Source organism: Lathyrus oleraceus, chromosome 3, assembly GCF_024323335.1.
Source record: "Lathyrus oleraceus cultivar Zhongwan6 chromosome 3, CAAS_Psat_ZW6_1.0, whole genome shotgun sequence".
NCBI classification, from domain to species: Eukaryota; Viridiplantae; Streptophyta; class Magnoliopsida; order Fabales; family Fabaceae; genus Lathyrus; species Lathyrus oleraceus.
The window spans coordinates 354782898-354854986 of NC_066581.1; the positions used below are offsets into that span (position 1 = coordinate 354782898).

At 41.2% G+C, this 72089-nt stretch overlaps 2 protein-coding genes and 1 pseudogene across 2 annotated transcripts; all 3 read right to left on the reverse strand.

Annotated features, from left to right (window-relative positions):
- Positions 1-18137: 18137 nt before the first annotated feature.
- On the reverse strand, positions 18138-20450 carry LOC127131260 (uncharacterized). Its single transcript, XM_051060188.1, has 2 exons — positions 18785-20450; positions 18138-18484 (listed from the first exon to the last, which is right to left on the reverse strand). The coding sequence occupies exons 1-2, from the start codon at positions 20448-20450 to the stop codon at positions 18138-18140; spliced, it is 2013 nt and encodes a 670-aa protein (XP_050916145.1).
- A 3491-nt stretch (positions 20451-23941) lies between these two features.
- LOC127127643 (uncharacterized) lies at positions 23942-26005 on the reverse strand (annotated as a pseudogene).
- Positions 26006-26942: 937 nt separating this feature from the next.
- LOC127131261 (probable magnesium transporter NIPA6) lies at positions 26943-27515 on the reverse strand. The gene has a single exon (XM_051060189.1). It carries the CDS (start codon positions 27513-27515, stop codon positions 26943-26945), a length of 573 nt encoding a protein of 190 aa, XP_050916146.1.
- Between the last annotated feature and the right edge of the window lie 44574 nt (positions 27516-72089).

Genomic DNA, 72089 nt, shown 5'->3' on the forward strand with positions numbered 1-72089 from the left:
TTGTTTTTGTGGTTTTTTGTGATCACTGATTTCATAAAGAAAAGCAAAAAGTGAAAACAAAGGAAAAACAAATGTTAAACAATGCAATTAATTGAATGAAAATATCATTGTATATATGCTTTGCCAACAATGTCATCACTTCTCCTTTTGGCATGGGAGAAGGGTTTTAAACAAAATGAACAATTACTCTGATCTATGGATGACTGTAGGAACATCTACAGTGACCCAATTGTGGCAGACACCACCAGGAATAACAAAATTGTTCAAGTCCTCTGCGTCTTCTTCTTCAATGATAGCAACAGCTTCCTCTTCTGCAGGTTGGTCAGCATGGATGAATCCTCCACTGGTGAACAGACCTTGCTCATTGCATGCCCCAGAACCATAGCCAATGCCAGCCCGGGATCGATTATCTTCAAGTTCAAGCACTTTCCCTAATCCAGCAACTGCACCACATTCAATGGCCAACTTCGCATCACGGTAGGAAGTGAATGAAGGAGACTTCTTCTCGATAGGTTCATCAATAGATAAAGCTTGGAAATGAGTTCCAACTTCATCCTCTGCGTCAATGTACGAGAAAGAAGACAGATGGCTAACCAGGAGAGCCTTTTCTCCCCCTACTACAACCAATTTCTTGTTTTTCACAAACTTCAGCTTCTGGTGTAGGGTGGATGTCACGGCGCCAGCCTCGTGAATCCATGGTCTGCCTAAGAGACAGCTGTATGATGGGTGGATATCCATTACTTGAAAAGTAACCTGGAAATCACTTGGTCCTATCTTGATTGGGAGATCAACTTCCCCAATCACGGTCTTGCGCGACCCATCAAATGCTTTCACAACAACCCCACTCTGCCTCATAGGAGGACCTTGATATGACAATCTGGAGAGTGTGGATTTTGGCAATACATTAAGAGAAGATCCAGTGTCCACCAGTACATTGGACATCGCATCAGATTTGCAGTTCATAGAGATATGTAAGGCCATGTTGTGGTCTCTTCCCTCCTCAGGGAGATCAGCGTCACAAAAACTCAAAGTGTTGCAAGCGGTAATGTTTGCAACAATGCTATCAAATTGTTCCAGGGTGACGTCGTGATCGACATATGCCAGGTCCAAGACTTTCTGCAGAGACTCCCTATGAGGCTCTGAATTCAGCAGTAGAGAAAGAATGGAAATCTTGGAAGGCGTGTGTAGAAGCTGGTCTACAATATTGTACTCACTCTTTCTGATGAGCCTCAGCATCTCATCAGATTCTTCATCAACAATGCCACTTGGGCCACCTGAAGAAACAGGAGTCTTTTGTACAGACGAGGAGGGTTTGGCAACATCAAGTGCCGGGTTCTGAACATTCACAGCGGTCCCCACAGGGCGCTCAACAGTATCAGAAGGAACAGCCTTAGCAGGCGCAGAAAATACACGACCGCTTCGGGTCAACCCACTAACATCAGCAATAGTGGTCACAGAAGTGGAAGGCAACGGTACTTCGACCCCATCCTGGACAGCAACAGGATTGTACCGGAATGGCACAGCTCTATCAGACGAATAAGGCACAGGGCCGGCAGGTTTGATAATCAAAGCAGGGGAAGCCTTCGGTTTGTTGCTATTATAGCGAATAACAACGGGTTCTGGCAACTTGAACACTGGTGATATGACATTCACCTCGGGTTCAACTGTATCAACATTGCGATTCTGCAGAATCTCAATGGTACCCTCATTTATCAACTTCTGAAGTTCACGGCGGACCTGGTCGCAACCCAAGCGGTTAACCGAGCAGACGCGGCACTGGTCGTGGTTATGCTCCAAATAGCTGTACTGACACAGCATCTTATGTAAATCAACCAACGACTGCCTGATATGGCTGACGTATTTAACCTTGTATTTCCTAAGGCACTCCTGAATCATGTTCACAGACTTCCCATGCGGCGGCAATGGGTTCTTGGTGACGTTCGGGCTGGAGTCTTCAAAACTCAGAATTCCACTTCTCATAAGGTCTTGCACCTTAGTCTTCAATGGAAAGCAGTTCTCTACATTGTGGCCCGGAGCACCGGAATGGTAGACACAATGCTGGTCTGGTTTGTACCACCATTGCGGATTTGCAGGAATAGCAGGAGAATCCCTGGGAGAAACCAATTTCCTCTCCAACAAGGAGGGATAAAGCTCTGCATATGACATAGGAATCGGATCGAAGCTGATCTTCTTCCTATCATAGTTCATGTTAGCTTGATTGGTTGTGCTTCCACGAGGCTGGTAAGCCTGTTGCTGTGGACGAGATTGTTGTTGTTGGTACTGCGATTGCTGATATTGCTGTTGATGCTGATACTGTTGAGGCTGATATTGTGGCGCACTGTCTTTGAATACAGGTGCTATATGAGCCACCTGATGCTGATGTCCGGCACGTCGTGCAGGCTTCCTCTGAACAGAGGGTCTTCTATGCTTGGGCTGAGACTGCACAGCATGCGCTTCACCTTCTTTCCTCTTAAACGCTCCATACCGTTTAGAGGAGGAACCATCGTCTTTAGCCAACCGTCCTTCTCGGACACCTTCTTCGAGACGCATCCCCATGTTCACCATCTCGGTGAAATCAGAGGGAGCGCTTGCCACCATTCGTTCATAATAAAATGAACCAAGAGTTTTCAGAAATATCTTGGTCATTTCTTTCTCTTCCAGCGGTGGGGTGATTTGAGCTGCCAGCTCACGCCATCTCTGGGCGTACTCCTTGAACGTTTCCTTGTCTTTTTGGGACATGGACCTGAGTTGATCTCTGTCAGGTGCCATATCAACATTGTACTTGTATTGCTTGACGAAAGCTTCGCCAAGATCGTTGAAAGACCGGATGTTAGCACTGTCCAGGCTCATGTACCATCTGAGCGCGGCACCAGACAAACTGTCTTGAAAATAATGGATCAAGAGTTGATCATTATCAGTTTGTGTTGACATCTTCCTGGTGTACATGACCAGGTGAGCCAATGGACAGGTGTTCCCCTTGTATTTTTCAAAGTCTGGGACCTTGAATTTAACTGGTATTTTAACACCGGGAACCAGGCAGAGTTCGGCGGCTGACTTGCCGAAGAGATCTTTGCCTCTAAGAGTCCTCAATTCCTTTCTCAGCTCAAGGAATTGGTCGTTCATTGCGTCCATCTTCTCATGAACATCTGAGCCCTCAGAAGCCTCAGAGTGATAGATGGTGTCGTCTACCCTAGGCATGGTATGCACGACAGGAGGAGCGGGAACAGGGACCGGGCTAGATGCCGGCATTTGAGCAAACGTAGGAGCTGGCAGATCAGGCATGAAGCCTGGAGGCATCCCCCAAGGAAAACCGGGAGGCATGGCATTGGGCACGTGGGCACTAACTGGCACCGTTGAAGTAACCACTTCAGAAATAACCGTCCGCTGAACGGGAGTTGCTGGCCGTTGAGCAGGTTGGTTCTGGGCAGCAAGAAGTTGCTCCATCAACGCGCCAAGTCTGGCGACCTCTTCTCTTAGATCTCGGTTCTCTTGCTCCAACTGTTCCATGATTCTGGCAGAGTTGACCCTTGTATAATACCGGTGAGTCAGCTTGTCTTCAAAATAAATGAAGAACAGAGGTTAGAACCAGAAGACCAGAAAAGGAGTACCTGCTTATGCAAGAATGATGCATGAAATGCTTGTGCAAATGCTTTGTTTTCAAGGAACCCTTAGGGTATTATTTGCAATATTTTGAATATTTAAACATTTGAATTGCTCATGGAAAATATTTCATTCAATATATCAAAACAAAGAAATACGGCATTTTTGGATTCATTACAAAGAGAAAAGGTAAATGACATCCTATGGATCCCTAACAGCTCGGGATGCTGGAGTACGAGAAGTGCACAACTTCTTGATCTCTCTCTCATAGGCAGCCTCCATATCAGCTTTCTCTTTTGCAAGTCGATCGTACCTCCTCTTCCAGAATTTGGATGACTGAGGAAGCAGAGAAGTCCAAGTGTCGTTCGGATCATCGATCACTCGGTGCTCGAGAAATTCAATCATAGCATCTTTCTCCTTGAGCTGCTGCAGCAATTCCTCCCTCTCACGGATCCAGGCACGCGAAAGGTCTTCTTCTCTCAACTCCTCTACACGTTGGGTAGGGAGGGTTGAAGGCCCAGCCACATCCAACAGTATAGGTCTCAGATGATCGTATGGCATCAGGTAGGTGGCAGCTCTCTGTCTGACCCAAGAAGTGTATGGCTCCAAAGCAATGCAGTTCTTCGGACCCAATTCATTCCTACTCTTCTTGCGGATACTGTGCCAAGCACGGACAAATCTGGCTTTCAGGCCTTGGGGATCTTTACCCTCCTGAAAGAACACACCTTCTAACAGAATGTTATTGGGTTTATCCTTTAGGGGGAACCCAAGCTGACGACGTGCGAGAATAGGATTGTAGGTAATCCCACCACATGTACCAAGAAGAGGCACATTAGGGAATTCCCCACAATAATCGATGATCTGAACGGTATCATACACGCGATCATACCAGGTGATATCATCATTGGTGAGAGACATGAGTCTCTGAGACCACCGTAGACATCCCTTGTTCTCCTTGAAAGCAACTGTCTGAGGCAAGTGCGAAATAAACCACTTGTACAGCAGGGGTAAACAGCAGACAATAACTCCTCCATTCTTCATATTCCTCAGGTGCATGGAGACATATGCATCACCCAACAGAGTCGGAACTGGATTAAGAACTGAGAAGATCCTAATGGCGTTCATGTCCACGAACTTGTCGAAGTTGGGAAATAGCACTAATCCATAGATGAGCAGCACAAATAGAGCCTCAAAGGCATCCTCACTCATGGCCTTTCCATAAAAGGTAGCTTGGGCAATGAGGAACTCGGAAGGAAAACCCTGAATTCCGCCTTTGGTAGTCAGATTAGCTCTAATCAGATCTTCATCTATATGCAACAAACTGGAAATCTCTCGAGCAGATGGAATACTCTCTAGGCCACTGAACGGCACTTGATCCAGAATCGGAATCCCAATAAGATGAGAGTATTCTTCCAAAGTCGGCAACAACTGGAAGTCCGGAAATAAGAAGCAGTGATGCAAGGGATCGTAGAACTGAGCCAGAGTACTCATCAACCCTTCATCAACCTGAGTGGTGAGCAGAGGTAGAAGCTTCCCATAGCGAGCTTTGAAACCCAAGGGATCTAATACATACGATGTCAGATTCCTTAACTCTTTTACATCAGGCTGTTTGAAGCTGTACTTCTTTGTATGCCTTTTTGGTCTTTCCATGTCTGAAAATTTTGCAAATAAACCCTTTTTAAGTTCCTTGAAAATTTTCTTTTTTGATGACATGAATGCGGATGAATGCGTGAATGTATGAATGCAACAATCACACTCAAGGATCAAGCAAAGCATGCCAAACAAAGGTCGTGGGAAAGCTCATTGTATCCCTAATATCAATCATCCATTTTGGTGGATTTAGGTTTTCACCTTATCGACACCCAAGTTCCATTGATATTAACGGTACATGAACCGGTTCAGACATTCTTAATATCAACCAGCCGCTTTGGTGGATTTAGGTTTTACACCTGATCCGGGATCCATTGATATTAACAATGCTTGAACGACTCAACCACGAATCACGGGTTTGCTGAGAGTCACGAGCATGGAGTCTCGGTTAAGAACCACCCAAAGGGAGTGTACTAGGGTTTAAACCTGCCAGACATGTTCTATCAGAGGTTCCCATAATCATCGTTCCATCTCTCGAATATTATCGGAGGAACGAATACTCGTATTCCAAGAATATTCTCAAGAGAAACTCTTATGAGTGTAGTATCGCGTAACAATCGTGTCAGAACTGACATCTGAACGACCTCCGCACTACGGTCCTAAAAATAGGCCAAGATGGGTTTGGTAAACTAAGGTCCTTGGCTTCTGCGGAACATGATTGAAAGAATAATGCCTAACCACAAATAACTTGTGTGACATTATTAATTCAACATGACCTCCACCAAGTGAATGGACTCGCAAGTCAACTGGCTAAGGAATACTCCACACCAGTCAACAAGACTATGCCATTCTCCTATCCTAGAGTGCACTCGAGTTCGGGTACAGAACTCATCTCACAGATCACCAAAGCAAACAGCAAATGTATATCAAGCAATTCACACATTACAATCAATACAGTGATCCCAAATTGTACAAAAATATGTCATACAACAGATAATAATATAGCACAACAAGGGTGAAAAGTAGGCAATACCACCAAGGATCGATATTTCCCCAGCAGAGTCGCCACTTTTCTGTAGCGGTGTATTCGTCGCTATATGATTTATCGATTAAACCATAAGCAAGAGATACATTGAAATTTCGAGTCGCCACAGCACTTTTATTTATCCAAAGGACTGGCTAAAAAGCGAACAAAAGCCTAAGAAGTTTTACACGTAGAAAACTAATAAAAAGATCAGAGAGTCTGGGTAAGGGGTAAATTACGCAATGGGAAGGTGTTAGGCACCCACTACGTCCTAGGTACTCCTAGGGAGCCCTTTTCACACTTGTTGTATAAAAATTGTTATTTGTTATGACATAAGTATTGTGCAAACATGATTGGGATGATGAGAAAAGAATATACAAGTTAATTATTTTTGTGTTCGAACGGATGAACCCGTTGCCTACGTACCTTCCATCAAAGGTAAGGATCAAAACGCCGTAGTTCGGCTAAAAGATTTCCAAAAGTTGGTGGATTCAATTTTAAACAATAGCACTGAGGCTTTTCATTATCAATGGGAGAAAACTCGACCAAGAACAACATCCACCACGCGAGGATAGCTTCGACGCACTAGAGGGGTTAACCCTGTTTTCAGTACGGAAGTCTTACTGTCGACTCACTAAGGATAGGCAAGATTTACATCAACCACAAAGATAATTGAAACCTATGGCTAATGCATGAAAAGATTATCAATGGACAAAGCCAAAACAAGTGAATGGGTGAAGTTAATTGATTGTGATTATGAAAATGGAGTCAAAGTATGATTAAGATTGATTCAGAGAAGTATTATGAAATGGGGTTTGAAAAAAAGGTCAAGGACTTGGGTCCAGGTTTTTAGTTTGAAAAGCATGAAGATGTTTGCACAACACTTATGTCAAGTTTAGAAGCAAAGTGTGAAAAAGTCTAGGACATAATGAATGATGAATGGATGAAGATGGGTTGTAAAACTTCTTAGAAGGTTCACTTCTTGAAATCATATAGAAGATGATTCAAGTGTGTCCTTTGGAATAAGCAATGGATAATAACAAACAAACAAGAAAGTCAACAAAGGCGGATATCGGATGCCAATCACTGGTCTTATACCAATCTCCTAAAACAGAACGGGATATCAGAGGCCACTCAATGGTCTTACACTAATCTCCAAAGATGGAATACAAAGAGTGAAATATGGAAGTCAACTGCCAATCTATCTGGACTTAGGTCAACTACACATATGCTCATAGGAAAGCCAATGCCACATTGCAGGGACTTACAATGGATCCTCACATACAAGAACCAAAAGCAACATATGATCATAGGAAAGCAAATGCCAACTTACAGGGACTTATAATTGCAACCTCACATAAACAAAGAAAGCAAAACATGGATGTCAGATGCCAATCTGTCTGGGCTTACTCTAACATACTCAATATGATCCTAGGAAACAAATGCCAACTTACAGGGACTTACAGTTGTATCCTCACATACAAACAAACAATGCAACAGGATCACAGGAAAGCAAATGCCAACTTACAGGGACTTATAATTGCTTCCTCACAATCAAACAAACAAAACAACAGAAGATATGAGTGACCAATGAGGTCTTACACTCTATCCTTCCACATCATAGGAGCAATGGCCAAAGAGATGGACTTACAATTGTCCTCAATGGGTAAACAAAAAAGACAAGTCATAAAGACAAATGAGATGATTATGCATTGATGAGCTTTTAATGATGAGGATGCATAAAGCATACAAGCAACAATGTGCATATGAAGCAATCAATCAATCAATGAATATCAAACAGCACACTCTATATCCAAACAAGGAGGCTCATACAAGAGGGTTAGGCACTGAGGCCAACTGGAATAGGGTCAAAGATTTGCTCTTAACCTTGCCATTGAGAGGCTAAGGTGAAGCAGATGAAAGGAGATGAGGGGTGTGCCTCATTGCTTCTATCTCAGGTCTGAGAGAGCATGTAAGAAAGTGTGGGAGCTCAGAAAGATGGAGCTCTTTCCACATTATTGACTCAATAGATCTTGGGTTTTGATCTCAATGCTACAACCATGTAATGGGAGCAAGGAGAAGACTAACTGAATAGTAGGGGATAGGTTGCTTATCCCTTTGATCTACCAATTGCCTTATTTGAAGGACTTTTCCTGCTTGGGACAAAATTAAACACACACAAGCATTGCCTCTTAAGGAGGACTTCAGACGGTTTGCCCGGCCAAATAACAGGCCGGGTCTCCAGACTACATGAAGAAAGAGTAATTATACCTCAAAAGCAAATTGCTAAATAGCAAAGCAAGCAAATAAAGCAACTAAAGGGTACCTGAAATAGTCAAACAGATCAGTACACAGTTCAAAAGTTTAAATCAGAAGGAAGTAGAAACCAACAATCAAAACAGACAGGCAAATGTGCCAAGCACAAGACTCAAATCATATGAGTCACAACACCTACAAAACAAAGGTTAGCTCATGATATATAATCAAGCTCAATCAAATTTGTATGATCTTTGAGGCATTGTTGCTTAACCTGAAACAATGAACTCAACATAAGTCCAAAAGACCACTAGGACAAGCCTAGGGTCAAAACAAATGATAAAAGTCAAAACAGCAAACAAATAGTCAACCAAAGTCAAATTCAAACATTTAAGGAACAATCCCAATTGGATTCAAGTTTATATCATGCATCAACATCATTTTATAGACCAAAGAAGTCAAAACATGGCAAGAGGGAGCACACAAAAGGTCAACAGCAAGACCAAGCTCAAACCCAAACATAATCAATTCCAAAAATCATGAAATAATTCATACTCAATCACAATCCATAACATAGCATGAATATGAAATTTCAGCTCAATTGGATCATGGGAAGATAGTCAAATAAAATCAGGAAGTCAACACAATTTCAAATGTGCACAAAGAAGTCAACAAAACATGTGTCATCTTCAAAAAATCATAACAAAATGAAAACAGATGAGAAATGGATGGGATTAACACCAATGCAAAGCTCAAGATGTCTAGTATGCACATGTGAAATTTCATGATCATACAATAAGATATGAGAATTTCCCAAATGAAATGGCCAGATGTGTCACACAAAGTCAACAATTGACTAGGCAGGGAAGAAAAATCACAAACAAATAGGAAATGGCACAATTAAATCCAGGAAAAATCACACATCAACTAGACACATAAGAGAGGGCTCATGCAAAAGTTCACATTATTTGGAGGCCAGGAAGCATGTGAACAAAAATCATGAAATTGCATAACATTGGTGTGACACAAATTGTCACACCTTACTTCAAAAATTCATATCTCACACATCACATATGATAAATGCACAAACTTCACATCAAAATGAACATGAATGAGTGTAGATTAGCTACAAAAAATTTCAGGGGCATTGGATGCAACATGATCATTTCACAAAAGGATTGGCAAAAGGTATCAAATAGGCATACATGTTAAGAACCCTAAAGCCAATTAAAATCCAGCCAACCAAAAATTCAATAAAAATCATGACAAAATACTAGACATTCATGTGAGCAAGATGCAAAAAATCTCATGATTTTTGGAGTTGAATTGAATGAGAAAATGAATTTTGCAAGTTGATGTAACAAATTGGAATAACATGAACCATATAACATGAATTAGTGAGTCAAACCATTGACCGAGTGGCACAATTGTAATAAAGCGCATCATTTAACTAAACGCATCGTTTAGGGCCACAAAATAGAATGTTTTGATTGGCCAGTTTTCAATGAAACAGTGACAGAGCCAATCGATGCTCATGCTCTGGAAAATGGCTAGGGTTTACAGCAATGTTCATCTTCATCAATCATCATGGCAAAACGAATTCATCCAGACTTAAGCAAACAGCATGGCAACGAAGCATTATCATCATGCAACATCAATAGTAACGAAACAAACACATTGAAAAAAAGGAAATCTGGGAAATGTTTCTTAGGGTTTTACTGCAGTAACAGTGTGTTCATCAACTTCATTCAAATCATGAAAAATTAAATCACCCAGAAACATGAATCGACCATAGCAATCGAATCTACACACAACAAGCATGATATATCCAGCAAGCATCATCACTAAAACACACCAACATCCAAGAATCGAGCAAAAATTATCATGAACAAGAAATTTCAAATCCAGATATCTCGTGCATTTCTTAATCATTTCAGGTGATTCAAGTTATAATGGACTCAGCAAAGCAAGCTCTATCTAACACATGGCATGGATTAGAGAAAAAGGATAGTCGAAATCTTACTTGGCTGTGAAGAAAATCGAGGAACAGTGGTTGTTTGGATGTTGTAAGCTTAAACAAATCTCCAAAATGCTTTGAGATGATGGATTCTTGAGGTAGCTTAGCTCAATGCTGCTTGGAAACCTTCAAAGCTCGATTTGTCATTGTTGTATGCTTGGAAAAACAGAACTCAAGATGATCTTCCAGCTGGAGTTTTGTGCTGCAAAAGGGCTCCAAATGGTGGCTAGGTGATGATACAATCAAGAGTAGCTCGTGTGGTTTGAAGCTTTTGTGCAGAAATTCAATTTTGGTGAAAATGCAAATTGAGAGAGAAGAGAGAATTCTGGGCGATGGAGGCTGTAGCTAGGTTTAGAAATGCAGAAAATAACTTTATATATCACTGTTTAACATTGGCTAATCATGTGCTAATCCAAGTTAACTTAAATGAAGTGATTTTGCATATTTGCTAATTTTGGACAAGTGGATATGGAGGTGTGCAATTCTGCACGAATTGGGCTTGTGAACAAGTTTCAAACAACATTTAAAACAGATCCCAAAAGGCCAAATTGCTTAAAACTTGTTAAATTAAAAAGTCAACTTTTTCTCACTTGAAATGAATAAAGTCAAGGCAAAAAATGCCATTTTGAATGGTGAGGTTTTGGTAAATGATGAATGAATTTTTGGAAAGAGGGGATTAAATGGAGCTTGTAGGAAAAAACCCCATCAAATTTGGCCAAAGGAATCATGAGATATGGCTCTTTGAAGTTCAAAAAATGGTGAAAATGAAATGATCATATCTTGCAAACCATACATGGGATTTGGGAGTTCTTGGACTTTTTGAAAATGGGGGAACAAGATCTTCAACTTTCATGTTGGGCAAAAATTCATTTGAAGCTTGTATCATGATGCAAGTTGAGGATCAAGAAGTTTCCATTTTTGGCAGTTGAAATTACAGGTCCACTTTCTATTTTGGGAAATTTCTGATTTTGCTTCAAATTCTTCCGTGATGAGGTTTGGCATGATACATGAGGCTTATATAGACATGAATGAGCTCCTTCAAATCAATTCCATCCATCAAATCACTGATTAAATTCACAGTTGACCAAGTTTGACTTTCTGTTGACTTTTCTAGGGTTTTGCATGATTGAAGCATTTCTGATGAATTTCAAACCCTAATTCCTTGAGAACTTGATTCCAAATGATGTCCCAAGTTATATGAACTCTTGATTATTGATCATGGTGCCCAAATTCTGCAAGAATGGCCACCATCCATTGCTTTGACTGACTGTTGACTGACTTTGACCTAATTGCTGATAATTGCTTCAACTGCAAGCAACAAGGTTAAACTGACAATATTTTTGTACTTTTTGAATGATAAACATATGAAAAGCAAAGATATACAAATGCAAAATATGCTTGGTGATCAAGAAACAACCCACAAGGCAACCTACCCACTAGGAGGGAAACCAGGGCATGCAGTGATCCTCGAGGTTATGATATGATATGATATGGGCCATGAGGGATCTTATGGCCCAAAATTGGGGTCTTACAGGTAATACTGGAATAAAGGCTCGACAGCAACGGGTTCATACATGACCTGACAATGTCGGGGAATACCAAGAAGTTCTGACAGTAGGTTCAGACATGACCTAACAAACTCAGAAATTCAAAAAGAGTATATCAACAGGTTCAAACATGACCTGACAACACTGAAATAATCAAAGATAAAGATTCTTCCAAAACAGGTTCAGACATGACCTAGTAATACTGGAATAAAAGCTCAACAGCAACGGGTTCATACATGACCTGACAACACTGGGGAATACCAAGAAGTTCTGACAGCAGGTTCAGACATGACCTAACAAACTCAGAAAAATTCAAAAAGAGTATATCAACAGGTCCATACATGACCAAATAACAAACTGGAACATTTTGAGAAAATTTCCAGAACAAGTTCATACATGACTTGACAACATTGGAACAAAAGGTTCAGCAACAGGTTCATACATGACCTGACAATGCTGGAATAAAGGCTCAACAGCAACAGGTTCATACATGACCTGACAATGATGGAATAACAAGAAGTTTTGACAGCAGGTTCAGACATGACCTAACAACATCAGAAAAATAAAAAAGGGTATATCAACAGGTTCATACATGACCTGATGACAAACTTGAACTTTTTGAGAAAATTTCCATAACAAGTTCATACATGACTTGACAACATTGGAACAAAAAGTTCAGCAACAAGTTCATACATGACCTGACAAAACAGGATCATTCAAAGAATTTTCTGACGGCAGGTTCAGACATGACCTAACAAACTCAGAAAAACTCAAAAAAAGTATATCAACAGGTTCATACATGACCTGATGACAAACTTGAACTTTTTGAGAAAATTTCCATAACAAGTTCATACATGACTTGACAACATTGGAACAAAAAGTTCAGCAACAGGTTCATACATGACCTGGTAATACTGGAATGAAAGTTCAGTAGCAGGTTCATACATGACCTGACAATACTGGAATGAAAGTTCAACAACAGGTTCATACATGACCCAAAAATATTGGAAAACATACAAAGGAACATCATTGGAGTTTTCTAACACGAAAAAACTCCAAGCTTCTGGAAATTCCTCAAGATGATAAGTCATACATGACTTTCACGGAACCATCAGGAAAGATAGGGTAATTAAACTTTCTGCTCGTGCCAACAACAATTGGACTTTTAACCGTAAGTAATGGACTACAACCAACTTTTAACGGAGTTTGCCAACAACAATTGGACTTTGAAAATGACTGCGAAAACCGGACGTTGGTTTAAGGGCACCAACGATAAACCAGAATTAGAGGTCAAAGGATATAGGATCAACAACAAGACCTAGGTCAATGCAAAATGAGCACCAAGTATATTTCGGCTATGCATGATTTGGATTTTGCTTATGATGTATGAATGATCATGAAATGCAAATGCTGACAATATACAGACTGAAAATTAGGGAAAGCTTTATGGAGGTACTGAATTTTCAACACCAATAACTCAACCAAAGGAGTGAGTAAATGCATCAAAGGAGGATCTATCAAGCTGAACAGTTACGACTGGCCCAATAATCCTTCCAGAGAATGATAAATTTGTGCTCTCTAGAGATAGATGTTGATCATCCAAGGGGAGTCTTGCAAATTGAGACTTGCGGGGAAAGACGAAAGATTTCCTTTTAATATTTCCTCATGTCAAAGCAAAATTGTGTTTCTCAATATGTTGAAAAATTCTTTTTTGAGTTCAAAATTTCATTATTAACAAATAAATGACATTTTGCATAACAAAGAAAATCAGAGAAAAATAGCAAATGATAGATTTGATGGGCAAACTTGTATTTATTCAAGAATGGTAGCACACAAATGGCGTAGCTCCATGGAATGTTACAAATTTGAAAATGGCAATAGGGAAAGGTTTACATTGAATCACAATGACTACTACTATCCCTAATAACAATGGCTCCACGAGACCTTGCTTCTGAGGGGAGTAACCAGATTAATCTTCCATTTTTAGCTCTTCTGTGTTGATCAGTGACGAACCGATGCAGTCTATGCCTTTTGTCCCTAATTTTTGCCTGGATCGCCCTTTCGGGTTTTCAATCCATCGGGACGCTCCTTTTTGCCTAAGTCACCCTTTCAGGTTTTCAACTTAGCGAGCTACCATTTTTTTTATCCCTAACTTTTGCCTGGACCGCCCTTTCGGGTTTTCAGTCCACCGGGATTTGTCAGGCATAGTATCTTTTGACTGCATCAGAGTTCACAGGGTGACCGAGCTCTTCGCCATCCATAGTTGTGAGAAATAGAGCACCTCCAGAGTATGCTCTCTTTACAACGTATGGGCCTTCATAGTTGGGAGTCCACTTCCCACGTGAATCTTTGTGTACTGGCAAGATCTTCTTGAGCACGAGATCTCCTTCCTTGAACTCTCGAGGACGGACCTTTTTGTCAAATGCCTTCTTGATTCGTTGCTGGTACAATTGTCCATGGCACAGAGCGGTCATACGCTTCTCATCAATGAGGTTAAGTTGATCATAGTTGTTCTGGATCCATTCAGCTTCGTCCAACTTGGCTTCCATCAATATTCTCGTTGAAGGTATCTCTACTTCAACTGGGAGAACTGCGTCCATCCCATACACTAAGGAGAATGGGGTTGCCCCTGTTGAAGTGCGGACTGAGGTCTGGTATCCATGCAAAGCAAAGGGTAACATATCGTGCCAATCCTTATAAGTTTTCACCATCTTTTGCAGGATCTTCTTGATATTTTTGTTGGCAGCTTCAGCAGCACCGTTCATCTTTGGAAGGTATGGAGAAGAATTATGGTGGTCAATCTTGAAACTCTCACATAATTCTGTCATTGTCTTGTTGTTCAAGTCCGAACCGTTATCTGTAATGATCTTGCTAGGGATTCCACAGCGGCAGATAATCTCTTTCTTGATAAAGCGAGCAACCACATGTCTCGTCACATTGGTGTAGGAAGCAGCCTCTACCCATTTAGTAAAGTAATCAATGGCAACCAGGATGAAGCGGTGACCATTGGAAGCTTTAGGCTCTATAGCACCAATCATGTCGATGCCCCACATTGAGAAAGGCCAAGGTGATGTTAAAACATTCAGTAATGTTGGTGGTACATGCACTTTATCAGCGTAAATTTGGCATTTATGACATTTTCTTGCATAGCTAAAACAATCAGACTCCATGGTCAACCAGTAATAGCCAGCTCTCAAAATCTTTTTGGCCATGGCATGTCCATTAGCATGGGTCCCAAAGGATCCTTCATGAATCTCCTTGATCAACATGTCTGCTTCGTGCCTATCCACGCATCTGAGCAGAACCATGTCATGGTTTCTCTTGTAAAGCACATCATTGCTCAAAAAGAATTTGGACGATAACCTCCTCAGAGTTTTCTTATCCAACAATGTAGCATCTTCTGGATACTCTTGACTTAAAAGATACCGCTTGATGTCATGAAACCATGGTTTACTATCAGTTTCTTCTTCAATCAGTTGACAGTAAGCAGGCTTATTTCTTCGCTCGATTCGAACAAGTGGAGCTTCATTATGGAATCTGACTTGGTACATTGATGCTAATGTTGCCAAAGCGTCAGCCACTTGATTTTCTACTCTTGGGATGTGATGGAAAGTGATATCATCAAAGTATTCTATCATCTTCACAACATGAGCACGATACGGGATCAGCTTCGCATCACGAGTTACCCATTCACCTTTGACCTGATAGATCACCAAGGCTGAATCTCCATACACCTCTAGGATCTTGATTCGGAGATCAATTGCGGCTTCAAGACCAAGGATACAAGCTTCATATTCAGCGACATTATTCATACAATCAAAGCATAACCTTGCTGTGAAAGGGGTAAAACCACCATTTGGATTCATCAAAACAGCTCCCACACCATGACCACTGTAATTGGAAGAACCATCGAACGCGAGCTTCCATCGAGATCCTGGTTCTGGTCCTTCATTTGGGCCTGGGATCTCGCAATCCTTTATTACCATTATATCCTCATCGGGGAAATCAAACTTCAATGGCTGATAGTCTTCAACTGGTTGGTGAGCAAGATACTCTGCTAACACACTTCCCTTGATTGCCTTCTGGGTTACATACTGGATGTCGTACTCTGACAAAAGCATCTGCCAACCGGCAAGTCTTCCAGTCAAGGCAGGTTTCTCAAAGATGTACTTTATTGGATCCATCTTCGAGATCAACAAAGTAGTATGGCAAATCATGTACTGCCTCAAACGACGAGCGGCCCATGCTAGCGCGGAGCAAGTTTTCTCCAAAAGTGAATATCGACTTTCACAATCAGTAAACTTTTTACTCAAATAGTAAATAGCATGTTCTTTCCGACCAGTTTCGTCATGTTGCCCCAGCACGCATCCCATTGACCCTTCAAGCACAATCATATACATGATTAATGGCTTTCCTGGGATAGGAGAAATCAAAATAGGAGGCTCTTGTAAGTATTGACGAATCTTCTCAAAAGCATTTTGACAATCAGAATTCCATTCAACAGCTTGATCTTTTCGAAGCAATTTGAAGATAGGCTCACATGTGGCCATCATATGTAAGATAAACCTTGAGATATAATTCAAACGTCTCAGGAAGCCTCTAACCTCTCGCTCGGTACGTGGAGCAGGCATTTCTTGTATAGCTCGAACCTTGTCAGGGTCCACCTCAATTCCTCGTTAACTAACGATGAAACCAAGCAACTTTCCCGAACGGACACCAAATGTGCATTTTGCAGGGTTTAATCGTAATCTAAATTTTCTGAGGCGTTCAAACAACTTCTTCAGATGGCTCATATGATCTTCTTCATTCTGATATTTAGCAATCATGTCGTCAACATAGACCTCTATCTCCTTGTGCATCATATCATGGAAGAGAGTGACCATAACTCTTTGGTAAGTTGCCCCAGCGTTTTTGAGACCGAAAGGCATTACCTTGTAGCAAAAAGTGCCCCAAGGGGTAATAAAAGTGGTCTTCTCCATGTCATCTGGAGCCATCTTGATTTGATTGTATCCAGAAAAACCATCCATAAAGGAGAATACAGCAAAACTTGCAGTGTTGTTTACCAGAGTATCAATGTGTGGTAGAGGGAAATCGTCCTTTGGACTAGCTCTGTTCAGATCCCTATAGTCAACACACATCCTCACCTTTCCATCCTTTTTAGGCACAGGTACAATATTAGCTACCCATTGTGGGTACTTCGCCACTGCGAGGAAACCAGCGTCAAATTGTCGTTTGAATTCTTCACGAATCTTCAGAGCCATATCTGGTCTTGTTCTTCGGAGTTTCTGTTTTACTGGCGGGCAGTCTGGCTGAAGCGGGAGCTTGTGCTCAACGATGTCGGTGTCGAGACCTGGCATATCCTGGTATGACCATGCAAATACATCAACATATTCTTGTAGCAGCTTGACCAATCTCTCTTTGATGCTTGCTTCAAGCGTGGTGCCGATTTTGACTTCTTTCTTCTCTTCCTCTGTGCCAAGGTTGATTGTTTCCACTGGTTCTTCATGTGGCTGAAGGGCTTTGGACTCGTGCTCGAGCAGCCTTGCCAGTTCGTCGGGGATGTAACAATCTTCTTCACCCTCCTCTTCCGCTTGGTAGATAGGGGAGTCAAAGTTATGAGAGGTAGTAAAGTCATTGGATTCAACGGGGTTATCGTTTATTCTGCATGTTTGAATGATTGATTTCTTTTAGAAAAGTAAAAATAAAAGATGCATAAATGAAAAGTTTTTTGTTTTTGAAAAGATTGCCATTTTCTTAAGAGAAAGCTGAGTAAATGAATAAGAATTTAACAAAATGTCTTTTATTCACTGATAATGATTATTTGAAAATGAAAAGGGGCCCTACAACATGATCCATTAGCCTTGGGCAGAGCTAAGGATTTGAAAGGAAAATACAACAATTATTACTTTGACAAAGGAAAAATTTCGGGGATCTCAACCGCCTTCCAGTTGTTTAAAGCTGTCTCACACCGGTAAACCAAGCATGGCTCATCTTCACTTTCGGTGCTATCTCCAATTGCATTGACCTGATCTCCATGGATGAATCCTGTGCTGAGGAATACTTCCTGGATGCTTCGGGTGTTGTCCTTTGCAGGGACTCAGGCTCATTTCGCAGCGGAAGGCACATATCCCAAACCAAAATGATCATGCTTCTCACGAATGTCAATAAGCTGACCGCAACCTTCAGGGTTTCCTCCTTCAATGCTAGACTTTGCGCTTTTCAGAGAAGTGAAAGATGAACAAGCTTTCCCAACAGGGTCCTTCATCTCCACAAAAGTGGCATTGGCTATTTCAAGAGCTTGGAAAGAAGTTTCCAAAGCGTCCTCATCAGCCTCGATATATCTAAAGGATGAAAGGTGACTGACCACAAAGTCCTCTTCTCCAGAAATGATGATTAGTTGATTGTCCACTACAAACTTCATCTTCTGATGTAAGGTGGAGGTGACTGCCCCTGCAGCATGAATCCACGGACGTCCCAACAAGCAGCTATATGCTGGATTAATATCCATGACTTGGAAATTAATTGGGAATACATGAGGGCCAATCAATATGGGCAATTCAACCTCTCCAATCAGGATTCTTCTGGAACCATCAAAAGCTTTCACTACCAAGGCATTAGGCTTCATAGCTGGTCCTTGATAAGATAACTTGGCGAGTGTTCTCTTTGGCATAACATTCAGAGAAGATCCGGTATCAACCAACACTCTTGCCAAAGCATCATCTTTGCATTTTACCGAGATATGGAGGGCACAATTATGATTTTGTCCATCCTCAGGTAATTCCTCTCTACTGAAGCTCAAAGTGTTGCAAGCTGTGATGTTTGCAACCACTCCATCAAATTGGTCTACTGTTATTCTTTGTGTTACATGAGCTTGAGCAAGCACCTTTAACAAAGCCTCCCTATGGGCTTGGGAGTTCAATAGCAAAGACAGAATATAGATCTTAGATGGTGTTTGAGGCAACTGGTCCATAACCTTGTAGTCACTTTTCTTGATTAACTTCAAGAATTCAACAACATCTTCGGATTGAACCACTTCGGGTTCTTTAGTGGGAGCTACAACCGTTGATTCCTTGTTTGGCCCTTGGGGGGTCACATTGAATTCGGGTGTATAGATTCGACCACTACGGGTCATTCTGCTCATTCCTGCAATATTTGTGACGTCTTCACTTACAGCTTCTGTCACCTCAACGTCTGAACTTCCTTCAACAACCTTATCCACAGCAGTAATCTTATATTTCCAAGGCACAACCTTGGTGCTCTCGTAGGGAAAAGGCGTGGGCATACATATCTCGACAGGCGATGGCTTACTGTTTACCGAGACCACTCCATCACTATAATATGGGATTTCGACTGGTTCAGGTAAATTGAAACAAGGTTCAATCACCAACACATCCTCATTCTTCACAACATTTGATATTTGAAGCACTCCTTCATCCATCAAGTTTTGGATATTATCTCGTACCACCTGACATCCTCTTAGGTGTGTGGCACACTCTTCACAGTCGTCATGATCGACATCAACCAGGCCAACTTCCACCAATCGGGCATGGAATGCTGCCAAAGGAGTCTTAACATCCTCCACCTTATCAACCGTAACACCAACAGAAGCGTCTTCAATGGCGTTGACTCCAGGATTTTCATGGGAAGGAAGGGGATTTTTCTTTACATTCGGTCCCATGTCTTTAAAAGACAAGATCTTGCTCTCAATCAATTCCCGAACCCTATGCTTCAGAGCGTAACAACCCTCTAAGTCATGCCCGGGGGCACCTTCATGAAAAGGGCAGTGTGCATTAGGGTTGTACCATGGAGGAAGACGATCAGGTGGTGGTCCCATAGGTCTGGAAACTACCAACCCCTTTTGCAACAAGGAGGGATAAAGCTCGGTGTAGGACATCAGGATTGGATTGAAGGTCGCCCTCTCCCCTTGTCTCCTATTTTGGTTTTGAGCATTCTGCCTCGGCGCTTGAGCTCTTGGTTGTTGATAAACAGGAGCTGCTGGTGCTTGTTGATAAACTGGCGGAGCCGCAGCACGTTGTTGAACTGGAGCTGGTCGATAGACTGGAGGCGCTTGATAAGCCTGAGCAGGCTGTTGATTGAACGCAGGCGTCACAGCAGCCACGTACGGTTGTAGAGCATACTGGACGGGATACATGGGTGGCTGATAGGGAATTGGTTGTTGAACATACTGCTGAGGTGGATATTGTTGTGGTCTCCTTCTTAGGGGAGCTCTTCCCTGACCAGTTGTCACATCATTTGTTTCCCCTTTTTTCTTTCTAGGAAACCCTCCAGAGAACTTCTTCGGATTAACATTTGAAGTTTCAGCTACAGCCGCCAGTTTGCCATTCCTTACACCATATTCCACGCGAGCTCCTATAACAACAAGCTCGGAGAATCCCAAAGAAGCACTTCCAACCATCTTTTCGTAGAATTGAGGCTGGACAGTGTCGATAAACAGTTCAGCCAATTCCTTCTCAGCAAGAGGTGGTTCAACCTAAGAAGCCAATTCCCTCCATCTCTGAGCGTACTCTTTTAAGGACTCCTTGTCATGTTGAAACATGCTCTGCAATTGTCTTCTGTCAGGCGCCATATCCATGTTATATTTGTAGTGTTTTATGAACGCGTCTGACAGGTCTTGGAAACACCTGATCCTATTCTGATCCAGACTTAAATACCACTTGGAAGGAGCCCCACTCAAGCTATCTTGAAAGCAGTGGATCATTAGCTTGTCATCCTCCACGTGTGCAGCCATTTTGCGGTAATACATGATGAGATGGCTTTTTGGACAAGTATGCCCCTTATATTTGTCGAAGTCTGGAGTTTTGAATTTGGCTGGAATCACCAAACCGGATACAAGGCACATTTCTTTGGCAGCAGATCCAAAGACATGGTCTCCTTCTAAATCTCGGAATTTTTTCTCAAGGAGCTGCATGTTCTCCTTCACACAGGTTGTCATCATCAAAAAGGGGGAGTATGTAAGGGCAAACTATCATACAACATACGATCATAGGTTTCGATGATGACAAATGACCACCATGGATGAATCGGCATTGTCGATTCCACCTCTACAAAACAAATGCAACATATCACCTATCATATCCTTTTCTATGCTCATCTAAACTATTATATTTCATACAACATATTGTCGCACCTCGAAAAAATGTGGGATACGACCTAGCGAAACGCAATCGCACGCTCACAATGATGCACTGAACAGAGTCGCCACCGAACTTTATTTATTCCTAAAAAGGAAAGGGGAAATATCGATAAAACCCAAAAAAAAAACGACAATGATTATTGGTCGTCGCAACCAAATCAGGGTTCGGGAGTCGATTACGCGAGGGGAAGGTATTAGCACCCCTCACGTCCGTTGTACTCAACGGGAACCATTAGGTCAGTTGTGTGAGTTAATGTTAGTTTGAAATGTTAGGCTTTTCAATTTATTAGGTGGGAAAGAAAGAATAGAAGAAATAAGAAATGTTTTTGGATTTTTGACGAAGGACTAAACCTAAGTTTTTTATTAGTGGGCCTGACAAGATTTACAAATCCTGCTCCTACGTATCTCAATAGAGAAGTCAAGGCTTACGTAGTTCTGGGTAGAAAATGTTTGTTTGTTGGTCGATTTTAGCGAAAGCTACTTTGTGTCAAATCGACCAAAATATTGTTGGACTACCCAAAACAGGTGGAAAAACATTGCCTTGCATTGTTTTGAAACAAAGTACCTTTCCTTTGTGAAAAGGTTTAAGAGATCAATCGCACAGCGGCGAGGAAAGAAATTGATTGATTTGATGTGTTTTGAATAATGGCGAGAACTTGGATGAGCGAGATATACATCTCGAATCCTAGTCTCAGGAGTGCACGGTATACACCATGTTCCATTTCCATCTTTATTGAAAAAAGTATTACGGTAGGAATTAGGTATTTTGAAGTTTGAAAGACGAGTACTTGTGACTTACAAGCTCTTACAGCTTGGGTCTAATACTCGGAACTACGTCTGGACATTCCACCCAGGCAGTCTGTTTCTTTCCAATATTGCTAAGAAAATGATTTGAATACTTACGAATGTTTTGGAGGGAAGACGAATACTTATGGCTTGCAAGCTCTTACATCTTGAGCCTAATACTCGGGATTACGACTGGATATTCCCTCCAGGTAATTTTTTTCTTCCAACTTTATTAAGAAGAGGTTTTGAATCTTGGAGTGTGAAAGAGAAGACGAATATTTATGGCTCGCAAGCTCTTACAGCTTGAGCCTAATATTTGGGATTATGACTGGATATTCCCTCCAGGATAATCTTTTTCTTCACGTTTTATTTAGAAAATGATTTGAATATTTGAGTGTTAAAGAGAAGACGAATATTAACGGCTTGCAAGCTCTTACAGCTTGAGCCTAATATTCGGGATTACGACTGGACATTCCATCCAGGTAATCTTTTTCTTCACGCTTTATTTAGAAAATGTCTTGAATAATAAGTTAAAATAATCAAAGTACAGAGGTTTGAAATTATTGAAAGTTAAGTTGATGTTGCTTAAGAGCTCGTTGTAAGAAGGCCCAAGAGTAAGCCATGTGAGGTTGATGGCGACGCTTACAAGCAATCGACTTACAAGGGTATGGAAATGGGCTCGACATTGAATTGAGAATTAAGTGATATTTATCATTATTATTTTTGAATGGTTTTTTTCTTTTTATCAATGAAATTGAGATGATTTATCATGATTGAAACATACCTCACACATAAAAATTTATATTTCACATAAATCCCAAAGAAAGAATAATCACTTAAGTTATATTAAAAATAAAATAATAAAAATGAATAAACAATAGAAACATGTTAGTAGTAAGACTATTTAATTAAATGTGAGAATTAAAGAAAATATGAGAAAATCAAAAATGCTGAAAAACCAAAGAGAAGGTGAGCTAATCTCCCTCTCCGCTAGGCCACAAGTTGTTTGCTATTAGGGTACCAACGACCAAATACATAAACAAGAACCAAAAATAAAAATAATAAAAAAATAAATAAAATAAACTAAATATGAGATGGGTCTGGGACAAAAGAAAGCCCAACAGTCTCTTGGACTGTCTGGGCTTGGGTTATAGAAGACCCGTTCCGGCTTGGCCCGAAGTGAGGTGGTACTGGAGCAGGGACACCACTTTAGTCACATGGCTGTTTTGGGGGGGGGGGGGGGGGGGGGGGGGGGGGGGACGAACATAGGAGAATAAATCTCCATTAATGGCTAGGTGTCAGCCAAATCTTTGAAACAGCAAGGTGGGAAAAACGAAGGTGCAGCGAGTAAAGTAAAGGCCACTATTATTGTTTCCAAGCCATAGAACCATTACTAATACTGACGGTCAATCATAATAAAAACTCTGGAGAAAAACAAAAGCGAATGGAAACAGTGGTGTTCATCTCTTTCTAAAAAAATCAACCTTCCCTCAAAAACTTCTTTCATTTTGAAAATCACAAATGGTGACGAAGGTAATACCCCGACAATGGAGTTTCATCTAGCGACATCCAACTATGATAAACAACACAACAAGCATAAGGGGAAGGTAATAACCTGTGAAACCGCGAATGCGACAACGGTTTGGTCGTTCTTCGAACTGCTTCCACTTCCCTTCGTGTTCCGGAATGGTGGCTTCAGGTAATTGCAATTGCAATTGAAGCTCTCTGGTTTCCTTTCTCTCGTTTCTAGGGTTTTTCGCCGTTATCTCACCTCTTCTTTAGTGAACAGTAACGGATCCTCTTATAGTCCCACCGCTAGGGTTTTGAATTGGCAGCTGAGATCAAAAGGATGTCGGACTTGGAAGTGCTTTTGGTGCCGTCAGTTTGTCTACCCTGTTTTGGTGCTTATTCTGAAAAAAGGTAACATGTACCTTGTACTTCTTCTGTGAAAACATTTCATTTTTGTTGCTTGTGAATTTTTACTGCCTTACTGAGTTATTGTGATTTTTTTATTGCAGCGAAATTTCTCAACACACTTGAAGAAATGGAGTGTGTGTAATATTGATACAAAATGGGCATCCTGTCTACTACTTCAGCAAGCAATGGAGTGGGTAGTGCAACATGGACATGTTCAAAACCATTATGAGAAGGCAAATCATTTGTTTACCATTCTGAAGAAGTACAAGCAATTTGCTACCTATTCTATCCAAGCATGGCGTTAAAATATCAGGTGTACAATTCTCACTGAAGTTGAGTACTGCTGAGGCAGCATGAGCCTATACATGAGGGTGCTGAAAATCACCCATGGCGGCAACTAGGGCTGGCAACACTCCTGGACGATATTGAACTTACAAATTAGGACCCAAATCAGTAGACAGTTGTCCAATTGCATTAATGGCTGCCCACTTCACACGGGGATGTTGATCGGGAAACGAGTTCCATACCATAGCCACCGCTTGCTCCAAATTTCTTTACCGTGACCTTGGAGCATCCTTCAGCTATCTGAGCAAGTGCAATCGATGCAACATGGCGATTTTGCCACTCGGCTGCAGCCAAGTATGTATGCAATTGTTCAGAGGCAACAGGAACAATCGTATTTCCTCCCAAAGATATAGATAACCTATCCAAACGTTCCTGTTCAACACTACAATTGCTAGTTTCATCGGCGTCCTCGTCTTCAGTCTCCGCAGTGTGCCAAGCTGGATCATCTTCAATATCCATAAGCATCTTCATAAGAATAGCAATCAACCTGCTAATAAACTGTGGCATCTTCCTCATCATACCAGGAGCATGCTCCCTAGCTTCAGCAAGAGTAATCACAAACTCAATAGCCAAATACCTAGTTCCTTCCTTCAAGGACTCTGCATCAGCAATTTGAAGCATTTCCCCAACAACATCAACAATCTGCCTTCGGAGAAACCTAGGTTCAGTCCCGGCAAGTTCAATAAGCGACTCAAGAGCCTCCTGTGCGGTGGCCTCTTGGCCAGAATTAAGCGTCTCGGTCAAAGTTGTCATCATAGCCGGCAGCAAGTCCTGAAACCTATCTCGTTCGGCGGAACCAGGACAGACACTGAATGAAATTGATAACAGCATTAAGAGCAGCAATTCGAACATCGGGATTAACAGTAGAGGAAGTAAGACACTGAAGAAAGATATCATGAAGGTGTTTGATATGCGGTGTGGGAGAGTCGCCGATGTACATAAGCAAGTTCAGAGATTGTGTCACAAAGCTTCTTAGAAATCGATTTGGAGTTTTCGGTTTGAATTGAAGAAAGAAGAAGCGATTTGAGAGAAGAATGAGTTTGCGGCGAAAGATGCGGCCAAAGAAATGAATCATCGCGAGTGAGTTGCTTCCGGAGAAGAATAGCAGACATAGCACGAGCCTCCTGATGAAGAGTTGGCGCATTGTTATTGCAGGAGGATATATTTCCATGTCCACATACTAGATGACCATTAGCTACGTCAACTGCTTCAACAGGGTTAACACCCTTGTTTGGTTCCTTTCCTTCAAAGAGATCATTCACAAGTTGTTGCACCTTTGGAATCCTAGTGCTCATTAAATGTTTCTCATCGTGTGCACTGTGAGTAATGTTCAGCCCATCAATAGAAGTTTTAACAGAACTGGCATCACTCCCTTTATCCCATGCATCCATTGTAGTATTCAGATCCCAGTTAACCCTGCTATTAACACGAGTAGTGTCACTATCACTTTTAGCATCAGTATTTGAACTATGAGTACTGTATTCCTCCTTGCTTAAAGATAATTCCAGTGAGACAAGTTCTCCTTTATCAAGATCAGGATTTATCATGTTAATTTTCGGACTTGTAACAGATGTAAACAAATGCTCCTTAATGCCTAAAGATAAGCTAGTACTTCCAGAAACTACGGGACTCTCTTGTTTAAGTGTGTCTTGAACAATTTGTTTGCTAACATCACCTCCAATGCTAAGTCCAAGACCTTCTTTTGCAGCCAATGAGAGTTCCGTATTAGGCTTAATTGTTTGGGATCCCAGATTGCTGCAAAACAGATGTCTTATTCAAGGAATTATCTTGTCTGGCAAAGGAAAACATGGACTGATTCTTGTCTTGGATTTTCCGCAAAGTAGGTGCTTTGAAGGCTGTATCAGTTTCATCCAACAACTTAACTAGTGAATCTTCCCATGCATCTAGTTCCAAAGACAAGATGTTAGATATAATGTTGTTTTCTCCGATGTCTGAAGCAACCTTGTTTCCTTAAATGATTCTGGTTACAAATTTGATTTTGATGCTTCAGTTCATGGTTTCAGGTGGTACCGTAGCAGCAAATACTTCAACCTGAACGTGGGTGACGACGGCTGAAGCATTGGCAAGTGTGTTACATTCTGATGTTGACGGTCTATCAGGAGCATGGGAAATATGGCTGATGCCACACTTGAAGAATTTTAGCACCATCTGTTGAATCAGTTCCTGAGTGGTCCTCTTGCGTAAGATATGCAGTCACCGGTAAAGGAAAGTATGGAACAAGAGTTCCTCTTTTGAGACAAAAAAATTATGGATTCCTTGATGGCACCTTTACCTCCAACAATAGCTACAACTGATGACGAGTTCCAAACAGTAGGTACAGTTTCATCACCCTTTTTCATCAGGTGCAATTACAGGTTCATCACTTTTATCTGATACGATTGCAGGTTCTTTATCAGTCTCTTTTATAACATCTTCAAAGTGTTCAAACTCGTCATCATCAAAAGACTCGCTTTGCAACGCCGTGTTCCATAAAGGTGGTCTTGCTTTAAAGAATTCAGAAAGAGGATATTTTGCTGCATAGTCCAACCATGGAAAGAAGGAAGGAACGGTTCTTCCATTTGAACCGTATTCCGTCATTTTTGACGGTATTATATGCTCTGTTGATATGCCAGCAGGAGTGAAGGAAGACAGTAGACACAGGAAGAACGCTTGTGTGTACTATCCAGCAGCCTTGATCGCCTCGCATCATCTCCGTCGCAACTCGGCCACTGCCACGGAGTTACCTGTTCCAACTGAACAGACAGTCCGACACCAAAGATTCCATTCTTGATCCTTCAACAGAAACACGAAATAGAGGCCTTCATCAAACAGGTTTTGCATTTGATTTTTGTGTTGTTGTTGTATTCTCCAAAAATGTTCTTCATTATGTTTGTAATGCTGATAAAGTTTTGGTGACAGGGGACTGTATACATCGGTATTGACGGGAGGATCTGGTATTCTAGTGTAGTGCGATACAGTTGTTCCAGATAAAACAATGATGAAACCACATAGCTCTGATGCAATACTGCTCATACTTTGTCCTAAATAATCCTTAAACATGATTGCACCGGCTAATATTGTAAACAAAGCGAACAATGCATAATAGATTGGAGAAACCACTGTTGTGTTCAAAGTATCCAATGCCATATTAAGGTGATTTAAACTAGTAATGATGCAGGAAATGCCGACCATTGTAAAAATCCATGTTTGAAAGTAAACATTTTGATTTGAACCATCAAATGTAAGTTTAATGGCTATGCCAATCGCTTTTACAATCATGACAGTCAACGATCCAATTATGGAGCATATCCCAATATAAACAAAGACATTAGTTTGGTCGGTAATTTGTATAAACAAAATGACAAGGCTGTTGGTGCACCTTTGCCACCTAATCAGCAAATTCCTTGGCATTAGGGACAGTAGAAGACCCTTTGTATTGCATACTTCGCCAGATTTCAGTAGTCATCAAGAAGCATTGGGATCAATGGTAACATCACCAGTCATCAAACCAACATCAGAAAACTCTTCTTTAAATTCTCTATACTTCTGGTTACTAAATGCCTTGATAGGAGAAGTGTAGATAACACGTTGACCATCTCGAAGCGACATAGCAATTGCATATAAAGCCACAACAGTTTTCCCAGCAGATGCAAGTGCAGATACCATAACGGATTCAGAATTTTCAAGACAACTAATAGCTTGAGATTGAAAGGGATCAAGTGTAAACGGGAACTTCTTAGTAGGTTCTTTGGGTTTAGATGAATCAGAAGTAGTAGAAGATGAAGCATGAACGTAGCCATGTGGATATGAAACGTCGTGAAGACAATCGTATTGCACCTGTGAAGTCGTTTTCGCTCAGAAGATTCATCCAGATACTTCTTCTTCAAGAGTTCATATTTAGGACCGAGAAGCTGAATATAGTTCACCACATCAAGGCCAATAAAGGACTCAGTTGTGAATTTCATGTGATCAGATAATGCTACGTGCTGCTCTTTGTAAATTATGTATTTTTTTGGATAATCTATGATTTGCAATGAATGAAAATTGGTGTTTCTTGTAGCAAGACAAGGTTCTCTCTTTGCATCTTAGAAACTTCATGTAATCATGTGATGAGATGTTTTTTATTATAAGTTATTCATATGCCATGTACATTGGTGATTATGATTGAATGAATGAACGAAGGAATCGAACTATGAATGAGTATGTGGAAATTCTTGAATATGAATGGAATTTTTTTTTCAATGTGAATGAAGAAAATATGAATGTAGATTTGGAATGTGAAAAACGTAAAAAAAAATGAAATAATAAACATGAACATGAATGAAGGATATGAAGGTGAATGAAGAAAGAATGCAAACGAGTGATTGATGGGGAAAAATTTTCAGGGCCAAAATCGGGGTATGACACATATGTGGATAAAATATGGTCATGACAAAATGCATGAAAACCATAAAATCTGAATTTTTGCAGATTTGCAGGGTATGAGTCGACCGTAGGGTCGGCGCATAACATAGGATATTTCCCACGGGGCAACGCACAACACAATGCATTTCCCACGGGTCAACGCACAAAAGGCTTGCGTCGACCGCAGGGGTCAGCGCACGCCGACCTATGATCGACGCATACTGATGTACTTTTCAGTATGTCCAAAACTACAGGCCATGCGTCGACGCATAGACCTGCTATGGTCGACCGTTCGTGTGCAAATTCAGTTTTTAAGTATTTCCCACTCTGTTTGAAAAGCTGTTAAGTGGGTTGGTTGGTTACTATAAATAGAAGTTTAGTTACTTGTATCAACTAACATTTTGATAATTTGATTCAAGTGTTCAAAGAACAAGAAAAAGTGAAATAGGTGTCCAAGATTCTTCATCTTCATCTTTAACATCTCACAACACATCAAATACACACAACCATTTTTGAAGTGCTTTGTGATTGGTTAAAGGTGATAACGTTCGAAGCCGTGATTGGGGAATCCGGTTCGGGTTGAAGCTTGTGACAGGTTTTTTCTTGAATGAAACCTTTAGGGTTTTGTCCTCCAAGACAGGTTTGTTTTTGGGGGGTTTTGGGACAAATTTCTTCATCAATTTTCAGCTGAGCGAAGGTGATTGAGAAGAGGAAGTCTTCATCAATCTAGTAGCGGATTCAGCGATATTGAAGGGAAGATTTCGGGTTCGATTTGTTGTAGTTGAGATCAGCCGGGCCGAGGGTTTGAAGAACTGAGGGTTATTCAACAAAGGGGCTGGAATCGGAGGTCTATCAACAACAATTGAAGGACGTGATTCACCTTGAATCAAGGAACAAGGAGTGAAAGCAACATTCAACGTCTTGAGAATTCTGTTGTATATTTGCTTTGCAATCCTTGTGTAAACGGTTAAACTCAACAGGTGATATCTATTAAAGCAATCTCAATTCTAGTTTTAGAATTGAGGGCAGACGTACCCCGAAGCGAGGACGGCAGGGGAACTGCCTCATCAAATCTTTGTTTTCTCTAATTTTCCGCATATTTGCTTTTAGCTTAAAAATTAAGTGATTTTTGTAAAAGCACTTTTATCAAACCTTGATATTAATTGAGTAAGAAGTTAAAACTCTGTTTTTGAATCCAAAGTACAATAAGATATTGTACTAGATCAATTGGAATTACTTACTCAACATAAATATCACTTGGAGTGTTTTTACACACCAAGTGTTTGATAATTTGCCTAAACCAAAATTATCTTAGTTGTGTATCTAGTTTAGGTTGCTCTTTGAATCATTGGAACTAGGAATCCTAGTAAGTGTAACAAATCATTGATAGTGTGACTAGTGTAGTGATTCTTATTCCACATTATCACTAATCCATAGGCTTGACGCATATCCGGTTTTCCAATAACAGTTCGTTTTAGACTATATTTTCCTCGGCCGCTTTCGCACTTAAAACCAATTTTCAAAACCAATTTTTAATTGGGATCTATTCAACCCCCCCCCCCCCCCCCCCCCCCCCCCCCCCCCCCCCCCCCCCCCCCCGCCCCTTCTAGATCCGTGCCATAGTCTAACACAAATAAGGTCAAATTTGTGACCATTTTGAAGGTATTTGAAAGAGATACAACTTTGATAAAGACATATTTCTCATTTGAAGCTCACATAAAAAGTTAGCCAAGGTGGAATAAGTGAACATATGGCTCAACACTTAGAAATGTTTTTGACATGTTGAAATTTCTAAACTTCCACCTTAAAATTCATCATGATACAAGCTTCAAATGGAAAAGTGTTCAACATAAAAGTTGTTCCTCTTGATCTAACCTTTCCAAAGAGTCGAAACTCATCCATTTTGGACAAAGTTTGTGTGGTCTGCGCATGGATTGAACATGGCATCATCATTTGGCAAGAATCAACTTCAAATAGCTGCACACTTTTTCCTTGCATTCCAATTCACTTTCAGACTTAATTACATGTGATTATGGACTTAATTTAGTAGCTTCATGGGCCTGTACACGTCCATGAAAGCATGCATCACTCAATTTCCAAATTTGGAAATAACTTTGAAAGGTGCAAATATCACTTGCTTCAGCTATAAATAAGACTCCATTGCATCAGAATTAGGGACCTTGGCACGCCAGTTTTGATCGAAGACATCCAACCCTCAATTTGAAAGGAAAACCTGCGATTTTTCTTTTGAAAATTGAGTTTGAATCTCACTGTTTGGAGATTCAAAACTCCAGGGATCCAAAGCTTCGTTTCCATCCTAAGCCACTTCTGCGAGCTTCCTGAGCAAGATCAAGTTCTCCACAATATTGAAGGTATTTTCCAGATTTTTTCTTCTCTTCAATTCTCCCTCAATTCTCATCAATTCTCTTGGATCATTGGTTGTTTGAAGTCCTATCAATGTAGACAAGAAGATTGAGTTTCTTTGAGGTCAAATCGAAGCAACTCAGTTCATGTACCTCAAATTTCAACTTCATGTATCTCTCAATATACTTGGAGTTAGGATGAATTGAGGCCAGATTCGTGATCAGTGTCATTTTTACTTTAAAATCATGTCCTTCTTTTTCATTTTTGTGATGGTGATGAGAGAACCAGTCCGGCCAAGGTCTCTTGAGAAGACGACTGGCGCTTTGCTCCGGTGATGAGCTGGATAGGTTCTGAGCCATAGGATCAAGTCATTAAGTTTTAATCATGAGTGTTCCTTTTGAATACCAGTGGTGTGACGCTCTGACTCAAGTGCACGATGGAACGCGTGTTTTGGTCCACTTGATATGCCACCTCAATTAATGAGGAAGATCAAGTGGTCCACATTTTTTCTGATTAATTGTGTTATTTTCATTAATTCATATTAAATTTAATATTGATCCAAAAAATATGAGAGTTTCACCAAAAAAATTCAAATAAATTCCTCTTTCATTTTCTGAATTAAAATTATTTTTTGGATCATTATTAATACTTTTTATGATTTAATTGATTTTGTGAGTATTTTAATTGTTTAAAAATACTTTTAAGTTTCCAAAAATTATGAATTTTTTTCTCCAAGGTCCTTTGACCTTGTTTGACCTATGATAAATTTCATGGCCATTACTTTGCTATTTTGATGAGGTTTTAGGAAATTGACCAACCATAATTTAATTTAATGCATATTTTTATTATTTTTTAATTGTTTAAATGCCAAATTAATTATGTAGAGTTATTTTAATTGATTTTGTGAGTTTGGCGTGTGTTGTTGGGCCTTGGTCAAGGTTGATTTGACTTTGTTAGGTTAAGATCATCAGATTTAGGGGATTGCTGGAATGTACATTCCATCTTCCAAAATAAATGAATGATCTTAATTTTGTAAAAGTCCTCCTTTGATCAATTTGTGTTGAATCCATCCCCCCCCCCCTCTCTTCATCTCATCCCCCTTCTTTATCCATTCATGTCATGGACCTATGATATCCCTATACCCTAAGGCTAGTTGATTGCAAAATCAACATAAGTATGGATGAGTTTAGGTCCCCCATTTTGCATATTATTTGTGTGTGTGGCATGTTTCATGGGCATAGTTCATCATACTATGTCTCTAACATGTATTAACACCAAAATTCTATTTCCCAGCCTCAAATAGTTGTTACTTCTACATAAGTCCAATTACGATTGCTTAACATATCGCTAAATTTGTGACACAAAAGGATAACATTCTAGTTAGTGAGATTGTAAGTCTCCCCTCTTTCATGGTATTATGTGGAAACTTGGCCTTTTTTCCTTCCTTTGCAAGATATATTGGTTCAAGGATCCATGCTTGTGATAAGTGGGTTGAGTGTTCTCCAAAGAATGACTTAAACAAAAATAAAGCAGAAGCAATACTAACTTCTAATCAACTAACAACTAACATTTAATTTCAAGTTATTTACTTTTAATGCACTTTAATTTTTAAGCTTTATCCATTTGTCATTATCCATACCATTCAAGTTGTTTACTTTGATGTCATTTTCCCTTTGTCCACTTGGACCATATTTTGTGATATATTGTATTTGTATATACTTGTGTGTTTGTGTGGTCTTTTAACCTTAACATACATAATAAGAACAAAAACCATAAAAAACATCTTGTGTGGACTGTTGGTTTGATTTGAGACTATTGGACTAAGAATTTAGGCAACACTCCCTATGCAAAGGACTTGGCCAATGCCAACTTTCATGAAACCAAGTGCTTGTGAAGTGAACACTCATCTGATACAAAATTGAAGATCCATTTGAGTTCATCTGCAACATGATCATTGTGAAGCTGTTATTTTGAACCTGTGACTAATGCCATCTTTGAAGTCATCTGATACATGGGAAATCTTGAAGAAGATCATGGGGTTGCTAAGCTTGGATGTGTCTATCTTTATTTGATGTCTTACTCTTCAACTTACTATTTGTATATTGATTGTTTCTTGTTCTAAAGTCCAAGGGAAATTTGGGTTTCTATATGACATTCTTGTCTATTGGATTGCAACCCATTGGTCAGATCTTTTCAACTCTCAACTTTTAAATTTATGCTTAGGATTAGTCTCTTCATCTCCTCCCCAATTATTTAATTTCAAAATCTCTCCCCCTTTTTAAAATCTTCTTTGCTTGTGCTTGTTTTTCTAAACTTAGACCCTATTGCAAATTAGAAACTTTGGCTTTATGCCATTGCATTTTCAAAATCTTTTCTTAAATAAACTTGTCAATAAACTTAACTATACTTGACTTAAAACTTTCAAAAGACAAAAAAAACTAACACTTATTCAAACCATTTTAGGCCTCTTATGCCTTTGTTAAACTTAAAGTTTAGTTAAAAGCAATGCACTCACTTTGAAATTGATACCACGAACTACAAGGTTTTGATCCCTCATTTTATGTTGGTACATAGGCACAAGTCTGAAGGTCTTGTCAAACACAAAAAAATATAATTAATGAATTCTTTTCTCATCCCCACATCTCTATTTTATTTCAAACATCATTTTATACAAAAACACATATGCACGCAAAAAAAGGGCTCCCTAGGAGTACCTAGGAGACTTTGGGTGCTAACACCTTCCCTCTGTGTAACCACCCCCTTACCTCTAACCTCTGGCATTTTATTAGTTTTTATTTGAAAACTTCTTATCTTTTTAGGTTTTGTTCGTACTTTTTCCCTTTTCCCTTGGAAACAATAAAAGCGCGATGGCGACTCTGGTTTAATTGACGTCCAGCTTATCCATATCTTAATGGTCATGAATTTACCGCTACAGTGGGGTACTCAATTTATCGGGATAAATATTTCTGTTTTAAGTCTCGAACTTTTGCGTGGGTCGCCCTTTCAGGTCTTCAATCCACCGAGAAACTCATTTTTGCCTAAGCCGCCCTTTCGGGTTTTCAACTTAGCGAGTTGTTCTTTTTTAGGCGAAGTATTTCTTGACTGCATATGTGTGCACATGATGAGTGAACTCTTCACCCTCCATAGTTGTAAGAATCAAAACACCGCCTGAAAAAGCTCTCTTAACAACATATGTTCCTTCATAATTAGGAGTCCATTTTCCCCTTGGATCTGGTTTGAAAGATAGAATCTTCTTGAGCACAAGGTCACATTCTCTAAACACATGAGGTCTGACCTTATTATCAAAAGCTTTCTTCATTCTCTGCTGGTATAATTGACTATGACACATGGCAGTCAACCTCTTCTCTTCAATTAAATTCAACTTATCATACCTGGTCTAACACCATTCAGCTTCAGTCAACTTGGCTTCCATCAAGACACACAATGATAGGATCTCAACCTCTATGGGGAGCATAACTTCCATACCATAAACAAGAGAGAAAGAGGTTTCCCCTATTGAAGTAAGGATGGAAGTACGATACCCGTGCAAAGAAAATGGGAGCATATCATGCCAATCCTTATACATTACAACCATCTTCTAAATGATCTTCTTGATGTTCTTGTTTGCAGCTCCAACAACCCCATTCATCTTAGGTCTGTAGGGATAAGAATTATGATGTGCAATATTGAAGTCTTTCCAAAGAGCTTCCACCATATTATTATTCAAGTTCGATCCATTTTCAGTAGTGATCTTACTTGGAACACCATAACGACATATAATATGATTCTTGATGAACCTCACAACAACTTGCTTGGTTACATTCTCATACGATGCCGCTTCAACCCACTTTGTGAAGTAGTCAATTGCCACCAAAATGAAACGATGTCCATTCGAAGCTTTAGGCTCAATCATGTCAATCATATTAATTCCCCGCATGGAGAAGGGCCATGGGGAGGAAATGACGTTCAATAGTGTCGGAGGAACATGAATCTTACCTGCATAGATTTGACATTTGTGGAATTTCTTCACAAACTTGCAACAGTCAGATTCCATTGTCAGCCAATAGTAACCTGCTCGCAACATCTTCTTTTCCATAGCATGTCCATTGGAATGGGTACCAAAGGAACCTTCATGGATTTCAGTCATCAATAAGTCTGCTTCGTGTCTATCCACACATCTGAGCAGAACCATATCGAAGTTTCTCTTGTACAACACATCACCATTTAGGTAGAAATTAATGGATAATCTTCTCAAAGTCTTCTTATCTTTCAAAGATACCCCAGGCGGCTAAATCTGACTTTGGAGTAAACACTTGATATCAAAATACCACGGCTTTTCGTCTTTGATCTCTTCAACAGAAAACACATGAGTTGACCTATCAAGACGCATCATAGTCAAATTAGGAACTTCATTCCAATATTTCACCATACTCATCGAAGCCAACGTTACAAGAGCATCTTCCATCTAGTTTTCATCTCGAGGGATATGATGAAATTCAACCTTTGTAAAGAAAGTTGAAATTCTCCTCGCATAATATCTATATGGTATCAAACTGGGTTGATTCGTCTCCCATTCACCTTTGATCTGATTCACAACTAAAGCTGAATCTCCATAGACGTCCAAATATTTGATTCTGAGATCATTGGCCTCTTCAAGCCCCATAATGCAAGCTTCATACTCAGCCATATTATTTGTACACTTGAAAGTCAATCTAGCTGTAAATGGAAAATGCATGCCTTGAGGAGTAATAATCATATTCCCAATTCCATTACCGTACTGATTAACAGCTCCATCAAATACCATGCCCCAACGGGAACCGGAATCCGGCCCTTCTCCGAGCAATGGTTCATCACAATATTTCATTTTCAAGTACAAAATCTCTTCATCAGGAAAATCATACTACACTGACTGGTAATCTTCAATTGGTTGGTGAGCCAAATGGTTAGCCAAGACACTGCCTTTAATCACTTTCTCAGACCAGTATTCAATAACATACTCTAATAACAACATCTGCCAATGGGCAATCCTCCCTGTTAAAGCAGTCTTCTCAAAAATATACTTGATTGGATCCATTTTGGATATCAACCAAGTGATATGATTCAACATATACTGACGCAGACGCTTAGCAGCCCAAGCCAATGCGCAACAAGTTTTCTCAAGCATAGAATACCGAGTCTCACAAACGGTGAATTTCTTAATGAGGTAGTAAATAACATATTCTTTCTTTCCAGTCTCATCTTGCTGACCTAGAACACAACCCATACTCTCATCAAGCACAGTCAAATACATCATCAACGGTCTTCCTTCAATAGGCGGAGACAGAATCAGAGGTTCAAGCAAATATTCTTTGATATTGTCAAAAGATTTATGGAAATCCTCGGTTCAATCACAAGACTGATCTTTTTGAAGAAGCTTGAATATAGGCGCACATGTGGTAGTCATGTGTGAAATGAATCTTGAAATATAATTCAAGCGGAAAAGAAAACCTCAGACTTGCTTCTCAGTTTTGAGCGCAGGCATCTCTTGTATTGCTTTGACCTTGGCAGGATCAACTTCAATACCCTTCTTGCTGACAATAAAGCCCAACAACTTACCAGAACGAACACCAAAAGTACACTTATTGGGATTCAAGCGGAGTTTATACTTCCTCAAACGCTTGAATAACTTCAACAAATTCTCAACATGTTCTTCTTCATCAATGGATTTGGAAATTATATCATCAATATAGACTTCAATCCCTTTATGCATCATATCATGAAAAAGAGTAGTCATTGCTCTTTGGTCAGTTGCACCGACATTCTTTAAACCGAAAGGCATCACTCTAGAACAGAATGTTCCTCAGGGTGTAATGAATGTGGTCTTCTCCATATCTTAGGGTGCCATCTTGATCTGATTATATTAGGAAAATCCATCCATAAATGAAAAGACTTTGAATTTAGCTGTATTGTCTACCAACATATCAATGGGTGGCAAAGGGAAATCATCTTTCGGACTGGATTTATTCAAATCTCTATAATCAACACATATGCAGACTTTTCCATCCTTCTTCGAAATAAGCACAATATTGGCCACCCACTACGGATACTCAATGGTCACAAGGAAACCAACATCAATCTGCTTTTGCACTTCTTCTTTGATATTCACTACCATATCAGGATGAGTTCTTCTGAACTTCTACTTGACTGGTGGGAATTCTGGCATCAACGACAATGTATGCTTCACAAAATCCAAACAAGGAATGTCTTGATAGGACCAAGCACACACATCTGAATACTCTCAGAGAAGATCAACCAACCCCTTCTTAACATCTGGACACAGTTGAGACCTAATCTTGACTTCCTTCACATCATCCTCGGAACCCAAGTTGACTAGCTCAATCTGCTCTTCGAATGGCTGAATGGCTTTTTCCTCGTGCTCAAGTAGACGAGACAGTTCATCACTTACTTCTTCATCACTTTCCTCATAAGCCTCAAACACAGGGAATTCAAAATTTGGAGAAGAAGAAGGATCATTATATTCAATGGGTTTAGAAATCAACCTGCATAATGATTTGATATTTTGATTTTAGAGAAGTGAATTGTGACCAAATATTATGCAGATGCACAATTATTATTTATTTATGTTTTTTTTTTGTGATTACCATTTTCAGAATAAAGCAAAAAGTAAAAAATAAAAACACCATAGATGTGGATGAATAGAATTATATTTTATTAATGATCAAATTTGAAAATGCCAAACAATGTTCACTTCTCCCTTAGGCATAGGAGAAGGATTTTGAAAAACAAATAAAAGCAATTACTGAGATCGATGCATAATAATAAGAACATCAACAACAGTCCAATTGTTGCAAGCTTTTCCACGTGTCACAAAATTGGTGCAGTCTTCATCTTCATCACCCTCGAGCACAACAACTAAGTGTTGTTCATTACCATGAATGAACCCTACGCTATGGATTGCACATCTTCAGCTCTATCCACTGATGAACCTCGTTGGAAACCCAAACCGGATATGCTCTTGTTGTCGGAGACCTCTACCATTCGTCCCCACTGATCAGACTGACCATATTCAACAATCTTATGAGCGTCTTTGAAGGAGGACATGGGTGCCCCAACTCTCTTTTCTTAAGCAATAGACAAGGCTTGGAACGGAGTTCCAATCTCATCCTCAGCTTCTACATAAGAGAAAGATGACAGGTGGCTTACCAACAAAGCCTTCTCCCCGCCAACAATGACCAGCTTTCCTTTCTTCACAAACTTCAATTTCTGATGCAATGTGGAAGTAACCGCTCATGCCTCATGAATCCGTGGGCTTCCCAACAAACAGCTATAGGCCGGGTGGATATCCATTACTTGGAAAGTAATCTGGAAATCGCTCAGACCTATTTTCACTAGAAGGTCCACTTTACCAAGCACCGTCTTGCGCGAACCATCAAATGCTTTGACGATCACACAACTATATCTCATCGGAGCTCCTTGGTATGACAACCTGGAAAGAGTTGACTTCGGAAGTACGTTCAATGAAGAACCAATGTCAACCAACACATTTGACAGAGCGTCATCTTTGCAATACATTGAAATATGCAGAGCCAAGTTATGATTTCTTCCCTCCTCGGGGAGTTCTTCATCATAAAAGCTAAGATTGTTGCAGGAAGTCATGTTAGCCACAATATGATCAAATTGATCCACCGTAACATCATGTTTCACATAAGCTTGCTCTAACACTTTTTATAGTTCTTCTCTACGTGTTTTTGAGTTCATTATCAGAGACAACACCGAAATTTTGGAGGGAGTTTGGAGCAACTACTCTACCACATTGAACTTGCTCTTCTTGATCAATCTGAGCACCTCATCATCATTGTTAGGCTTCAAACTGTTGGATTCACCAGACTGAAACTTTGGAGCACTAGCAGAATCTACCACAAGCACATCAACTTTCTTATTAACAAATATATCTTCCACATTTTTCAGGAACACCGGCCCAAAGACACGACCACTACGGGTCACCTTAGTAACATCAGCTATGCTCACAACAGAACTGGTCGTAGGCAAAGGAACCTCTTGACCATTCTCTAGCATGGTAGCATTGTACTAATATGGGACAACCTTATCGGATGCATACGGGACAGGGCTTGCTAACCGTATAACCAACAACGATACCGATCTGTTGCTGATGTTGTTACTGCTGCTGCTATCATACTGGATCACTACTCTTTCAGGAGTTTTGAAAACGGGAACAATAACATTCACATCGTCATCTATATGACGGGACTGGATAATCTGAATCATACCTTCATCCATCAACCTTTGGATGTCTCTCTTCACAACCATACAACCTCTAGGATTGACACTGCAAATAGCATAACCATTATGGTCATGCTCACACTCGCTCGCCAAACAGGTATCCTTGTGCATCCTCACCAAGGACCTTCTAATGAAGTGTACATCAAATACCTTGAATTCCCCGAGACAGTCGTCCACCATATTAACAGATGAATTCTCATGGGTAGGCAGTGGGTTAGCTTTGACATTTGGCATACGATCCTCAAAGGACACCATTCCACTCTTAACCAGCTTTTGGACTTCATACTTCAGGGGGTAGCAATTCTCGATATCGTGACCGGGAGCTCCTTGGTGAAAAGCACAACGAATATCAGGTTTGTACCACCATAGAAGTGGTTCAGGAATTTGAGGTGGGTTCCTTGGTTGCAACAGGTTCTTGAGAACCAATGATGGGTACAATTCTGCATATGTCATAGGAATTGGGTCAAAAGAGACCTTCTTCCCCTCAAAATTTTGTTGTTGTTGATTGTTGGTATTATTGTTTTAAGTGTTTGTTCATTGCGGTGGCGGTTGTTGACGTTGTTGTTGAATTGGTGTTGATTGACTGTTTGAAAATACCGGAATTACATATGATAATTGATGATGGTGTTGACAGGGTTGTGGACTACTTCTAACATGAGGCCTCCTCTGCCTCCCAACGAATACTGCATTAGTCTCTTTCTCCTTCTTCTTACCAAAACTACTACCATACCTCTTGCTGAACGATGCTTCCTCCTAAGATAACCGTCCTTCTCGGACACCTTATTCTATCCTCATCCTCATGTTTACCATCTCAGTAAAATCACTGGGGGCACTTGTAATCATCCGCTCATAGTAAAATCAGCTCAGGGTCTTGAGAAAAATCTTGGTCATCTCCTTCTCTTCCAAAGGAGGGGTAATTTGAGCGACAATCTCTCTCCATCTTTAAGCATACTCCTTAAACGTCTCCTTTTCTTTCTGAGACAACGACCTCAACTGGTATCTATCTGGCGCCATATCCACATTATACTTGTACTGCTTTAAGGATGCTTCGCCCAAATCATTTAACGTACGGATGCTCGCGCTACCCAAACCCATGTACCACCTTAGAGTGGTACCGGTTAAACTGTCTTGAAAATAATGGATCAATAACTGATCATTATCAGTTCGCGTCGACATCTTTCTAGAGTATATCACAAGATGACTGAGTAGACAGGTATTCCCCTTGTACTTTTCAAAGTCAGGCACTTTGAACTTCACCGGGATTTTAACATTTGGGACCAAACAAAGTTCCGTAGCACTCTTACCAAATAAATCTTTACCCCCTTAATATTTTCAACTCCTTTCGCAGCTCAAGGAATTGGTCTTTCATTTTGTCCATCTTCTCATACACATCAGGGACCTCAGATAGCTCAGAATGATAGGTGGTGTCTTCCACACGGGGTAGAGTATGCACAATTGGTGGCGGCACAGACATGACCGGGTTAGATGCCGGCATGGAAGCAAATGTGGGCGCGAAACCTTCGGGCACAAAATTGGGCGGCATTCCCCACGGGAATCTGGCAGGCATGTTAGGCGTAAAATGAGCAGCAGTAGCAGGAATGGTAGAGGTAGCAACCTCTGAAATAACAATCCTCTAAGGAAGATGAGTTGCAAGCGTTGGAGAAGATTGGATTTGAGCAGCTAAAACTGACTCCATCATGTCAGTTAGGCGGGCGATCTTGTCCTTCAAGTCTCTGTTCTCTTGCTTTAGATGATCCATAATCTTTGAGTGATTAGCGCAGGTATTGTATCGATGAGTCAGCTTGGTTGAAGCACATAAGAAATACCAATAAAACATCTGGCGAGAGAGAAACCTGCTATGAAAATGATGCATGAAATGTAATTCTTGATTTTTATTTTTATTTTCAAGGAACTTACTATTTTATTTTCAAATATATATGATAATACCAGTTGCAACAATTTGATTGACCATAAAATCTCTTTTATTTATATAATTAGAAGGATTACACTGAGTACAATTTCAGAAACCAAAAACACAAAATACAAGAGGAAAGGAGACTAGTCATCCTAAGGATCCCTAATAACAACATCAAAAGATCTGGCTGCAGGCTCGTACTTCCTTCGAATGCGTCGGATCTCGGTCTCAAAAGAAGTCTTCATCTGAGTCTTCTCGAGGACAAGCTGATCAAAAATCTTCTTCCAAGCAACAGAAGGCTAAGGCATACTAGATAAATATGAAACCTTCGGTTCTCTTTGTCTCTTAGCTACTCAGTCTTCAAGTAGCTCAATAAGTGCATCTTTATCCTTAGACTCAATCTACAACTCCTCATGATTTCTACTCAAAGCATGGAAACGCTCTTCCCACATATCCTTCTCTTGCTTCATCTTAGCGAGCGCGTTTTCCAACTCCTCTACATCTTGGTTAAGGAGAGTTAATGGCTCAACCACAACCATGTACATAGGTCTCTCACAAGCATACGACATCTTCAATTCCAAAGCTCTCTTCTTCTCCCAAAGAGTGTAAGCCTCCAAAGCTACACAATTGCGCGGACCAAGCTCGGGTCTTCCTTTCCTATGCACGTTATGCCAAGCATGCACAATCTTCTGCTTCAAATGTTGGAGATCATTACCCTTTAAATAGAAAAGACCTTCTAACAAAGTGTTATTAGGTTTGTCTCTCAAGGGAAACCCAAGTTGACGACGAGCCATAGTCGGGTTGTAGTTAATTCCTCCTCGTGCACCAATGAGAGGCACATTAGAGAATTCACCACAACAATCAATAATCTCCAAACTACTTAATGAAGGATCATATCAAACTATATCATCATTAGTGAGAGACATAAGTCTCTGAGACCACCGTAGACATTGTTTGTTCTCCACAAAAGCAGGTGTCTGAGGCAAGTGTGAAATAAACCACTTATACAGAAGATAAACACAACAGACGATAGTTCCACAACCTTTAGAATTCCTTAGATGCAAAGAGAAGTACATATCACCCAACAAAGTAGGCACAGGATTCCCAATCAAGAAGATTCTAATGGTGTTAATGTCGCATCCACGAAAAACAACCGGCGGGAAAAGACACAGAGCCGCCACCGTGCGTTATTTATCCCAAAGGAGGGAAAGGAAACACTCGAAGTAAACCTAAAGAAGGGAAAGGAATGGTCTTACGACCAGAGATTGCTAGGATCGGGAGTCGGTTACGCAAGGGGAAGGTATTAGCACCCCTCACGTCCGTCGTACTCGACGGGATCCACGCTCAGAAAGAATAGAATAAGGTTGCTGATAAAAACTGCTCAAAGAATGCACACACCCTGGAATAATAAAACAGGCGAAGGAAAACGGAGAAAGCGGACTCGGCAGGATATCGCATCCTAGGCCTACGTAGTTTGTCAGACACAAACATCAGAGTCGACGTAGTTCGGGGAAATGGGAAACGTGCTCGATAGGATATCGCATTCTATGCCTACGTATCTTCTCTAACCAGAGAAATAATCAGAACACTCGTAGTTCGGCTAACGCACGCTGAAACAAAACACTGAAAGGAGACACTGAAACGTCAAACAAACACACAACTGGAAACGGAATGCCAATCATTGGACTTACATCAGACTCCAAACAAACAACAAAAAAACGAGAAACGGAATGCCAATCGCTGGGCTTACATCCTACTCCTAACACACAAAACGAATAGGAAACGAAACGCCAATCGCTAGGCTTACATCCGACTCCTAACACACACAAAAGGGTTAAAAAGAAAAAGGGCGCCCGGAGAGATCAGCTCAATCTCCTGCCTACGTACCTCATCTGGTATGAGGATCAGGGCGACGTAGTTCCCCTTAACAGGGGAGAAACTTTCTCCTAACCAGAGACCCGGGAATAACAAACTAAAAGGGAGACTGACTCGAGCCTAATAGTTGTCATGTAATCCACAATGGCCCTAGGTTGAGGTATCTAAACAAAACCTAACTCGCACAGGAAGCAAGTCAATACGAACAACAAATCAACAAGTATGAAAAGCAAACACACAAGCAATCATCACACTCTATATGCAAACAAGCGGCTCATACAAGGCTGGGCTTTAGTCAAGGGGTCATATCAACCTCGACAAACAAGCCAACACTAGAGGGGGTGTCTGAGGCTCTTAACCACTGACATTGACCGTCAGGGTGAGCAGATGAAAGGTAATGAGGATAAGACCTCATAGCTCTTAACCCGAGCCTGGGTGAGCTTCAAATCAATGAAAATGTGGGGATCCAGAATGAGGGACCCTACTCCACTTGACTGACTCTATATACAAAGATCTTGGGTTAGGTTCAAGAGCCTTAGCACGTAGTGCGAGCATAATGAACGACTCAAACGATTAGCAGGGGATTGATTGCTAATCTCTTTTATCTGCCAATTGCCTCTTCACTTAGGAGGACTTAAGTAACCATGCCTCAACAAGGAGGTCTTTAGCACAACAGTAAACAAACACAGTTGCCTCTTAAGGAGGACTTCAGCCAAATGCCTGCCAAAAGAAACGACAGGGCTTCAAGACTACATGGAGTTAGAATGGTTACCTAGGTGGTATGCCAACCACAAGCAAATCAAAGCTCAAGCAATGAGCTAAAGCTACTAAAGTACCTGTAAGAAAATCAAACAAGTCAATATTCATATTCAGACAAATCAAACAGACAGTCAACAATGTTACAACCAATAGGTTCACAATGCAAGTCAACAACTCAAGTGAGTTCAACACCAATGAACCTACAACACAACCAAGGTTAGTGTACAAAGTAAATTTGCATCTCAAGTCATGATATTGCATCAACCACTAGAGTTAATAGCTTGAACCTGAAATACAAAGCTCAAAAGATGAGTACAAACCACTAGTCCAAGACTAGGGTCAAAGGCAAAGCAAAGAGTCAAAACAGAAAGTGATATTCACCATGAAACACATTTAAACAAGTAAGAACATGTCCTAAAAAGGACCAGACTCAAATCCTAAGGCAAATCCATCTAATGATCATGCTAAGGCAAAGGTAATCACAAAGCACACAATTGGACATTAAGAGTAAAAATTCCATATTAAAACAGAAAGGAGTCAAATAACTATGGAAATTTTTATGTTCACACAACATGTTAAACACCAGCATCATGCAAAAAATTGGAATCAGAAAAGTTCAATTGGCATGTCAATAAAAATGAACAACATCAACATCAAAATGCGTGACACACATTGTCACACCATACATCCATGTATCCAAAACAGAGATGGAAAATGCTAAAAATGCCAAACAAAAGCTCACAAATCATGCAACATGTTAGGAATCAGCATATTAAATTTCATGGCAAATGGATCAAGTATGAGAGTTTCACAAGAGAATTGGTGCAACATGTCAAATTTGCATATATGTTCAAATAAGCAAACACATTTAAAATTCCAGAAATGATAAAATCATGAAATCACAACCACAAAATAATAGACATTCAACTAATCATGTGAGAAAAAAATTTGGATTTAATTGGATGGATATTCTATTTTTTATGAATTTCTCAATTTGATGAAAATGAAATAAATTAACATGGAAATATATAGAAAATAATTGTGGAAGTGAAAATGAAATGAAATGGGCACAATGCTAGAACCAGGAGTTGAACTCAGGTTCATTCAGTCAAATGAAGCGCTGGAAAATAATATTCATAAACATCATTTGCCAAGTTTCGAACCCAAGTAACAAAGGATCAAAGGATAGCACTGGAAATAATAACAATTGGAAAATGAAGAAATGCATGGCGTGGGATTCGAACACGCACGCCTAAGGTTGAAGGCGCTAGTAAAACGCACCGTTTCACTAAATGGCGTGGCAGCCACATGCGCAGTCAACATACGCTGGCACGGTTAAAACACTATGGACCAATGGAAGCGCCAAGCAGGCGCAAATGTGGACGATGACTGGACCAAAACCCTAGCCTAATTGCAGAGCCGGCGACGGTGGAGCTCAACCATCTTCTCCGACGGTTCAGGCGGAGGAGCAACAAAATTGTTTGCAGAAATTAGCAACAGGCACATGGATCGAAAGATCTCTCAATGGAGAACACAAATCTACCATTATGTAGACCTAATTCATCGCCTATTTTCTGGATCGAAGGAAATAAGTTTCACCACTCAAACTTCAATTCAACATAACTCTCTCATTACTCAACCAAAACAGAATCTAAACACATCAGGATTATCAGCATTGAAAGTTCTACAAGATCATGGCAAAAAAATGCAGAATTATGATGATCGAAATTTCACCAACCTGAACTCGCAGTGACCAAAATCGTGTGCTACAGCTTCCACCAGCTCCAGATCCACTCCTCTATGATTGCTTTGAAGCTTTGGAGAGAAATTGACACTTGAATTGGTCTGGATCTAGCTAAAATTCAAAACTCCATGTTCATGTTCATGTGTTGATGCAACTTGTTTCTTCACCAAAACCTTCAATCCAATACTTGATTTGCACTCAGTGATGTTCCATGAACTCGATTATGTAGTCGAATTGAGGTGTTATGTGAAAGAATTTGAGATTTGAGATGAGAGCAAAAATGGAGGGAAAACCAAAATCTAGATCTAGAATGTGTGAACCACCAAAATTCTGTTATGATTAAGGCTTTATACCACCTCCTAATCACTCTGAAAATTTGATTAAGCTTGTGTTAATTAAGATTAAGAGAAAATAAGGTGCATGACCAAAATTGGTAAGTGTGTGGTGCATGGAGAATTTGCACGTGAACAGTACCATGTGAATGCTCAAAATCACTTAAAATCAACTCATGAACACAATGGCATTGGTATTTTTCATGTATGATGCACCAAATTTGAATTTCCAACTTTCCCTCCAAAATGTTCATGCATGCACATATGATCATGTGATGTAATTTCATGCAATGTAATGATGGATTTGAAAAATATTGGTCATGAGAATCATTTTGCAAAAAGAGTGGCTTAAATTGGAGTTTTAGATCAAAAGTTATGGCTTGTTGAACCTCCATGTACATATTGCAATCATTGGATCATAACTCCTTAACCATTTGTCAGATGCTCATGATCTTGGACTTTTTGGAAATGGGAGAGAAAGATCTTCAACTTTCATGTTGAACAAGATTTCATTTGAAGCTTCTTTGATATTGGAAAGTCAAGTTGAATCTGGTTCAAAAACTTGCCATTTTTGGAAACTTGAAATTACAGGTCACTTTCCATTTTTGGAAACTTTTGATCTGGCTTCAAATTCTTCAAGATAGATGTTTGTAATGACAAATGAACTTGTTTTGAACATGAATGAGGTTTAGAAACTCATTCCCCCACCTTAAAGCCCTCAGCTCTTGCACAGTTGACTGTATAGGTCCTCAGATGACCTTGACGTGCTCTGATCAGCTTAAACCTCCACCCCTTGATAAAATGGCTCAGAAATGAAGCCCTAACTCATATAAGCTCAATACAAGACTCACGTATTCTCCATCTCAATAGAATACCTCTTCTCCTTGAAAAGCCCTGGCTAGAAGAATGTCACTGATTAGGGTTGACTAGAGGTCAAAACCCTAATCTAAAGGAACCTGAGCATGAATCATGAAGCCCTTGAGGAGGATAAAACCATGATGATGGTGATGTACCCTTGCAATAAACATAATGCCCAAGGCCTTTGAAGGATCAGGAACCCTAACTGAAGCCCATACCCTCAGATGGCTGATCATCAATTCATGGGGACCCTCAGGCTTGAACCACACAACTTCTCCATGTTCTGAGAAAGACTCTGGAGGATGACCTTCTTTATTTCCACATGATATGCAATATGCAAATGCCCAATGTCCTAAAATGAGATGCAATATGCTAAGCTAGTCCTAAGAAGAGGAGGGCAAAGTTTGAGGTGTTACAGCTGCCCCTATTCAATCCACTATGAACCTGTCAATATGAACAACCTCGACTTTCAGATGCTCAGGGTGAAGAGTGATTGAATACCAAGAACAAACGAACAATTTGCGCTCCGCTGGGGATTATATATTTTTTTTTTGCTTTTCTTGAACCCCGAAACTTTCCTGATTTTTTCTTTTCTTGCTTTTCTTGAACCCCGGTACTTCTTTGATTGATTTTTTTTTTGAACCCCATAACAAATATTTTCTTCCGCGCGGATGATCCCGGATCACCGCATTTGAACCCCAACTTTCGCGTTGATCGCGTAACGTTCTCTGATCTTCATTTCCATCCCTGCCCGACGGAAAATTTTCCTCCAATATCGCGCTACTCGGGAACATTGTTGATCTGACGTCATGATGCTAAACTCCTCAGAGCAACATCTTCCAACTTCCATCTCGCACGACAGAAATCTCCTCCAGTATTGCACTACTGGGGAACACCGTTGACCCAACGTCACGATGCTAAACTCCTCAGAGTAACATCTTCCAACTTCCATCTCGCACTACAGAAATCTCCTTCAGTACCGCACTACTGGGGAATAGCGTTGACCCACCGTCACAATGCTAAACTCCTCAGAGTAACATCTTTGCTATCCAGCGAAACCAAATCTAAAACGGTAACCACGGCTTGAGTCGCGTTGATCCAACGTCATGATGCTAAACTCCTCAGAGTAACATCTTAGCTATCCAGCGAAACCAAATCTCAAACGGTAACCACGACTTGACTCGCATTGATCCAACGTCATGATGCTAAACTCCTCAGAGTAACATCTTCGCTATCCAGCGAAACCAAATCTCAAACGGTAACCATGGCTTGAGTCGCGTTGATCCAACGTCATGATGCTAAACTCCTCAGAGTAATATCTTCGCTATCCAGCGAAACCAAATCTCAAACGGTAACCACGGCTTGAGTCGCGTTGATCCAACGTCATGATGCTAAACTCCTTAGAGTAACATCTTCTCTATCCGGCGAAACCAAATCTCAAACGGTAACCACGGCTTGAGTCGCGTTGATCCAACGTCATGATGCTAAACTCCTCAGAGTAACATCTTCACTATCCAGCGAAACCAAATCTCAAACGGTAACCACGGCTTGAGTCGCGTTGATCCAACGTCATGATGCTAAACTCCTCAGAGTAACATCTTCGCTATCCAGCGAAACCAAATCTCAAACGGTAACCACGGCTTGAGTCGCGTTGATCCAACGTCATGATGCTAAACTCCTCAGAGTAACATCTTCGCTATCCTACGAAACCAAATCTCAAACGGTAACCACAGCTTGAGTAACATCTCCACCAACCAGCTAAACCAATTCTCAAACGGTAACCACGGCTTGAGACTAGCTTATGCTTGCAATGCTGATGCATGCTTTTTTTTCTGCAGCGTAATGCTCCATAACCATGGAAATGCTACGCAATTAGCTATGCAATATGCTATGCTTTTCTAAATGATGAATGTATAAAAAGTATCCCCCTCAGGGGACTCTACTGGGAAGCTCGAGGCACTCTGCTGAGGAACTCGACAACACTCCAATCTCCACCCTGCTGGGGAATAGCACTGCTGTTGGGAAAAGGACAACCCTCACCAGGGATGACCTCCACTGAACTCGATCCGCTTGGGGACTTTGCTGGGGAACAGCTACCAACGCACTCTGCGGGGAAAACAACAATCTTTGACTTGCTGGGGAAATAACAATCTCAACCCTGCTAGGGGAAACAACCACTCTCAGGCCTGGCTGTCGAGGAAACATCGATCTCGAATCCGCTGGGGGGAGATACTGCATATTTGACATGGAACGCCAGTCGACTCGTCGAACACCGGCACTCACCATCTAACCATGGTGCCAACTTTCCACTTTTCAGACTTTGAAGAGTCTTCTTGATTAATCCTCCAGGATCGTCGCCATTCTTTCACCGTCTTTTCACCATTCTTCAATCCCTTATCCCCGATCAGACTCCATGGGGATCTTTCGTCAAAAGGCTTTACATCACAACCTGCAAGTGAGTGAAAATATCTAACAGCACCTGCAAAAGAGATCGTTAGATAAAAACGTGCCCCAGGCGTGCCAAAATTTTAACACCTGGGTCACTCTACCTTCCAAATAAGATTTCAAGTTCTCAATCCTATAAACATGCATCGGAAGGGATCTCTATGTCTCAAAATGCAAAGATTCTTTATCAAAATAAACAGATGTTTTTGCAATCAAAGCGGTAATGAAAACAAAAACAAAATTATTTGACTGAATATGCATTTTATTGATTGAAAAGATGGCTCATAACTGAGCAATACATAGGAAGAAATCCCTGAAAAGAGGTAATTGTGCATAAAAGGAAAATCTATCCTAATGGCAATGTGAAACCGTGATCTCATCGAGTTCCAACTCGGTTACACCCCATATGTCCTCAAGACTCTCCGCACTTTCTGCCTTCTGAACAAGACGCTTCCGACCGATCCCTGCCGGGAATTATCCACTTGTCATATCCAAAAATACAAACGATCATGTTAGACGCAGTTGTTCGTTTCCATCCCTCTTTTGCCTGGACCGCCCTTTCGGGTTTTCTGTCCACCGGGATACCCTTTTTTCCCCAAGCCGCCCTTGTGGGATTTTCGACTTGCCGAGTGTACAGTTTTTTCTTTTTATCCCTAATTTTTGCCCGAACCTTTTTTCATTTTTTTCTTGGTTCGCCGGGATGCCCTTTTTTGCTTGGACTCTTTTATTCTTTTCGTCCAGCGGGTCTCTTATACGAAGTATTTTTTAACTGCGTCCGCATTCACAGGGGATGGAAAATCCTCGCCATCCATGGTCGTCAACAACAAGGCTCCGCTAGAGAAAACCTTCTTGACCACGAATGGACCTTCATAATTGGGTGTCCACTTTCCCCGACGATCGTTTTGAGGAGGAAGGATCCTTTTCAACACCATATCCCCTACGTGATATACCCGAGGTCGCACCTTTCGGTCAAAAGCATGCTTCATTCGCTGCTGGTATAACTGTCCATGACAAATGGCCGCTAGCCTCTTTTCCTCAATCAGGCTCAACTCTTCGTACCGGGGCCTTACCCATTCCGCCTCTTGCAATTTAACATCCATCAGGACTCTCAAAGAGGGAATCTGAACCTCAACTGGTAACACGGCTTCCATCCCATACACAAGTGAGAAAGGCGTTGCCCCAGTAGACGTACGCACCAAGGTACGGTACCCATGCAATGCAAACGGCAACATCTCGTGCCAATCCTTATAGGTCACGACCATCTTCTGCACAATCTTCTTAATATTCTTATTAGCTGCCTCGACCGCCCCATTCATCTTCAGACGATAAGGAGAAGAATTGTGATGCTCAATCTTGAATTCCCGGCACAATTCTGCCATCATCTTGTTGTTGAGATTAGAACCATTATCAATAATGATTCTCTCGGGAACCCCGTATCTGCAAATGATGTCTCTCTTCAGGAATCTGACAACGACTTGCTTCGTCACATTTGCATAAGAGGCTGCTTTCACCCACTTGGTGAAGTAGTCAATAGCCACTAATATGAACCGTTGTGTAGCACCTCAAATTTGCACCTCCCATTTTGTATATACATTTTCATTTTAGGTCATTAACATTGCATTGTTCATTGCATTAGTCTACCAAGTCATCAGGCAAGACTGGTCAGGAGATTCAGTTGTGCAAGCAAGCAAGTGCATTTTCTATGGAATCAAAGCCCTAGTGTTGGTACAATGAGTTCATGTGACCCAAAGATCATTTTGAAGTTATATGGTCAAGAATTGGAGGTTCAGAGATCATCAGTCAATGTGCAAATCATCTGAAACCCTAAAAAGTTAACAGAAGTCAACTGTCAGTTCAACTGTGGATTTGGAGGTGTGAGATGGTTAGAGATGCCTCATTCATGTGGTAACAAGTCTCATTTGACATTTCAAACATCAACATTGAAGAATTTGAGGTCAGATCAAGACTTTCCAAAAATAACAGGTGACCTGTAATTTGAATTTGCCAAAAATGGAAAGGTTTTCAACTCAAGATTACATCATCAAGAAAGATTCAAATGAAATTTTGTCCAACATGAAAGTTGAAGATCTTTCTCTCCCATTTCCAAAAAGTCCAAAATCATGAACTTCTCATGTGTGGTTGAAGAGATATGGATCAATCTTGGCCAAGTGTGGTTTGAACTTCAAAAGGGCATAACTTTCAAACCAAAAGTCCAAATTGAGTGGTTCTTTTTGCATTGTTCTTATTTTGACCTATACTTTCCAAACCTTGCATTACATGCCATGCATTATCATCATATGATCACTTGATATTTCACTTGATTTTTGGAGGGAAAAATTAAAGTTTAAAATTGGTGCATTGTTCACACATTCTACCATTGCATTTGGCTCCAAAATGAGATTTTAAGTGAAAATGAGCACAAACCCGTGTACTGTTCACCATGCATTTTCATGCATAGGGTGAAATGGCTAATTTGCATATGCACCTTATTTTGGCTAATTCACTTAACATTTGGCTAAACATGATTAGGAGCATGATTAGGGAGAGGTATATAACACAAACCCTAACTGTTTTCAGCTAACAACAATCACAATTTTCAGATCTAGAAATTTCTCAAACTTTTTTCTCTCAAATTTTCTTCAAATTTCTTCAAACAAACCACAATCCATTACTTGATTCATCACCTGGAAGTATCTTTGAGCAAGTTTGAAGGAAGAACCAAAGGAAATCATGCAGCATTGAAGCATAATGAAGCTAGGAAGCATTCATGGCAAATCCAAATTCTGGTGAGATCGTGCACAATTGAACTTCAATCCTCTTCCCAAACACTTGTACAAGCATCATAGAAGGACTGTTTGAGCATTGCAAGGCTTGAATCCATCGAATTCCACTTCTGCTCTTCAAAGAGGTTCCAAATCGATCTCTCTTTTTCTTAAAATTGTTATGCTATTATTGTAGATCTTGCAATGCTGGTTGTTCTGAGCTTTAAACCATTGAATTTCATGCACTATAGGCTGAGTAATGTGGATTTTAAGTTTCATGTGCAAATGTTCATGGCTTCGATGCTCTTGATGTGTGTTGATTTAGCCTTAACCATGCATATATTCGTACTCTATGATGAAAGATCTACATGATGATGGCTTTGATTTTGATTTCTGGTAAATTTGTTCATGCTGCATCTGCACTGTTCATGCGTTCATGATAAAGATGATGATGTTTTTTTTTGGAAACGCTTTTGATCTTTTCTGCAACATAAAACCGTGGCCTATGTGTTTGTGTTAGGGCTTAATTCTCATTGGTGCATGCTGAAGCCCATGCGCGTTTCTGATTGGCTCTCGCCAGCGTTTAATGAAACGCTGCATTTTGCAGCCAGCGCGCCAATGCATTTTTAAATCCGGCCTCGGTTCGATTCCCATCTGTGGCGCTTCATTCAAATGCCATGCCTATTTTTCCATTTCCTTCATATTTTCGTGTTTTGCTCCATTACATTTTTTTAATTTTTCTTCATCTTACAAAAATCAAAACAAATTGAATAATGCTCCAAAAAATATGAGGTTTTTTGCATCATGTTGCATTTTCTGTCTAGTATTTTATGATCATTTTTCCATAAATTGTGCATGGCTGGAAAATATTTTGTGCTAGGGTTTGTGAACATGTATGCACTTTGTACCTTGCCTTGCCATATCATTTGTGAAATGCTTGATTCTTGCCCAATGCTCATGAAATTTTGCATGTTGAAACTAGACTCTTTGCTTGACGTTTTGGTGTTGATTTGGTATTTTTATCACTTTCCATTTCTGTTTTATGATCATGTTAAGGTAGGTGTGACAATTTGTGTCACACCTTTGCTTGTTCATCTTATGTGATGTGTTTGCCTTGCCTAATGAATTCCAATGGCATTGATTTTTTGTATGATGCATATTATGGATGTTGTCATTGCTCATGATTTTTTTGGAATTTTTGGAATCATTTCTGATTTAATTGATATTTTTCATTCTGGATGGTCACATTTGAGCTTTTACATTGCCTTGAATTTCATTTGATTGTGAAATGCTTTTTCTTTATCCAATGAATGTGAAACTTTGCACACTATTTCTAGACATGTTGAATGTTGTTTTGGCTTTGGTTTGAGGTTTTTACCAATTATCATTTCTGTTTTATGCCTATACTAAGTTGGTGTGACAATTGGTGTCACACATATGCTTGTTATGTTTGCCTTGACTTATGCAATGTGATTACCATGCTTAATGATGTCCAATGCCTTTAATTTTTTGTGTGATGATCATGTTGTATGTCCTGTTTACTCATGAATTTTTCCAAGATTATTTGAATCATTTTTGATTTAATGTGCATTTGTTCATTCTGATGTCACAATGTGATCATAACTTGCATACCTTGCCATGTTTGGTTCATGAAATGAATTTGGTGAATGATATTGATATGAGACCTTTTGGATGGTGTTCTTGATTGACTGAGGTTGCTTCATGTTAAATTTCATGTTCTGTTTTGAATTTTTTTCTCCATCTTTGACCCTAGGCCTTGACCTAGTGGTTGGTGACTCACAGTTGAGCTTTGATTTCAGGTTTACACATCCAAGTCCATAGTTGATGATGCTTCCTCATTTGAGTATTGATGTTTGCTCTAAATGTTGGCTAACGTTGAATTGTTTTGTAGGCTTTGAGACCAAGTGGCTTAATAGCTTGTACCTTGCACACTGTTGCATTGCTTGCTTATCTGTCTGATTGTGTGATTGACTATCTGTTTGATTGTTTGACTTGTATACTGATTGAGTTAGATTTTTTTCAGGTACATAAGTTGCTTTGAGTTATTTTGAACTTGCTTTTGCTTTGCTTGGTTGCTTAACCATTTGAGGTATAACTCTCTGACTTCATGTAGTCTGGAAGACCTGTCCTGTTACTTGGGCAGGCACCTGTCTGAAGCCCTCCTTAAGAGGCAATGCTTGTGTTTGTTTATTTTTGTGCCAAGCAGGAAAAGACCTCTATGAGGCAACTGGCAGATAAAAGAGATGTGCAATCCATCTCCTGCTATTCAGTGTGTCATCCACTTTGCTCGCACACCATGTGTTGATGCATTGTGGATAATAGCCCAAGATCTTTGTTGTGTCAGTCATCTGTGGAGAAGAGTTCCTACTTTCTGAACTCCCGCACTTTCATTTGTCTGAAGCTCTCCCAGGCCAGGGATAAGAGCTGTGAGGTCTTACCCTCACTTCCTATTTCATCTGCTTCACCCTAACTCTCAATGTTAGGGTTAAGAGCTAATCGCACCCGATTCCAGTTGGCTTGTGTTTCACAGCCTAACCTTGTATGAGCCCAATTGTTTGCATATAGTGTGTGTGCTTGCTTTTTGTGCTTGTATGTCTTTGCTTGTGCTGTTTATGATAGCTTTCTCCCTGTGCAAGTTAGATAGCCACCTTAACTTAGGGATTGTATGCATGACAACTTCTAGGCTCGAGTCGTAGTCTCCCTAGTAGTTTGTGTCTCCCTTTGTTTCTGGTTAGGCTAGTCCTTTTTCCCTGTGTAGGGGAACTACGTCGCCCTGATCCTCATACCAGATGAGGTACGTAGGCAGGAGATAAGCTGATCTCTCCGGGCGCCCTTTTTGTTTTCAACCCCTTGTGTGAGTTGGAGTCTGACATATGTCCAACGATTGGCAGTCGGTTTCCTGTGTTGTGTGTGTTTGTTTGTCGTGTGCTTGGAGTCTGATGTAAGTCCAGCGATTAGCATTTGGTTTCCAGTGTGTGTTTGTTGGTTCGGAGTCTGATGTAAGTCCAGCGATTGGCATTCGGTTTCCATGTTTGCCTGTTTGTGTGGAGTCTGACGTAAGTCCAGTGATTGGCAGTCGGTTTCCTGTGTGGTTTTGTTTGGCGTGCGTTAGCCGAGCTACGAGTGCTCTGATTCTTTCTCTGGTTAGAGAAGATACGTATGCATAGGATGCGACATCCTAGTGAGCACGTTTCCCCCTGTCCCGAACTACGTCAACTCTGATGTCTGTGCCTGACAGACTACGTAGGCCCAGGATGCGATATCTTGCCGAGTTAGTTTCTTTTGTCGTTCCTGTGTCTCTTTCCAGCCTTGTGTGATGTTTGTGAGAAGTGTTTAGCAACCTTTATCCTTCCTTTTGTGCGTGGATCCCGTCGAGTACGACGGATGCGTAGGGGTGCTAATACCTTCCCTTCGCATAACCGACTCCCGATCCCATCTCTCTTTGGTCGCGAGACCATGTCTTTCCCAGGTTTACTTCGAGCGTTTCCTTTCCCTCTTTTGGGATAAATAACGCACGGTGGCGGCTCTGTTGTTTTGTTTTCCCGCCGGTTTTTCGTGTAATGCGACAGCTGGCGACTCTGCTGGGGATATCGAGAAGTTGACCTCTTGCTGGTCCATCTTCCCTAAGCGAGTCTCTCCTAGCGCTCTCTAGGATAGGGTTTAGTTGCTTTTGCTGTTTCCTTTATTGCATTCATTTATTTATTGTTTGCATTTATTGTTTGCATTTATGTTTGCATTCATTCATATTCATCTGTGCTGGCTGTACTGTGTTGTCTCTCTGTTGGGGTGGGAGTTACTCGAGGTAAAAGGCCCAATACCCAGGCTATGAGTGAAATCTAGGACACCTAGGAATAGAGTGATTCATGGGAAGCGGGTGGTATTGCGCCACTTAGCGGAACATTGATATCACGAGCAGTTCAGACTCTGATGGGGTATCATCGTTACATACTTCGGGTGTGTATATGATGATATTCTATGAAAGGGTTATTTATGCTGCGTTTCTCTCGACCTTACCCTGGCCTAGATGACACCCGTGAGTGGGGAGGGAATGATCATTATTACAGGTACAATTGGTGACTTGTCGGTGACTTGTTGGTGACTTGTGATCTTGTTGGTGACTTGGTTCTTCAGATTGGGTTGTCTCAGATGACTTTGGGTTTCAAATGAATTTGTGGTTCCGAGTTCAAGCTGAAGCTTTGATCCTGTGCTCCGAGATGCACAGCCAGCCAGTCTTGTCTGCATCATTTGCATCATAGCATGTTTATTTTCAAAAAAAAAATATGCAATAAAAAAAGTAGAAAAAAAATAGAAAAAAGAAGAAAAAAACTAATCTCTGCATGCATATCATTTCTCAGGTTCATTCAGGAGTTTGATTCATTGATAGGGATGGCAACAGTCCCAGAGATGAAGCGGAATACTTGCTCCTACAGTTTTCATCGTGAGCCTTTGACGTCCCTGATAGAGTTGAGCAACCTTGTGACCAGTGGTAATCAGAAGGGGTTCGTTGATCAGTATGGGGATTTGTTGACACTGTTGAAGATGGTGGTAGATCCAATGCCGTTGCAGACTCTTCTACAGTTCTATGACCCAGAGCTTCGTTGCTTCACCTTTCAGGATTATCAGTTGGTGCCTACCCTGGAGGAGTACTCCATTCTGTTGAATGTTCCAGTCTGGTATCAGGTTCCTTTCCTGGATGTGCCTAAGGAGGTTGATTTCAGAGTTGTTGCCATAGCTCTCCATTTGGGTATCAAGGAAGTCAGTGATAATTGGAAGTCCAGTGGGGATGTTGTAGGGTTGCCTTTGAAGTTCCTGTTGAGGATAGCTAGAGAAGAAGCTGAGAAGGGAAATTGGGAAGCTTTTCATGCTCAGTTAGCTGTTATGATCTATGGGATTGTCTTGTTCCCGAGTATGCCCAACTTTGTGGACTTTGCTGCAGTCACTATCTTTCTTGGAGGAAACCAGGTTCCTACTCTGTTAGCTGACACTTACTATGCTATCCACAGTAGGCATGGTAAGGGTGGAGCTATCAGATGTTGCCTTCCATTGTTGCTCAGATGGTTCTTGTCTCTCCTGCCAGCCAGTGGACCTTTTGTGGATGCTCAGAGCACTCATAAGTGGACTCAGAGGATCATGTCTCTTACTTCATATGATATCAGGTGGCAATCTTGCCGGATGGATGTGCGTGATGTCATCATGAGTTGTGGGGAGTTCCGTAATGTGCCACTTGTAGGGACTAAGGGTTGCATCAATTACAATCCAGTTCTTTCTCTTCGTCAGTTAGGGTTCGTGATGAATGGAAGACCACTTGATGCTGAGATAGCTGAGAGTGTGTACTTTGAGAAGCGGAGTGACCCTGTTAGTTTGGGGCGAGTGGGAAGAGCTTGGAAGACCATTGGTGTCAAGGATGGAGCTGTCCTAGGGAAGAAGTTTGCCATTGCTATGCCTGACTACACTAAGTGGGTCAAGAAGAGAGTGGAAACTTTGTTGCTGCCCTATGATAGGATGAAGTCTTTGCAAGTGCAACCACCTTTGATCCTTACTGAGAGTGTACCTGCTGAGCAGTACAAGCAAGCCCTGATGGAGAATCGCTGGTTGAAGGAGAAGCAGCAAGATACCCAGATGGAGCTCTACAAAGCCAAAGCTGATAAGTTGAACTTGGTTCATCAACTCAGAGACATGCAGAGTGTAGATATGGGTGGAGTAAAGAGCAAGAAAAGATCCTATGAAGAGATGGAGAACTTGTTGAATGCAGAACACCGGGAATGCTTGAGGTTGCAGAGAGTTGAGGCCAGCTATCAGAAGAAGATAAGAGACTTAGAGAAGCAACTCAAAGACAAAGACATCCAGTTGAAGAAGGAAGTCGATTTGAGACATGCATCAGAGAGCCAACTTGGAGGAGAAGTTGTAGAGCTCAGAAGACAACTGAAGGAGAAGCTCACTCCCTTGCCAGAATGTTCAGAGTGTGACCTGTTGATAGACCAGTGTCAGCACCTGAAGACTCTCATTCCTGGAAGCCATTTGTCTTAGCTTGTATCTCTGATGTGTATGTTGAGAATCACCTCCAGGCCTGTTGGATGGGATTCATTTGTTGTACTCCGATTATTTGGATCTTTGTTGACATTGTTGTATGATCCTTTGTTGCTCATATCTATGGATGAGGTTGTTGGTGTTTCACCTTGTGCTCATTATCTTGTGTTGCTTCCTTGTTATGTATTGCAGGTTGCCATTTCTTGAAGATGAATTAGGCTCTTTGAATGTCTGAGAAATGAACATATCATGTGCATCATATCATTAGCATCATACCCATATCATTTTGCATAACAGGTGTTCTTGTTCGCGACTTCTCACTCTGGTTCCTGTGTCAGGCAGGATAGCTGATCGAAGACCGCATCGTTACTCAACCAAATTGAATCATCAGAGAAGTATGGACCAGGTTCAAGCAGAATTGGCTGAGATGAGGGCAAACATGGCCCAATTTATGAAGATGATGCAAGGGGTTGTTCAGGGGCAAGAGGAGCTACGTGCCTTAGCCCAGAGACAGGAAACCGTGATTCCGCCGTCCAACCGTGCTTCACCAGTGGGTGTGCCTGTTCATGAGAATGTTGTTGCTGCTGCTCCCGCCAATGACTACGCTGTAGGGGATGAGTTGAGGGGTATAAGAATCAACGGACAGCCTCTTGCTGCAGAGACTGTTAATGCCAGAGCTACCCGGGCTCCTGTTCGTCATCCTGCTCCGCTTGTTGATAGACAAGAGGACATGTTTACGTTGCTCAGTGAAGACGATGATGTAGTGAGAGTTGAAGAGAGGGACCGCAAAGTTGATGCCCTTGCTGAGAAGATCAGAGCTATGCAATGTCAGAACTCCCTAGGTTTTGATGTGACCAACATGGGTCTGGTGGAAGGTTTGAGGATTCCCTACAAATTCAAAGCACCCTCTTTTGATAAATACAACGGTACTTCATGCCCTCGCACCCATGTGCAGGCGTATTATCGGAAAATCTCTGCTTACACAGATGATGAGAAAATATGGATGTATTTCTTCCAGGACAGCTTATCTGGGGCTTCCTTGGATTGGTACATGGAACTTAAGAGAGATTCTATCCGCTGTTGGAGAGACCTGGGTGAGGCCTTCCTGAGGCAATATAAACATAACATGGACATGGCGCCGAGCCGGACTCAGTTGCAGAGTCTTTGTCAGAAATCCGATGAAAGCTTCAAGGAGTACGCCCAGAGGTGGCGGGAATTGGCTGCAAGAGTACAACCCCCTATGCTGGAAAGGGAACTGACTGATATGTTTATCGGTACACTGCAGGGTGTGTTCATGGACCGGATGGGAAGCTGCCCATTCGGTAGTTTTTTAGATGTAGTAATCTGTGGGGAAAGGACTGAAAGTCTGATCAAAGCTGGAAAAATTCAGGATGCAGGGTCCTCATCTTCCAAGAAACTGTTTGCTGGGGCACCTCGTCGGAGAGAGGGTGAAACCAGTGCTGTGCAGCACGGTAGAAGGATTGTAAACAGAAATCAGTACCGCCAGGTTGCTGCTGTGACCATTCCAGCACCTCAACCACGTCAACCTCAGCAACAACAGAGAGTTCAACAACAACCGCAACAACAACAACAACAACAGCAACGTCCGTATCAGCCTAGACAGAGGATGCCTGATCGACGTTTTGATCCTTTACCGATGACCTATGTTGAGTTGCTACCTGAGTTGCTCAGACTAGGGTTCGTGGAGTTGCGTACCATGGCACCGTTGACAAAGATACCACCTGGGTATGATGCCAACGTGCATTGTGATTTCCACTCTGGTGCACCGGGGCACCACATTGAGAACTGCAGGGCTTTTCATCATAAGGTCCAGGACCTAATTGATGCTAAAACTATCAATTTTGCTCCCGTGCCGAATGTTGTAAACAACCCTATGCCTCCGCATGGTGCACACAGAGTGAACAATGTGGAAGGGGGAGAAGCTGAAGACTTGGTTGTTAGCATTGAGGAGATCCAGACTCCGCTGTCAGTTGTGAAGGACCGTTTGTTGAATGGGGAAGTATTCCCGGGCTGTTGTGAGGGTTGTGTAGACTGCGCAGAGTCAGAGAATGGTTGTGAACAGTTGAGGGCTGGTATATAGAGTTTGATTGACGAGGGTTGTTTGCAGTTTGTTCGGGCTGTTAGAGATCGTGGGGTGGTGTCAACCGTCACCATTTATTTCAAACCGTCCGAGGGACGTGGCCAGAGGACTGTTAGTGCATCTACAACTAGTGGTACTCCTGTTACCATTTCTGCTCCTGTAACCGTCAGTGCTCCAACTACTATTGTTGCTTCGGGAAGAAGACCTGTTGAGAATAGTAGGGCCGTGCCATGGAGGTATGACAACGCTTATCGCAGCAATCGAAGGGCCGAAAATCAGATTAGGCCGGTGAATCAGTCTCCTGTGACTATTGGGTTGCCTAGTAGAACTCCTTTGGTTGTAAGTCCAGTTGTGGACAATGTTGGAGGACCAGGAGGGTTTACCAGAAGTGAACGTCTATTTGCTCCGCAACCGTTGAGAGACAACAATGCCGAGGCTCTCGCCAAGGCGAAAGGTAAACAGGCTGCTGTTGATGAAGAACCGGCTCAGAAGGAGGCGCCTGAGGGCTCGTTTGAGAAAGACGTGGAGGAGTTCATGAAGATAATCAAGAAGAGTGACTACAAGATTGTAGATCAGCTGAATCAGACTCCGTCCAAAATTTCTATACTCTCTTTGCTCCTGTGCTCTGAGGCACACCGTAATGCCTTGTTGAAGATGCTGAATATGGCTTACGTGCCTCAAGAGATTTCTGTTAACCAACTGGAGGGAGTGATTGCCAATGTGAGTACCAGGCACAGATTGGGGTTCACGGATTTGGATTTGACGCCTGAAGGACGTAACCATAACAAGGCCTTGCATATCACGATGGAGTGCAAGGGTGCAGTGTTGTCTCACGTGTTGGTAGACACTGGTTCGTCTCTGAATGTGTTGCCTAAGAAGATTTTGGGTAAGATTGATGTGGAAGGGGTTATCCTCACTCCGAGTGACCTGATTGTGCGTGCATTTGATGGATCCAAACGGTCTGTTTTTGGTGAAGTCACCTTGCCAGTGAAGATCGGTCCGGAGGTTTTCGACATTGTCTTCTATGTGATGGACATTCAGCTGGCATACAATTGTTTATTGGGGCGTCCTTGGATTCATGCAGCTGGGGCAGTTTCGTCAACTCTCCACCAAAAGTTGAAGTATGTCTGGAATGGTCAGATTGTGACTGTTTGCGGTGAAGAAGATATTCTGGTGAGTCACCTATCCTCTTTCAAATATGTAGAGGTGGATGGCAAGATCCATGAAACCTTATGCCAGGCATTCGAGACTGTTGCTCTTGAGAGGGTGGCTTTTGTTGAGCAAAAGAAGCCAAGTGCCTCAATTGCATCATACAAGCAGGTAGTGGATGTTGTCAACTCTGGTAATGCTGAAGGCTGGGGCAAGATGGTGGATTTGCCTGTCAAAGAAGACAAGTTCAGAATTGGCTATCAACCTCTGCAGGCGGAACAGGGTGTGCAGACAGGGCCGAGTACCTTTACCAGCGCTGGGCTGATGAATCACGGTGACGTCTTTGCAGCCTGTAGTGAAGATGATGACAGTGATTGTGATCTGGACAACTGGGTTCGCCCGTGTGCACCAGGGGAGACGATCAACAACTGGACGACAGAAGATGTGGTTCAAGTTACTCTTCAAACAGAGTAATTTTCTTTTGTTTTTTTCATTTTGCACAAAACCCTACGTTCTGCCCAAGGCGTAGTGGTTCATTGTAGGGCCTCATCATGTTTTTTCCAATGTTATCATTAATAAAGGACGTTTTGCAAACAATTTTGTGATCCCTGTCTTTTTATTTTTGTTTTTCATTTTTCAAAAAAATAAAAATGGCAATGTTTTTGTTTTTGTGACTTTCTTGAACTCTTTTTCTAAAACAAAGCATTAAACATGCAGAAATGATCTCACGGAATCCACTATGAACAGTTCTGTTATGGCTCAGTATGATTTCAATAATCCCATCTACCAAGCTGAAGAGGAGAGTGAGGAAGACTGTGAACTCCCCAAAGAATTGGTTAGATTGTTGAAGCAGGAGGAAAGGGTCATCCAACCTCATCAGGAGGAGTTGGAGGTTGTTAATCTTGGTACTGAGGACGCCAGAAGAGATATTAAGATCGGGGCTGCTTTGAAAGAAGATGTCAAGAGAAGGTTGATTGAGATGCTGAGAGAGTATGTGGAGATATTCGCCTGGTCGTATCAAGATATGCCTGGGTTGGATACCGACATCGTGGTGCATAGGCTACCTCTCAGAGAAGATTGTCCTTCAGTCAAGCAGAAGCTTCGCAGAACGAGTCCTGATATGGCTGTTAAGATCAAGGAAGAGGTTCAGAAGCAGTTTGATGCGGGTTTCTTGTCAGTAACTACTTATTCCCCGTGAGTGGCCAACATCGTTCCCGTGCCGAAGAAGGATGGCAAAGTCAGGATGTGTGTCGATTACCGGGATTTGAACAGAGCGAGTCCGAAAGATGATTTCCCATTACCTCACATTGATGTATTGGTTGATAATACGGCTCAATCCTCGGTTTTCTCTTTCATGGATGGTTTCTCTGGTTATAATCAGATCAAGATGGCGCCAGAGGACATGGAAAAGACGACATTCATTACACCTTGGGGCATGTTCTGCTATAAGGTGATGCCATTCGGGCTGAAGAATGCCGGTGCTACCTATCAGAGGGCTATGACGACTCTCTTTCATGACATGATGCACAAAGAGATTGAAGTGTACGTGGATGATATGATTGCGAAGTCGCAGACAGAAGAGGAGCACCTGGTTAATTTGCAGAAGTTGTTTGACTAATTGAGAAAGTTCAAATTGAGGCTGAATCCGAACAAGTGTACGTTTGGGGTGAGATCCGGGAAGCTGTTAGGCTTCATTGTCAGTGAGAAAGGGATTGAGGTTGATCCAGCAAAAGTCAAAGCTATTCAAGAGATGCCTGAACCGAAAACAGAAAACAGGTTCGTGGGTTTTTAGGGAGATTGAACTACATTGCAAGGTTTGTGTCTCACCTAACTGCAACGTGTGAACCGATATTCAAATTGCTAAGAAAGAATCAGGCAATCAAGTGGAATGATGACTGTCAGAAAGCTTTTGACAAGATAAAAGAGTATTTACAGAAACCTCCAATCCTTATACCTCCAGTTCCTGGGAGACCTCTGATAATGTACCTGTCAGTAACCGAGAATTCGATGGGGTGTGTATTGGGACAGCATGACGAGTCTGGTCGAAAAGAGCATGCCATATACTACCTTAGCAAAAAGTTTACCGACTGTGAAATCAAATATTCACAGCTTGAGAAAACTTGCTGTGCTTTGGCCTGGGCTGCTCGCCGACTGAGGCAGTATATGTTGAACCATACTACCTTGTTGATTTCTAAGATGGATCCAGTGAAGTACATCTTTGAGAAGCCAGCTCTGACCGGACGTGTTTCCCGTTGGCAAATGATTTTAACAGAATATGATATCCAGTACACGTCACAGAAGGCCATCAAAGGTAGTATCCTATCAGACTACCTTGCCGAGCAACCGATTGAGGATTATCAGCCGATGATGTTTGAATTCCCTGATGAAGACATCATGTATCTTAAGATGAAAGATTGTGAAGAATCTCTTGTCGAGGAAGGACCGAATCCTGATGACAAGTGGACATTGATGTTTGATGGGGTTGTGAATGTGAATGACAACGGTGTTGGTGCAGTACTTATCAATCCTAAAGGGGCTCATATACCTTTTTCTGCCAGGCTGACTTTTGACGTCACCAATAACGAGGCTGAGTATGAGGCTTGTATCATGGGGATAGAAGAAGCCATTGATTTGAGGATCAAAACTCTTGACATTTATGGAGATTCCGCTCTAGTGATTAACCAGGTCAATGGAGATTGGAATACCAACCAGCCACATTTGATTCCTTACAGAGATTACACCAGAAGAATACTGACGTTCTTCAAGAAGGTGAAGTTGTATCATGTCCCCCATGATGAGAATCAGATGGCTGATGCCTTGGCTACTTTGTCTTCTATGATCAAAGTTCATTGGTGGAATCATGTGCCACATGTTGCGGTGAATCGACTCGAGAGGCCTGCGTATGTGTTTGCAGCCAAGTCTGTTGTTGATGAGAAGCCGTGGTACTATGATATCAAGAACTTCCTCAAGAGCCAGGAGTATCCTGAAGGTGCGTCGAAGAATGACAAGAAAACCCTGAGAAGGCTAGCTGGAAGCTTTTATTTGAATCAGGATGATGTGTTGTACAAGAGAAACTTTGACATGGTTCTGCTCAGATGCGTGGATAGACACGAAGCAGACATATTGATGCAAGAGGTGCATGAAGGATCTTTTGGTACCCATGCTGGTGGTCATGCAATGTCCAAGAAATTGTTGAGAGCCGGTTATTACTGGATGACTATGGAATCCGATTGTTTTCAAATACGCTCGGAAATGCCATAAGTGTCAAATCTATGCTGATAAGGTGCATGTACCACCAAGCCCTTTGAATGTCATGAACTCGCCTTGGCCGTTCGCCATGTGGGGCATTGATATGATTGGGAAGATTGAGCCTACTGCTTCTAATGGACATCGCTTCATCCTGGTTGCGATCGACTACTTCACCAAGTGGGTGGAAGCAGCTTCCTATGCTAATGTTACCAAACAAGTGGTTGCCTGGTTCATTAAGAAGGAGATTATCTGTCGTTATGGGGTTCCTAAAAGAATCATCACTGACAATGGTTCGAATCTCAATAACAAGATGATGAAGGAGCTTTGTAAAGATTTCAAGATTGAACATCACAATTCTTCTCCTTATAGACCAAAGATGAATGGTGCTGTAGAGGCGGCAAACAAGAATATCAAGAAGATTGTGCAAAAGATGGTCGTGACGTACAAGGATTGGCATGAGATGCTGCCTTTCGCTTTGCATGGGTACCGTACCTCAGTACGTACGTCGACCGGGGCAACCCCGTACTCCCTTGTGTATGGTATGGAAGCAGTCCTACCTGTTGAAGTGGAGATCCCTTCTCTGAGAGTCTTGCTGGATGTCAAGCTTGACGAAGCCGAGTGGATTCGAACAAGGTTTAACGAGTTGAGCCTTATCGAAGAGAGACGGTTAGCAGCTGTGTGCCATGGGCAGCTGTATCAGAGAAGGATGAAGAGAGCCTTTGATCAGAAAGTGCGTCCTCGAAGCTATCAGATCGGTGATCTAGTTTTGAAGAGGATCCTTCCTCCCGGTACAGATAATAGGGGCAAATGGACTCCTAATTACGAAGGTCCATATGTTGTGAAGAAGGTCTTCTCCAACTATGGATGGTGAAGATTTCCCGTCCCCTGTTAACTCAGATGTAGTCAAAAAATACTTCGCGTAAAATGACCCGCAGGAGAAAAAGAATAAAAGAGTCCAGGCAAAAAAGGGCATCCCGGCGAACCAAAAAAAAAAGAGAAAAGGTTCGGGCAAAAGTTAGGGATAAAAAATGAAAAGAATTTGTACATCCGGTAAGTCGAAAACCCGCAAGGGCGGCTTAGGCAAAAATGGGTATCCCGGTGGATTGAAAACCCGAAAGGGCGATCCAGGCAAAAGAGGCATTAAAGCGAAGACTACAGTCTGAGTTATCTGTACTGCATCGCGCCTCGTCGTCTGCCATCTCGAAAGATGTGATCGGTCCAGTCATTCTTCTCAGAAAGCAAGGAAGTTGGGAGGAGAACTGATGATCTGTGAGTTATAACAGAATTGGGAAATAGCGGATGTCGTGTTCACATTGCCATTAGGATAGATTTTTCCTTTTGTGCGCAATTACCTCTTTCTAGGAATTGCTTCCCGATGTATTCTCCTTTTCAGGCCCATTTTCAATCAATAAAAGTCGTTATTCAGATAAATAGCTCTCTTGTTTTATTTTACTGTTTTGTTTGCAAAAACGTCCGAATTTTTGATAAACATTGCATATAAAAACATGAAGGTTAGACAATAAAGTGCAGAAAGATAAAACATTTGAAAGTCATTTTGAATGATGAGGGCACTTGAGCGTATCTTGTCCATGCAACCCCTGGGGCATGTATGTCGTGCTGTTTTGCAGGTTGTTACCTTTGGATTCCTGGCTGAAGCAGTTAAGCCACGGTTGATTCCCCAAGCAAGTCGGAAAGCTATCAAAATTATTTTTTCTCCCCTGCAAAGACGTCTGTGGATAGTGCTTTCTATCCCCAGCAGAGCTAAGGATTGTTAAGTCCCCAGCTAGTCTGAAAGCTACTGAGTTCCCAGCTGAGTCTGAAGATTGAATATCCCCACTGAGTTGGAAGGATGTTGTATCCCCAGCAAAGGTGTCAGTGGAGTGGTTTTATTCCCCAGCAGTCTGATTTGAAGTACTGCTATCCCCAACGTGGTCGTGAACGCTTGTCCCCGGCAGGGTGGAGGTCTATCTCTCCAGCGTGGTCTGGTATTTTATTTCCCCAACAGAGTTATGCTTTTCCTCAGTAGAGCGGTGCGTGTGTCATCCCCATCAGGGCGGTGATGTGTTCCCCTAGCAGATCTCCCGAGCAGAGGTTTGTGTTGACGGTTTTCCCCAGCAGGTTCCCCGAGTGGATCAGGTTCGGTGAATTATCTCTAGCAGGGTTTATCCCACTTATGGATTGGCGCTTTTCCCCAGCGAAGTCGCATTGATTGTGTCCCTAGCGGAGTCCCCGAGTGGATTGGGATCCTTTCCCCAGCAGCAGTGTTATTCCCCAGCATGAGTGAGAAGTCGGTGCTACTCCCCGCAGAGTATTCCTCAGACAGAGTCTCCCCACAGAGTTGGAGTCTTTGATCAGTTTGCTCCCCAGCCGGAGTTCATCATTTTGCATTTTGCATATAGTGATCATTGCATCCTCAAATCGCGTAGCATTTCCATTTCATTATGGAGCATTATGCCATAGAAAAATTCAAACATATGCATTCATGTGTTGAAACCTAGTCCGACCATATCCCCGACAGAGGCGGATCATTGTTCAACGTCTGTACGACACGGTTTCTACAGTTGCTCCTGACAGCATTCAGGATTGATATTCCCCGGAGAGGTTTATTTCCTCATTCGTCCGCGAAAAGAAAGCTTGATTCTCCCCAGTAAGATCCCCAGCAAGTGTTTAGCCCTGCTTCGACATATGCAGATGTCATCCCCGTGATACCGGTAAGTGTCATGTCAGCACCCGCGTGTGTTCTTTCTTTGGTGTCGGTAAACACCATTCTTTAGGTGTCGGTAAACATCGAGTCTCATCTCCAGTCATTGGTAAATGCCTGGTCGTCTTTTCCTTGGTGTCGGTAAACACCATTCTTTCGGTGTCGGTAAACATCGAGTCTTACCCCAGTCATCGGTAAATGTCTGGTCTTCTTTGTTGATGTCGGTAAACATCATCGTCCGATGTTCGTAACATATTTTCTTTCCCCAAGCAAGATTCACCTCTCCGTTGGTGTCGATAAACGTTGAGTTTTTTCATATTCGTCCGTTGACGTCTAGTTGTATCTCCCCCACAGGTCATCCGTTGATGTCTGTTCACCTCTCCGTTGGTGTCGATAAACGTTGAGTTTTTCCTATTCGTCCGTTGACGTATAGCTGTATCCTGTTCCCAGGATTCACCTCTCCGTTGGTGTCGATAAACGTTGAGTTTTTCCCGATCGTCCGTTGACGTTTGGTTGTGATTAACTTTTTCCCCAGTGTTCACCTCTCCGTTGGTCTCGATAAGCGTTGAGTTTTTCCCATTCGTCCATTGACGTATGGTTGCACATACTATTCCAATCCTATCCCCCAGTCATCGGTAAATGTCTGGTCGTATTTGTCTGATGTCGGTAAACATCATCTTTCGATGTCGGTAAACGTCGAGTCTCATCCCAGTCATCGGTAAATGTCTGGTATTTCCCCAGCCAGAAATCCCCAGTAGAGTCGTCGGTAAACATCCTGTCTGGTTTCCGGTTGCGAGTATTTATTTTCCTTCCCCAGTGAAGTGTTCACCTCTCCGTTGGTGTCGGTAAACGTCGAGCTTCTCCCGTTCGTCTGTTGACGTCTGGTCGAGTCTTCCCAGTCATTCGTTAATGTCTGGTCACCTCTCCGTTGGTGTCGATAAACGTCGAGCTTCTCCCGTTCGTCCGTTGACGTCTGGTCGAGTCTTCCCAGTCATTCGTTAATGTCTGGTCACCTCTCCGTTGGTGTCGATAAACGATGAGTTTTTCCCTTTCGTCCGTTGACGTTTGGTTGTACCTTTCCTTTGATAAAAATCAAAATCCCCAGGAGTCGTCGGTAAACGTCTTGTCTGGTTATTGTTGCAAATATCCTGTGTTATCCCCCGCGGAGTGCAAATTTCTACGGTTCTTTGGTATTCAATCCCTGTTTACCCTGAAGGTCTGACAGCCGTTGCTCTCATCCGTTCGGGTTCTCAGTTGATTGAATAGGGGCAGCTGTAGCACCTCAAATTTGCACCTCCCATTTTGTATATACATTTTCATTTTAGGTCATTAACATTGCATTGTTCATTGCATTAGTCTACCAAGTCATCAGGCAAGACTGGTCAGAAGATTCAGTTGTGCAAGCAAGCAAGTGCATTTTCTATGGAATCAAAGCCCTAGGGTTGGTAAAATGAGTTCATGTGACCCAAAGATCATTTTGAAGTTATATGGTCAAGAATTGGAGGTTCAGAGATCATCAGTCAATGTGCAAATCATCTGAAACCCTAAAAAGTCAACAGAAGTCAACTGTTAGTTTAACTGTGGATTTGGAGGTGTGAGATGGTTAGAGATGCCTCATTCATGTGGGAACAAGTCTCATTTGACATTTCAAACATCAACATAGAAGAATTTGAGGTCAGATCAAGACTTTCCAAAAATAGCAGGTGACCTGTAATTTGAATTTGCCAAAAATGGAAAGGTTTTCAACTCAAGATTACATCATCAAGAAAGCTTCAAATGAAATTTTGTCCAACATAAAAGTTGAATATATTTCTCTCCCATTTCCAAAAAGTCCAAGATCATGAATTTCTCATGTGTGGTTGAAGAGATATGGATCAATCTTGGCCAAGTGTGGTTTGAACTTCAAAAGGGCATAACTTTCAAACCAAAAGTCCAAATTGAGTGGTTTTTTTTGCATTGTTCTTATTTTGACCTATACTTTCCAAATCTTGCATTACATGTCATGCATTATCATCATATGATCACTTGATATTTCACTTGATTTTTGGAGGGAAAAATTAAAGTTTAAAATTGGTGCATTGTTCACACATTCTACCATTGCATTTGGCTCCAAAATGAGATTTTAAGTGAAAATGAGCACAAACCCGTGTACTGTTCACCATGCATTTTCATGCATAGGGTGAAATGGATAATTTGCATATGCACCTTATTTTGGCTAATTCACTTAACATTTGGCTAAACATGATTAGGAGCATGATTAGGGAGAGGTATATAACACAAACCCTAACTGTTTTCAGCTAACAACAATCACAATTTTCAGATCTAGAAATTTCTCAAACTTTTTTCTCTCAAATTTTCTTCAAATTTCTTCAAACAAACCACAATCCATTACTTGATTCATCACCTGGAAGCATCTTTGAGCAAGTTTGAAGGAAGAACCAAAGGAAATCGTGCAGCATTGAAGCATATTGAAGCTTGGAAGCATTCATGGCAAATCCAAATTCTGGTGAGATCGTGCACAATTGAACTTCAATCCTCTTCCCAAACACTTGTACAAGCATCATAGAAGGACTGTTTGAGCATTTCAAGGCTTGAATCCATCGAATTCCACTTCTGCTCTTCAAAGAGGTTCCAAATCGATCTCTCTTTTTCTTAAAATTGTTATGCTATTGTTGTAGATCTTGCAATGCTGGTTGTTTTGAGCTTTAAACCATTGAATTTCATGCACTATAGGCTGAGTAATGTGGATTTTAAGTTTCATGTGCAAATGTTCATGGCTTCGATTCTCTTGATGTGTGTTGATTTAGCCTTAACCATGCATATATTCGTACTCTATGATGAAAGATCTACATGATGATGGCTTTGATTTTGATTTCTGGTAAATTTGTTCATGCTGCATCTGCACTGTTCATGCGTTCATGATGAAGATGATGATGTTCATCTTTTGGAACTATTTTTGATCTTTTCTACAACATAAAACCGTGGCCTATGTGTTTGTGTTAGGGCTTAATTCTCATTGGTGCATGCTGAAGCCCATGCGCGTTTCTGATTGGCTCTCGCCAGCGTTTAATGAAACGCTGCGTTTTGCAGCCAGCGCGCCAATGCATTTTTAAATCCAGCCTCGGTTCGATTCCCATCTGTGGCGCTTCATTCAAATGCCATGCCTATTTTTCCATTTCCTTCATATTTTCATGTTTTGCTCCATTACATTTTTAAAATTTTTCTTCATCTTACAAAAATCGAAACAAATTGAATAATGCTCCAAAAAATATGAGGTTTTTTGCATCATGTTGCATTTTCTGTCTAGTATTTTATGATCATTTTTCCATAAACTGTGCATGGCTGGAAAATATTTTGTGCTAGAGTTTGTGAACATGTATGCACTTTGTACCTTGCCTTGCCATATCATTTGTGAAATGCTTGTTTCTTGTCCAGTGCTCATGAAATTTTGCATGTTGAAACTAGACTCTTTGCTTGACTTTTGGTGTTGATTTGGTATTTTTATCACTTTCCATTTCTGTTTTATGATCATGTTAAGGTAGGTGTGACAATTTGTGTCACACCTTTGCTTGTTCATCTTATGTGATGTGTTTGCCTTGCCTAATGAATTCCAATGGCCTTGATTTTTTGTATGATGCATATTATGGATGTTGTCATAGCTCATGATTTTTTTGGAATTTTTGGAATCATTTCTGATTTAATTGAGATTTTTCATTCTGGATGGTCACATTTGAGCTTTTACATTGCCTTGAATTTCATTTGATTGTGAAATGCTTTTTCTTTATCCAATGAATGTGAAACTTTGCACACTATTTCTAGACATGTTGAATGTTGTTTTGGCTTTGGTTTGAGGTTTTTACCAATTATCATTTCTGTTTTATGCCTATACTAAGTTGGTGTGACAATTGGTGTCACACATATGCTTGTTATGTTTGCCTTGACTTATGCAATGTGATTACCATGCTTAATGATGTCCAATGCCTCTAATTTTTTGTGTGATGATCATGTTTTATGTCCTGTTTACTCATGAATTTTCCCAATATTATTTGAATCGTTTTTGATTTAATGTGCATTTGTTCATTCTGATGTCACAATGTGATCACAACTTGCATACCTTGCCATGTTTGGTTCATGAAATGAATTTGGTGAATGATATTGATATGAGACCTTTTGGATGGTGTTCTTGATTGATTGAGGTTGCTTCATGTTAAATTTCATGTTCTGTTTTCAATTTTTTCTCCATCTTTGACCCTAGGCCTTGACCTAGTGGTTGGTGACTCACAGTTGAGCTTTGATTTCAGGTTTACACATCCAAGTCCATAGTTGATGATGCTTCCTCATTTGAGTATTGATGTTTGCTCTAAATGTTGGCTAACCTTGAATTGTTTTGTAGGCTTTGAGACCAAGTGGCTTAATAGCTTGTGCCTTGCACACTGTTGCGTTGCTTGCTTATCTGTCAGATTGTGTGATTGACTATCTGTTTGATTGTTTGACTTGTATACTGATTGAGTTAGATTTTTTTCAGGTACATAAGTTGCTTTGAGTTCTTTTGAACTTGCTTTTGCTTTGCTTGGTTGCTTAACCATTTGAGGTATAACTCTCTGACTTCATGTAGTCTGGAAGACCTGTCCTGTTACTTGGGCAGGCACCTGTCTGAAGCCCTCCTTAAGAGGCAATGCTTGTGTTTGTTTATTTTTGTGCCAAGCAGGAAAAGACCTCTATGAGGCAATTGGCAGATAAAAAAGATGTGCAATCCATCTCCTGCTATTCAGTGTGTCATCCACTTTGCTCACACACCATGTGTTGATGCATTGTGGATAATAGCCCAAGATCTTTGTTGTGTCAG

Coding starts and splice junctions, on each gene's coding strand:
- LOC127131260 (XM_051060188.1), bottom strand. CDS start 20,450: ATGGTTGGAAGTGCTTCTTTGGGATTCTCCGAGCTTGTTGTTATAGGA. Junction 18,485..18,784: donor GGATGGACAAAATCATAATT/GTGCCCTCCATA, acceptor TTCATGCTGCAG/GGGCAGTCACCTCCACCTTA.
- LOC127131261 (XM_051060189.1), bottom strand. CDS start 27,515: ATGATTGTAAAAGCGATTGGCATAGCCATTAAACTTACATTTGATGGT.